Here is a 72089-nt window from a genome sequence, read left to right as displayed (position 1 = left end):
ACTGAAATAATACTGAAATGTCATATTAATTTCCATAGTAACTCACGTATATATTAAAATTATTAATTTGGTTCCTAGGACCCACTCAGCAACCAATAATAGTTTTACTTTTTCCGGATTTCTTCCAAAATAACTTTTCATACAAAACAGAATTAGGTAACTGAAAATGAAATCAATTCAACTTAAAGATGGCTAAAAGTATTAAAAAAAGCATTGGCATCGTGTTCTGATATATTCTAAAAGTTTCAAATGTCTAAGTAGTCGGGAAGTTAGTTAAAAATCGATTGCAAGATTTGTACCGGACAAACAACCACCGGACAAATAAGAATACGAGCTAAGAAAATTTTTGTAAAATACCATTTTAGTGGGTATTTGCATATTGGTGAATATATCACTAAAATAAATGTGATATTAGATTACAGTATCTATATTTTATAAATTGAATAAAAATAAATATCACAACTATTCAATAGAAAAACAAAAGTTTTCATTCGTGACAATGACGTATTTACAGTGTATTTAAAGTTATTTATAATTTCAAATATAATGTCATCGTATTTATTCTTATCTCAAATTTTGTTTGTTCAATAAAGAATGTTACATTCCCAAATCTTGAAAATTATTTATTTTGATGATAAATATTTAGTGTTTTAGTTTTTTAACCATGTCTGATCTTAAGAAGTCATAATGTGGGCTTGGGAGTTTTATTTTTTTACGAGGAATTGATGTTAGTCACTTGCTTAATCTATTAGGTCCATACTCTGGATCCAAACACACATAGAAAAATAACATGCAAATTTTCCAGACGCGGGATTCAAACCCACTACATTATTCGCTTGATGGCTACTCAGCCATCATTTAAACTAAAATTGGGAGAGATCTTGGCATCAGTTAGCAATTAAGGCTATTATTTGTGGTACCTACCTTGATTCAAACCAGAAAAGCCAATTACCAAAACTAATGCTAATTTTAAGCGCTTCAAGATGTTATATTATCACTAGTTAATTTCGACGTTTTCAGTTAGAGCACGCGTGTGTTTTTTTGAAATACGCCATTTCCGTTGTCATTACCCAGTGTTTAAGCTGGTTGAAGTAGGGAGTAAAATGATGTTGACGCGCGTGTTTGAACATGTACCGTTTAAAAAAAAAATAAAAAAAAAATCGGTTAGGTACATGTTCAAACACGCGCGTTAACATAATTTTACTCCCTACTTTAATTATAGTTTGTCAATTTATGGCTACGGCCGTATGTTGTAGCTTAACCACTGAGGAATGACAAAAGAAATGGCGTATTTCAAAAAAACACTACCTTATTCTTAGGTCAATAATTATTATAAAGCAATCATTATTCATAAAATGTTTATCACACTTGAATGGTCAAAGACTTAGCTTATAATAAGTATCTTTAGAATCATCTTCAAATGTGTTAATCTTGCCGATTTTTTGAATAATAAAATGCCTAATTCTTGTCAAATTTGGGATCACAGAGATCATCAATATAATTTTTTATCGTGAATATTTTACAAAAATTATCTCGTAATAAATAATACTAATGGTTTTATAAATGCGTCTAAAAATTATTAAATGTAAAAAATCTTAACACCACTGCACAGTTATGTACCGAAATATGACTATATTCTAAAACATTAGAGCAAGAGGTTTAAAAGAATACTATTTTATGTAACAAAAATACTTTATGCAGTCATCAAATGTTTAAAATAACTATAAAGAATAATAAAGCTTCAAAATTATATAAATAGATTATCTACAACGTTTAAGGAGTGTTCAGGATCGTGGTTTGAAAATACAATAAAAACTCAATTTTGACCTTCGACGAGCATGTCCCCCCTTAAGAGCGTACTTCAGTGAAACGGCAAATAATTTTCAACAGTAGGTGCGATGAAGAGTCTCACTCGTCGCCTGGACTCGCCAATCGGAGACCGATGGTCGAAGTGTGCGCACGTTGATTTGTTTTGTCATGGCGTCGGATGAAAATATTCTTAAATGGTGTAAAGATGACTAAAAAACTTTACGTATGTACTTAAAAAAGAAAACGTGTCAATGAATATACTATTATTATTAGTAATATAACAATATACATAACATTAAATGGATGCATGTTAGATTTTTATGACAAATTATATTTCGTTCGGCACGTGTCATTTGCACAATCCTCGCATCGCCTAGCCACAATCTTTTTAGACCGTACCTAAACTGAAGTATAGCCTTAAATTTTTAAAAAATCGTTATGGGCGGACATACTCAGCGTAGGTCAAAATAGAGCTTTTATTGTATTTTCAAAGCATGATCTTGGACATTCCTTAAACGTTGTAGATAATCTATTTATGTAATTTTGAAGCCCTGAGTATGTCCCCCTTAATTTTAAAATGATTTATCATAATACAGACTCTATTAACTTTCTGATTATTTAATCTACAATGTATTGATGGATTAAAATTATTGATAGTATTGATGATAGTCATCGAGTTCTAATATAAAATAAGTTTTTTGAAAACTTATTTTTATTTAATTTTTATAATAAAAGTACATATAATATAAAGTATATAATAAGGTACATATAATATATATAATAAAAAGTACATCAAAGATGTCGCGCACAAAATTCGAGAATAGAAAAGATAAATAATATGAAAAAATATTTTTATTAGTTTGACCATTTTTCGTTCAGTATAATAATATATTATATCGGTATCATGTAGAGCGCTACTGATTGCAGTCGAAGTGTTTTCAGGATTGCCAGCTTGGTAGGTACGTGTTATTCCTCAGAATTTTCCCGGGAAAACAATCTCAGGGGACGAAATAAATAAGTTGGCCGACTCCATTAAATGCTGGCGGCAGCGGCCAACCGATCGTTCTTCCGTTAGTAATTTTCGGGAAAAATTCCCGCAAAACGTCGGAGTCTTTCCAACTGTCACTTTGATCAAGCAGCCGATAAGTTTCAGGGCGAAAAGGAAACTCCAAGAGAATAACGCGCCCTGGAAATATGTAGCGGAAATGAGAACGAGATTGGAAAATACACACGAGAGTGTTTTCGCATCGCAAGCTAATTCTGGCAACACAACATAACGTAAAACATTATGTTGTTAATTCACCCGTGAGATGAATAACAATGTTTTTAAAATATTACAACAATATAAAATCAAAATATTGCAAGATCATATACCTCGAATACTGGCAAAGCTTTAAGCTGAAATGATCCTTGAACCCAACAAAGTGGAGTGAGTTTTAACGTATCAAACTTAAACGAAATTTACGCATACTTCAGCCGAGGAGAATTATTATTATAACAGGTTTTCTATTATAATTCAATAAGTAGATACCGTCTTGTTATAATAAGTAATCTGAACTCTAGAGTAGGTGATTAGGAAATAAATGTGTCTAACGTTTTAGACATAAAAATATATATATAACTCTACAAATACAAATATTGTAAAGAAATAATATAATATGTAACTAAACTTCGTAAGTATTTCACATAATACAAAGTCTACTATAACTATATTCTGATCATGGCAGTTAGTATAGTGTACTATTTCATGAGTGATTATCTTCGAATGCAATATGTTAATCTGTTTGAAATAATTGAAGATTTTCGATTGCATATGTTGTTAAAACTATAACCATTTATTTCAATATGCAATAATCATCGTGTTCTACAAATAGATTACCATATTATATTTTAAGTATTAATCAGTAGCGAGCATAATCATCGAAGTCTACTGTTTATGTCATGGTCTCACTATAATGGGCCTTACACATAATACTAGTTAATACAGACTTTACAATTTTTTTCTTAGATTCTATAATCCGATGTTGATCTTCTATCTCCTCACAAGGATATTTTTAACAGATTTTTTACGAGAAATAGCTGTTAGACACTTGTTCAAATAGTGTTTCCGGACCCGATCTCACTCATGTGCGAGCCTGCCATTCACGGGTTTTAAATTCAACCACATATTGAAAAACGACACCTACAAAATTCAGCTCTGGGATACAACTTCAATATTGTGACGTTAACAGTCTTGAATCGCCGACATGGATTTAAATTTATGAATTAAATTATATTTTACGATGAATTTATAAAAAAAATATTAAACATCGTATAAAAACAACTATCTATTATTTATCATAAAATGGCTTTAGGAATACTCTACGCCCACAATTCTTCGACTGGAAAAATATTCAACGCATATTTAACTGAAACAATATTTAGAATTATGGGCGCGAAAAATAATTGTTAGCTTGAAAAATTGTGAGCAAAGCATGTGCATATTTGACAAAAAAAAATATTATTTAATTAATGGTTATTACATAAATGGACACGTGGCTGTTTCCAGTTCAAAAAAATGAAATGAAATATTTCCATTTACTCTAGGCAGTGTTACAAAGTTGTATGTTTTAAGCGTATGAGAGTTTTTAAAATGACTGGTAGGTATGGCCATTTACGGTTGAATTTTTCTACGAAAACTTAATTTTCGATTGGCATTTCTACAATATTTCATTATTTTTATGGATGTAAAATTAATGTGATATTTTGGACATTGTTTGTTTCTGTCTACGTCACAAAAAAAACAGAAAAAAAACTCGGTAAGGCATCGGATTATATCTTGTTTTGCGGTCTACTCGTAAACAAGCTGTCTCATATTTTTCACATCAAAAAATACTTATTCAAAACAATCTCACGTAAAGAGGACATCTGGTCAGATAAACAAAAAGGTGTACAGGAAAAAAACACCCTTATCAAATTGACATTTTCTTGACGCTTTTTACGACCTGTTCGAAACTCATCGAAAATTAATTTCCCGCAAACTGACAACTTTTTCAAGCACTTGAGAGAGCTTTTATGTCTATACTATATATGTGTAAGTAAATGTATGTATCTAACAAAATACATGTGGTGAATATACAATTCCGATTGGTTATCGATATTGTAACCAAAAACGAGCAACTACTATTATAGCTATTAATAAATATTATGTTTTTGTACTATCAGTGCAATTTAATCGTGTATTACTAATATAACTACCTAAAAACACTAGCACACAACTTTAGCACAAGCTTTTATCCGCTTCGATAGATTCTGATTCATATTTGAGAATGTTATATTGAAGCGTAAAGGTAAAAGCTCTCACCTGGAATACGGTAAATATCATTTGAACCACATTTATTTCAAGGTTTTTTTTTAATTTCCCAATATGCATATTACTGAGGCCGTTCCAACTTATTTTACCACGTTTTCATTAGCTCGTATTCTTGTTTGTCCGGTACAGACTTTTTCTTGTGTGTCCAGTACATATTTTTTCTTGTTTGTCCAAGATTTATATTGGACAATTGAAGCTTTTTAACTAACTTCCCGACTAGCTAGATATTTGACACTTTTAGAATATATCAAAACACGACGACAATGCACTTTTTTAATACTTTTAGCCATTTTAAAGCAGAATTGAATTCATTTCCAGTTTATTTTGTTTTGTATGAAAAGTTATTATTGTCGGTTGCTAAGGGAGTCTTAGCAACAAAATATTAATATATACGTGCGTCACTATGGAAATCAATATGAAATGTCAAAATGACATTTCAATATTCTATAATATTAAATTTGTTCAGTATTTCTATCAAGTACAATAAAAAGTTTTTATTAATAAATAGGAGTTTACATGATTCAACAAAAAATTGAAAAACGTGGTATTTAAAAAGTTCTTTTTATCTTGTAATTATTTTTTAATAAAGAATGTTAAATTCCTAAATCATGAATAAAAAATATAATTATTATGATAAAAATAATGTACTACTGTTGTTTTGGCAATATATTTTGCCAACACCTTATACACTTACTTGATAGATGGAAAGCCCATCCAAAGATGTACGAAAAATACATAAATTCTTGTTAATAATAATTATTAGGAAATCTATTCTGGCATCTATAACTTGATAACTTTACTATGCTAAACAATTGAAAAATGTTGCCTAAAAATATCCTTTAAAGACGTATTGTAGTATAATATCACTGCTAAAGGAATTTTTTGCGTATGTAAAAGTGGTTTTTTACAGAATTAATAAAGTGATCTTCCGATAAAACTTTGTCAAGCTTTGCAAAACGCTCTCCTCTAGTTTAAGGAACCATCACGATATACAGATTTTAAAAGTTTATTAATTTATTAAATTTGTTTTCAGTCCACAATGCGAATGATAGCAACGCTATTTTCATTATTTTTTTTTTGTTCATCTATCATTAACTTCGAAATAATATTTTAAAATTAGAACTTCACATAAGACCCGTACGTATTTCAGGATTTATTTTTGGAAAATGTAGAATTACATATTATAAGATATAATATTATATAGTTAAAGAGTCATCAAAGTCGTAATGATTTTGATTATTATAAATAAGATGAGTACTTATTACCAACATAATATACAAAACATATGTGAAAAAATAATTTATTAGTATTTCTCTCATTAGCATATTAAAAAAAGCTTTTCACCAATGCCATACTCGGTATAATCATGATTATATTCTTAGATATGGTTTTAAGTGAATAAAAATAGAAAAAAAAACAATAATAGATTCCTATTCTAATAGATTTAAGTTTTGTACTATTCTATTTCAGTCGATTTTTGCGACCCAGGTTTCGCCTTTTGGCATCCTCAGGTACAACGATACAACTTGACAAGTTAATTCTAACTTATAACGTGTGTTTTTTTTAGAGGTATAGAACTTTAAGCTGGCAGCACTTTTTTAATTGGCGGCCATTTTGTCAGCTGTTAAGTGATTTATGTTTAGTTTGGTTTGGCATTTCAACATGAATAGACTGACGCCTGAACAACGCTACCAAATTGTGAAAATTTATTTTAAAACAAGATTGCCGTTGATCCCGATTTTCATAAGCAAATTTTGTTTAGCGATGAAGCTCACTTTTGGTTGAATGGATACGTCAATAAACAAAACTGCCGTATTTGGAGTGATGATAATCCTCAGGTGTATGTTGAGACACCGTTACATCCAGAAAAATTGACTGTTTGGTGTGCTTTATGGGCTGGTGGAATAATTGGTCCGTACTTCTTTAAAAACGATGCTGGCCAGAACGTTACAGCCAATGGTGACCGCTATAGAGCCATGATTACTGACTTTTTCGTTCATCAATTGAACAACCATGATGTGCAGGAGCTGTGGTTTCAACAAGACGGCGCAACATGTCACACAGCTTGTGCCACAATTGATTTATTGAAGGAAACGTTTGGTAACCGCATAGTTTCACGTTTCGGGCCCGTGAATTGGCCTCCAAGATCGTGCGATTTAACGCCGCTTGACCATTTTCTGTGGGGATATGTGAAATCGCTAGTCTACGCTGATAAGTCCGAAACGATTGACCACTTGGAGGACAACATTCGCCGCGTTATTGCCGATATACGGCCACAAATGTTGGAAAAAGTCATCGAAAATTGGACCTCCAGATTAGACTACGTCCGAGCCAGCCGTGGCGGTCATATGCCAGAAATCATATTTAAATTATAATGCCAGAAGAGCATCTTTCGAATAAAGTAAATTTCATGTCCATATCTTCTTTGTTTTATTCCATTTCAAAGTTCTATACCTCTAAAAAAACACCCTTTATAATAAATTAATAAAATTAAGTAGATAAAAGTTTTATCACCTACCTATTAAATCAAGGATCACAATAAAAAATATAACAAACAAATTATGAATAATTGAAGTGTTTGTAAAACACACTATCACTAATAATACAATCAATAGACCAGAGGGGTATCCATCGTCAAAACCCTAATAATAGATCATTAGATAATAATCAATTACACTACATTCAAGAGGTGTAAAATCGTCAATACTGGGAAAAATAATTGGGAATTTAATGGAGTTAACTATTGAGATATATCAATAATATCAGTCTTTAAAAGTTATATTAGTTAAACAAATATTTTTACATCCTACTTTTTTTTAATATTACAAATTCACAAATAAGCCCACATACATACCTAAATACATATAAATATAGATATACAACATAATACACGTATAACATACATCCACATACATACATATAAATGTTTTATATCCATTAGAAATTAATTTAAATTCCATCAAGTACCCTCGGTCGGTAGTATTAATATCAGATACGTGTATTTATGTTAAATATCGATGCTTTGAGAAAAACTACTAAATATCATATATCTTATCATTTAGATTATAATAATAATTGTATTATGAAAAGCAAATACCTACAAATCGTAGTAAGTTTCTTCTACAGTAATAGATACTGTTGGAACATCTGAAAAGGCATGCTGGTTATTTTGTCGTCCAGGTTGCTGGCGGACTCTTGCGGCAAAGGACGGAATTAACTTCTGACCGTAAATAATACAACTTCTGGAATGGCTTGGACTTTTATTCGCCTGTATGTTATTATTGTTTTTATTTGCAAAGTGCACTCAGGTCTGCGGAATATATTGCTTGATATGAAAATGTTGAGCATTATTACATTTTTTAAATAGTTTGTACTTGTCTCAAAACGTTAGTTTTATTTTTTAAATTTGAATAATGCATTGCAATGGAAGCAATGCTCAATAAAATACGTTTTAATTATAAATATTATAAATTATAATATATAAAATATAATTATATAAAATTTATGTTGGTAAGATGAAAGAAAAGATACATGGAAAAGCAATTCTAAATTTAAAAATTAAGCCGACACTAAATTAAAGGAATCGTTTATTTTAATCGGGTCGAGAAAGAAATCAAATGATTGGATACTCTCATAATAGTTTGACACATGCAAAACTTAGCTACATTAATTAATATTGACATATGACACTGGCCACCTAGTAATTATTTCTAGTAAGTATATATTTTTATAATGTATCGATGTAACCGTTCCCGATAAAATAAAATAAAAGTATATTGTATCTCAATTATTGTCATTCAAATATCGGTAAAACAATAAATTCAGCATCATTATCAACTTATAAATTGCACATGTCTGGAGAAGGACAGGTGTACTTTTAAAAAAAATAGTTAGATACAACAATGAATCATTATTACAATTCTATCTTCGAACGTGGGAAATATTTTTACATAAAGCGAAAGCTTCATGAAAATGATTGGGAAATTAAAATGTTCAAAATCATTTACTGCGAACATGATGTCAAAAATATAATGATTTTTACTTGAAGTGATATTATATAGTATCATAAAAGCATTATTAATAATCAGCCACTATTGTAGTAAGTACCTTTACAAAGTATTATGATTTGATGGATGATTTTTTAATGTATGTGTTAATCTTAGAGCAAAATACAGTGCTATGGTAATAATATCATTTAGTGATAAAATAAGAAGTATGCAATTCAAAATAATTGACTGGTGGTAATTTTAATTTGAAATAATCAAAACGTATCAGAAAACATTAAAAAGAACAATATATATACATTTTGTAATTTGAAATATATTATACATTCTTCGAATTTAAAAAAAACTGCAGAGGATGGAATTATGAAACTGGAAATTAATAAAATTAAATTTATATCAAGTAAAAATGTTTTCATAGTAAATACATTTTTAGTTTATATAAATAATGATATTGCTTAGATACAATAAAAGAGATAATCAAAATTCTACTTTTACATTTGAGATTTATATTATACTATTATTCTATAAAGTTGAAATATTATAAGGCTATATTGTTTTTCATAATCTTTCGTATTGATTCAGTAATGAAAAACTTTCATAGGTAAATATTGTGTATTTCTCGTTGACATCTCTAGTAGCACTTTTAGAGGAACTAATCTGAACTAAGTTGAATCCGATATACAAACGTAATTTATTTGATTTTTTGTTGTAAATATAAATGAATGTATTTTAAGTATTTTCTTATTATTCATTTGTTAAACAGGTGTGCTTTTTTGTGTTTTTCTACTGTGGATGGATAAAAGATTTCCGTTACTACTCTGAAAGAAAGAGCTCTCGTGTAATAAAGTGCAAAGTTCGCATTAGCGCCAAGGCGGGAGATTCGTGATTTCAAAATACGCACAACAAAAGAATAAAAAGAAATCTTTGTCTCTTTGACTGTTTCCTGTTCAATTTTTCACACATTTCATCTTTACACTCGAATGGCAGAAAAGGAAAAATGCGAGAGGGAAATATATAAAGCAGGAGATTAATGACGTTCTCACTAAATTCTTGGCAGTACTTATACACCTTTATGTATAGGACTTCTTATTTGCAGACTGATAGGATGAACACACGCATCCTTCGTTCTTATATAATATTTTATTCCAAATTTAAATATTCTCCATATTTTGTTTTTTTTACTACCAATTGTAGTAAATTAATCAATTAAATCCGAAACCTCTTACAAATAAATAATATTTAGAATATCATTATAGATTATGTATTGTTGCTAATCAAAAACTTGGCCAGCTTGTGTGCAATCCGCCCAACTCATAATCCATGCCACAATGGATATTTAATTTCTGATAACCATATAAAATTATATGGTTATTAAGGTAATACCTCTACCCACCAAAGGCACCTGGCGGAAAAAAACGAAACTTGTAGTCTGAGACATTGTTTTGATAATTTACAATTTAAACTTTAATAATTAATTAATAAGTATGTAAGATCTGAAAACATTAAAAAGAAACATATTTTTAATTTTAAGTCAAAGATAAAATTATTGAAAACAATTATTGTAAAAAAAATGTTATAATATGAGAATTTGTTGAATATGAGAAGGATTCCATTTTATTATGACATTATTTTATGGTTATATGTATTATCAAAATTTAGTTTATTAAGTTTTCTATGTTTCATCTAAGAAATATCTAAGAGTGACTAATTTATTCATAGTTTTTATTTTTTAACAAATTTTATTTTCACCTGACCTTGACAGATGTATTATATTGATAGATATACATAACTTTACTTAAATGCAGATAAACAGGAACATTCAAATGTATATCTAGGATTTTACGTTTAATTATCAACGCGATATATATATTAAACTTATCAAAATATAATGCGTATAATAATATAATTTGGGTCTGATTCATTTTGGTTAATTTTGCTATATTTTTCGGCTTAAAATGTGTTGCGAGATGGGAAAATGTGCCTGATAACATTTTTTAATACCGAGTAAAACAACATTGCAAACTTTTTGCGTGTAGCTTACCGCGAGCTCACGTGTACATACGTGACGTGATGTAATATGTTTCCTGCATAAATGATAATCATAAAAATAAATGCTCTTAATATTTTTTTTACGAAAAACTTTTCATTAAGTAAATATTTTTAAGAGAGTATTATTTAATAAATAATATATAATTATATCAACCTTGCTTCACATTGAATTATATTTATAAAAAAATATAAATAATTAATATTTATCACAGGAGTACATAAACCATTGAATGTATGAATATAATGAATACCTTACAGCTATAGATAAGACATATAGTGATCCGGCGATGGAAATGTATGTAAAATACACTCTAAAAAACACGATATTATCGATTTGCTGGAACAAATATTTATTGGAGTAGTTACATTTTCAAGTGCAAGTATAAAGTTTTAAAGTCAAATATGAATAATTAGCTTGCATTTAAAAATACAATCAGCCAAGTGAAAATGTGTTTCGCAGAGTTAATGTTATGTCACTTTGTGTGGTGTCGTCCGACTAATAAATCTGATTGAACAACGATTGGACAGACAATTAAAGACATATTATAATAATTGTATGTTACGGAATTAGTCCCGGTATGTACAATAATTTAGGTAAGTAGGTTGTAGAAATTTAATTTCAAAGTAAACAGAAAAATCAAAAAATTAATAGTTAAATAGTATCACGGTATAGTAGGTAGGTATATGTTCAAAATAAATTATTATTGTCGATTTTATTTCTTCAATATTTCGACTGAAAATTTTAATATTCTGGTTTAAGTGATTTTTTTAAATACTTTCATTAATGAACGCATTGCCATTGTAAATAGGTATGCGAAAAAAATATTAGAAATCCGATGATTTATCGCGATTCAATAATATTATCCTGTATGTATTACAAAATTAAATATAAAGAAAATGTATTTTGTCTCTTAAAATATGCTAATTTTAATGTTGATATCTAACAAAATACGATTTTTTATCGGACCGTTTACCACTTTTATACAAGCGTATAATAATAATATTATTATTATAAATAAAAAATATTGTTTGTCTTATAATTTAGACGTCGTATGTAGACCCTATCGTTTTGCCACTAGACGGGCAACATTTGGAGGAAATCTCTTTTGACTTTTTACTCTGTGACGCATCTCACCCTTCGCCCTCTCAAGTTGATTGTAGGCGCGGCCACCCTCACTAAATGGTAAAGCCTTGCGTTAAATGAAGAGTGCGTGGAAGCTCACGAAAATACTGTTCAATATTATATAATAAGTGTATAATCATGGTATACCGTAGTCTATTATATTAGGGATTTGGAGAATTAATGTTGCCTATACAGAAATATAATTCAATAGAAAATACCAAAGTAAGTCGAATGGAACTATTACATTTTCATAAAATGTGCAGAATATGACGGTGACCGGACAAAACAGAACATGACAAAACAGAACATGACAAAACAGAACAGAGACAAAACAGAACAGTGACAAAACAGAACATGACAAAACAGAACATGACAAAACAGAACATGTCAAAACAGAACATGACAAAACAGAATAGTGACAAAACAGAACAGCCAGGGGGAAAATTTATGTGGAATCTATTTAGGTTAGGTTAGGTTGGGTTAGGTTATGTCATTATTTCGTTGTACCTAGTCACCCAATCATTTTGAACATATTATATTGATTAAGATGAGATATCCTAAGCTTGCCGGCAAAGTCCCGTTTATTTGAGGTTTTATAGCAATTAGGAACGCAGAAATTAGGTATATAATTTGATTTATTATGGCGTATTGAAAATCTGTACTATTAAAAATCTATCAACATAATAGAGATAAGACAATTTCAATATTAAATTTACATTTTTACTGAAAGTTCATATTTATATTTATCGTTGTTCTGTTTTGTCACTGAACTTTTGAATTCACTTTCTAGTGTAATACGAGGTTGACAGCTCATAACTTTTAATACATATGTATATAATATTAATATTCAGTAAAATAGAAATAAGTAAAAATTTCAATACTCAAAATCACTGAATAGCGGACATCATATTGTTTTAAGATTCACTGTCTCTTTAATATCTGCCATGTGCTACTCTATAATCAAAGGTAGAATCGATTTACAATCGATGTAATATCGAAACCATCTAAATGCTACCGCTCTTTTGTCTGAATTGTGATTGTCAAGATTTTCCTTGTTGGTATTTGAGATTTGCCAACTTCCATTGTTCCACTTCGAAATCTTATTTTTGTCAAACTCTTATTACGACTGCAACTTTAACATTTCCTATATGATCCTAAAAAAATCCATCCGTTCTGGTGTTGTTACCTTCAGTTACCGTACGAGATTGACAATATTACTGTAGATAAGAGGGTATTGCAGTAGAAAAATATTTACTGGATAATGAAATCGATTTTGTAAATGATTAACATGGTAACTAAAATATTTTCAGTCCGCATCAACTAAAGTAATATAACAAGCAACAGCTGGGTTAAAAAAATTGTTACCTTATATCTATGTTATACAAGTCATTCACACAAACAGCCACATTTTAAAATAACCTTTACATTTGTATTTAATTTGCTTATTATAAATAATTAAATTATTTGAATTAGTATAGTCAATAAAACCTACGTTCCGAAACAAACAGGAATAATTGTAATGAAAATTAATTTTTTATGCTGTAAAATACTTTAGGATGTCACCTTTAGCGTACCAAAAGTACGTTGACAATAATTAATGTTATTCCATTATAAAGTTATAACTATGTGTTTAGTGAAAAATATTAATTAAAACTAAACTTTTGTTTATATTAAATTATTGTAAAATTCTAAATACTTATCACTTATGCCTTCATGGTACGGCAACTTTGAAATTTATTCATGTATATTATTTTTATCGGTCAACGTTGTGCGAACGAACTCGACTGCACTCAAGAATAAAATACAATAAACTTTACGCGTCAACTGTTTTTTATTATTATTATTAATTTTATTAAATTGTTATCGTATTGTAAAATGTTTTTAAAATAGCATTTAAGATAACAGTTATTTGCTGCTTTTTCATCAGTCAAGTGCATCGTTCGACGCCTTTCATAATGTCATTACTGCGACGTGTATATCGCCCATGTAGCATCGATGCATGGTGAAGAAGGAGCAGACAAGTCAATGAAATCCAGTTAACAATAGTATCTATCATGATATAGTAAATAAGAAAAAAAAACTGGTGAGTATCGTTTAGGTGAGTATCTAAGGCAGCGTATTAATGTTGAACTCCAAAGAGATAATGTAATTCACTATCTTAGTTACACTAGATTCCATAATAAGGAGGTTGGAAGAAATTTTCTACCAAGCGTGTCATAAATTACACTGGAAAAAATGCATATGAAAAAATATCGTATTTTTATTATTTTTTTTATTGTTAAATTATATAATTATGAATATTATATGTATGTACTTATCTTAATACTAAAAGAGTAGGTTAAAAGTAAAAGAGCTTCTCTCTGTCACCTACATGCGGATAAAACTAATTACACAGTTTTGAGGCTTATTTATGTTTATTATGATTATTATTATATTATATTAATAATTAGAGTACACTATGAAACTTAACACATTAATAAAATTTAAATTAAAAACTATATTTGTCATAATTTCAACATTATAGAAAGTGTCTAATATATATTTAAAAAATAATAATAAAACATCTTTTGTTTTCAACATAGGTACCTACTGAAATAGTTGTCTTAAGGGGGTACATGCTCAGCGTAGGTAAAAATGGAGTTTTTGTTCTATTTTCAAAGCATGATCCTGGACATTCCTTAAACGTTGTAGATAATCTATTTATATAATTTTGAAGCCTTATTATCCTTTATATTTATTTTAAACATTAAAATTTGATGACTACTGCATAAAGTATTTTTATTACATAAAATAGTATTCTTTTAAACCTCTCGCTCTAATGTTTTAGAATATAGTCATACTTCAGTACATAAATGTGCAGTGGTGTTGTGATTTTTTACATTTATTAATTTTTAAACGCATTTATAAAACCATCAGTATAATTTATGTCGACATTATTATAGTGAAATATTTACGATAAAAAAATATATTGATAATCTCTGTGATCCCAAATTTGACAAGAATTAGCCATTTTATTATTCAAAAAATCGGCAAGATTAACACATTTGAAGATAATTCTAAAGATACTGATTATAAGCTATGTCTTTGACCATTCAAGTGTGATAAACATCCTACGAATAATGATTGCTTTATAATAGTTATTGACGTAAGAATAAGTTAGTATTTATTTGAAATACGCCATTTCATTTGGCGTTCCCCAGTGGTTAAGCTACAACATGTACATGAGCACGTCCGACCTTAAATATTTAATATTTTTTTAATTCAACCAATCTTTATTAATACTTATTCAGTTAATACATAATGGTTACATTCTCTGTTAAACATCAAATATAGTTTACATATTATTATATAATAATAAAATTATTTTATTATTATTTATACAAAATAATACGCCATACGATTACACTGTGTATTTTGCTTATGTCACGCAGGCTTTCAAATGTTTCTTCCTCACTGGCATATAACATAACATGGTTGGACATGAAGGTTCTAATAGGGTCGTAATAATGTATGGTTATGTATGCTGGCAGCTATTGCATTATTTCAATGAATGTGCATATTAGTATATTATAGTGCATTCCTTAGCTGTTGGCATTTGGCATACCAACACACATTGCTGATTAAATTCATCGCATTCCACAAATTACTTGATTATACTTTCTTAGTAATTTATTTTGCTTGCTATAAATATTATTTCTTTTATTTACCATCACCATCGTCATTTGTATCAATCCACTAATTATTCCATTCCTCACTATCTTGTAAGTTGCGTTGTTACAAAAAAAACTTAGGTAAAGCTATCTGATCAATCTAGTGACATCTCTGTTTAGATTTAGAAAATTTTTACTTTTTGGACGACGATTTCTAAACTCCTACCTACTCTCAAAATTTAATTGAAAATAATCTATTCGTCCGAATTCTGGCAACATTATTCTATAAAAAATCAATAGACTCTTCATTTGCCACTACAAATATTTCTGTGAGCAATTTTTCTCGTCAATGGTAACGATCAATATCCAATCTAAAATGATAATTTTTCACATGTACCTATTGACTAGAAATTTCGACTTACTCTTTCAAGCATTGCTCTAAAATCCAGACACGTGTCAAATCATGGTCTCTTAAATAAGCACCCAGTGGCGAAGGGTGGAGGTAGGTTGTTAAGATCAGGCATAAATAGTGTATACTAAACTTTGTCAATCAAACGTAATTGTTTTCATTTAATTAAGATTATAATGTGTAGATAATGTTTGTCAGTTTTTAAATTTAAATGAAACCCTGCCTGATCAAAGCCATAGTAAATTTTGTTTCAAGGTATATGTATATAATATAATATGTACAGTATGCCACAAATAATACTTATAATTTAACGTTTTTGTTTTAAGATATTATGAAAAAAGATGATTATAGTTTGAATCTAATTTTCAATCGGCAGGTCAAAAGATTTTTTTAAATGTATCGAATCTCACCCAAAGAGAAAATTTTTCATTATTCCTCATTGTATGCCAGTAAAATCTCTATCGCTAAAAGAGTACTAGCAGCATGTTGGAAGTTTTGGAAACACTGATATATAATTAATGTTAGCTTTATCTTCTTCCACGGCGCTACATCCCGGGGTGGGATTTGGCCTCCTCTACAACCGCTCTCCACTCACTCCGGTCTCTCGCCACACTTATCCAGTTACCGGGTCTTCCTATATGAAGCCAGTCCACTTCTACGGCGTCAGCCCATCTCCTTCTTGGATGGCCTCTGGGTCTCTTCCGTTGACGTAGCCACTTCGTCATGATCCTTGGCGCTCTAACTTCAGGCATTCTCTCCACATGTCCCGCCCATCATAGTATTTGGGATTTACTGTACCTTATGATTGTTTGCTGTTCAATCAGCTCTTCTAATTATTCATGGTTTATTTTTATTCTGTAGTTCCCATTTTTCAACGTAGGTCCAAAGATTTTGCGGAGTATTTTGCGCTCGAAAACAGCTAATTTATTTTCCTCGTATTGAGTTAAGCACCAAGTCTCACAGCCGTAAGTGACCACTGACCTTATAATTGTTTTATATATTAGAAGTTTACTTCTTCGGCCTAGAATTTTCGTGTGAGTCGCTAGTGTTAGCTTTATACCAAATTAAAATTTTAATTAATTTAAAAACTACAGCAAAGTTTTATTGTCAAATAAACTAAAACACCCTTCGGTGTTTACTATGAGGCATTAATTTATTTTACTCTTAATACGTTTTATCATTTAAAGGTAATAAAGTATAAATCAAGTAAGTGATACTAAAATTCACGCACAAAACTGTCTACCCGGGAGACCTACATAAACCTTTGCCTCAAATTGTTCTACACTCTGACCACAAGTTCGAATCAGATTAAACACAACCTGAATACCGAAGCTGAAACAACATACGCCGGAAGGGTTTTCGAATAAAATGCTGTGTATTTTGCCATTTATTTCACCACCGTTGAGATATTTAATTAAAACAGTGTTATGGGCGTCTCTTTATACGCTAGGGTGGAGTAAACATCTTAAATTAAAATATTTACCTACGTTGAACTCTGTAGAGGCAATCGACTAATAAAAACACAGGTGGCGTTGTACTAAAAAATCACTATTTTACAGTTGATGAAATAATTGCGTTCTGTTTTGCGAATTCCCCCAAATCTACTTAGATTTGGGGGAATTCGGAACCCCACACCCCATTCCCACTACTTCAAGATACCTATGCTAAAATATCCTAATTGTTCTTAGAATTAAGAACAAACTTTTCTCAAGGTCAAGATTTAAAAAAATATTAAAACTTAACCATTTTATTTCACTTATGATTAAAGAAATATAGTTGTTTTAATTTTGATGAAATACAATAATTAATATCAGGGTTATTTTTTATTCCAGAGCAATTTGGATGCTGTTTCAGAGGTCTAACTGATTTTTGTCAAGTTTATATGAATAGAAAAAATATCTTTTATAGGCGGGTTGTTGCAAAAGGTGGAAGCATTTTTGCCGTTTCACATTTACAAATTTGAATATTTTAAATATATAATATGATATCACCAAGTTGATAGTTAAACTCGTATTAATTTAAAAGACTTCGAAGGTTTGCTATATATTTTTATTTTGTAGATATTTTTATTTGTTATAATATTTACGTCATTTGATATTATATAGTTTACCCCCATTCCTTGACTCCGGATTTATAGAAGCTCATGGCTTCATATTCATCTGTAAATCATCATTATTATATATTATAATTTTACCTTACAGGGTTGGATAAAACTATTTTTATTGTTAACAATCACTTATTGTAAACTGGTTTCTTAGTATTGTATTAATAACATAGGATCTACATACTTATTTTGAAATGGTATTTGATGGTGTTTTGTGGTTACATTTTGATCCATCTTTTTGTCCGAATTATGTTATAAATTACCCATTCGTTATATAAAATTTATACAGAGTTACCATATTTATAGTTATATATTATAAAAAAATAATAACGTATTTTAAATATATAATTACATAATTATTTAGTTTTTTAGGTAGGTACTCTTACTTTCATGATCCGGGTTGAAATGATTAAATTCCAACTGCACAGTCGAATATATAAATATTTAAACAAAATATAGAATGTAAAATACATATAATACATAAAGTGTAGGTAGCTAAATTTCTGGTAAAGTTAGAAAATCGAATTTTAATTAAATATAAAGTTTTAAACCATTTGAGACAATTGACGCCAATTTTACGCTGCTGTTGACTAAGTAATTCTGGACAATTGGCATCAATTTGGCGCTGATTATACTTGCTCAAATTATTTAAATTTTTAGATTTTTTAAATCCTATAAATTGATTAACATCTTTAAAAATAAAAGAATACATTGAAGTGTATATTGAAATTTAATATAGAAATTTAATATGATAAAACATCGTAGGACTTTTAGCAAAGTCTTGTAAAATACACTACAAAATTTAATCTACCTGTTGGTCCACTTTTTTCTCCTTTTAAATCTGTCTAAAATGGGTTAATGAGCGTTGTATAAAACGTTCATTTATATAGTTTTACATACCTCATCTCATAAGTTTATCAAGCGGCTACAATTCATTTCTAATAAAAACAAAAGTCTGTTTGCACAACCTCCACGTCATAATCTTCCTAGCTTCTTATCTTAACATGGTAAAAATAATAATATATAATATATTATTTTTTGACCATGTCCGATTCTAATAAGATCATATTATGGCCCCCCTCAGCGTGGAGGTTTATATTAACAGATTTTGTTTTTTACGAGAAATTGATATCGGCCACTTACTCAACCTATTAGGTCCGTACTCTGACGCATACACAAATTGAAAAACAATATATGTGTACTTGCCATACCCAGTATTCGAACCTGGGACCCACGACGCTATATTCCATCGTAGATGAATATATTATTTTATCATAAACTTTGAAAACATCGTCGTTTTTTTAATAATGCTCCGCCCTTCTATTATGCTATAATGAATGTACTTACCTGAGGCATAACAAGCCGAGATTTCTATGTACATCAAAATTACAATGTAAGCAATGTTGAAAATTTTTAGGGATCTGTCCATAAACTTTTTTAGGGAGATGAATCAAAACTGTGTGCAGAATATTAAAATATCCAATTAAACTTTTCAAATATGTTACGTGTTGCGTTGAGTGACAGTTAGTAATTAAAATTCCACTTCGGTTTAATTTGTGACGGTTTGGTATTTGCACCATTTTGTTTATATCCACAAATTTGTATTATCTACAATGATTTTATTTTCACTCTTCAGATATTGAATAAATTAATTTATGTAGAATTATATGAGAAATGCCATCACAAATTTCACAAAATTCTGCATTCACATTGATGTTGTCAACTCAACAGAATCATTTTCATATAAATGAAAATAATAAAATAAGAGCTTATATTTAACAATACCTATAATTTAATGATATCACAGTGTTTCCCCGTCACCCCGCAGTTTTGGGTATATCTTTGTATTCTTATTAAGTATTAATAAGCATCCATAATGAATGTCTGGAAATGTATTTGATAAAGATTTGCTTTATCGCAGCATTGTTCTTATCAGTCTAAACATCTGGAATGCAATGCATCTTTATCTATCATTGTTGCAAACTACATTTTAACGGATACTATTTTATATGTATCTGTTACGCCGAATGTGCGAAATTGACTAGTACATGAAATGGGCAAAATTTTGCTTAAATCATGAAAAATGCAAGCCCGTTGCCTTATTCATGAATTAGGCCAAATATCTGCCAAGTGGGTGAATTCGGCAGTAATTTTTCTGCCTAGTTCATGCATTGGGCAAATTAGATACTAGCGCTACGGTGGTGTTTTTTGCAACTAAACCAAATATGTCCAATGATCGTGCATTGGTCAAAATAGATGGTCGCGCTCCGGTAGTGTTTTTTGCAACTAATCAAACTAACCAAATGTGTTAAATGTCATTGATTGTAATATGACGTTTATATCCATTTACTATGCCCAAAAAATATCTAGAACTATAATATTGTGATAACGGAAGAATTTTATTAAAAGGTATTTTCGCGATTTGATTCGTGCTTGGGTATCAATCGTGCAATGGTCGATTATTTGTTTGTGATAGTATGATTTGATAGTTTGTTGACATTTGTTACCTAACCTCAAAATGGATATTCAGTTGAATTCTGAATTACAAAACTTAACCTAACCTAACCTAATAATAATAATAGTATATTATGTCCAATTATAACTAATAAAATCATCCGTATTAAATTTACTTTTTCTACTTTTTCTACTTGACTTGACAGTTTAAGAATTCCATATCCTGGCAAATTCACGCACTCGGCAGATAATTTACCTAATTCATAAAAAATAAGGCAACGGGCTCGACTATTATATGAATTAGGCAAAATTTTTCCCATTTCATGTAATAGTCAATTTTGCACATTCGGCGTAACATATCTACCTTTTTAACCAAACCAAATGTCTGAGAATGACATATTACGTAATATTAAAAATGTTTATTTTATATAATATATAATTCAGTTTTAACTCAAACTTAAAGAAAGACGCATCGACTGCATTCAATCACTGCATTAAATCAGACTGTTAACAAGTTATTGTCTAAAACATAAATTATTATATATATTATATGGCCTTCTAATAAAGCCAGTTTAAATATAAAAGTTGTTTATATTATAAAGTTGATCCCGTCGTTCCATGACAACAGCAGTAACAAAATTTAAAACTTGGTACCGTTTTCAATAATAATTGGGATACCATGTAGGTACTCAGTAGAATTTCACATTAAAACATTATTAGTAATAGCCGTCATTTTTGCATTCCTCACTGATAAAAATAAGCACTTCTATCATATTTCTCAGAAGGCACTATATTCTGTCATTTTTATAGTCGACAATATTAAAAAGTCCACAGTGTCCTGTACTTAGTTGGAAAATTGAGTAGGTGACCTCCTACTTCCGTATATTCTCGTCGTTTTCACAGATAAAAAGGCGTTACAAAATCTTCACATCTAACTAATATTGTAAAAATCAATACGGTATATTATTATGGGGATAAACAACGCAAACCGTGTCAGTATATTAATCAGCGATATTAAATAACTGACCGCAATTACGAATCCCTAATATCCATTTTTACAATCGAGGTTTATTTAGGGACTTTGTCACGTAAACTACTCTACTTGATGCTACTCAAATAAAAATTGTGCCTGCTGAGAATGATGCCTTATGGGTTCAATTATTTCAAACTCAGTAAATAGCTGACTGCAACTATAATCTCTGCAATATCCGTTTTTCCACATAGTCATCCATATCCAATGAACGCAAACTCGATATAAAGTAGCTGACTCAATTATAAAAGTTATTTCCTAAATATTCATTTCAATATATTATTTTGATTGTGAGTACGTCAATAAACAGCGTATAATAATTGATTGGACATGCCATTCGATTATAAGTTCTTGGTCTGTTAGTATGCCAGTCTTTGTATCGCTACGCACAGCATCTCATTCTACCGAGTCTCCTATCTCGGAGCAGTATCATAAATATTGTAACATAACTCTTGTAATATACTCTTGTACTGAATGTTTACGCTTTAAATAATACTCGTTCCTCCATCCATCGGAGCAACCATCAAATCATGACTTCTTATCTCTACTCCTGACGACTCTACCGTGTCTTTAAATTATTTACGTGTTGCCTTTTCAATGTATATTGAATTAAAAGAAAGTATTTAATCAATTAATCGAATAGGTTGCAAAATTTTCTTGTAAATAAGTAACATACTTACTATATTTTCATTCTCACTCATTTTCACATTCATTCATTTTCATTCATTTTCACTCTTCTTTGGAGGCCAATATTTCCCGCTTAGGTAAAAAGTGGTCATTTACATTTTTATAAACTTTTTTTACTGAGTATATTCTTCTTCTTTTCATGCCTTAGATTTCACAAGACAACACTTGCATTGCATATATAAGAAAATCTTTTCTGACCTATGCTTCTGCTATACTTTATCTCTCCCGTATTATAAGCTGGATTTACATAATATTAAATTACATTGTTAACCCATATTATGCATACAAAAGGTAGTAATAATAATTTAACTACAGACAAAATATGTATACTTTAAAAACTTTAATCAAACTAATATTAAATAAATTAGCACAAAAAATGTAGAAGACATTTTTAAGTTAAGTTAAGTAAAATGTAGAAGCATTATTAAGTATATATACATACAAAATACATATTATATGTATGTAGATTATGATACTCTGGTGTACAAATTTTCTAGGTATTGATTTGATTTATTTTATGGTTTCCTTAATATCAATATTTAGCATGCCTAATAAAAAATATTTATCGATAAAGGTAATTGAATAACTTTGTATTTACCTACTTACAAATGAATACCTAATCATATATTATACGCAACCTTTATTATTTAGCACAAATCATTATTTTTTAACAAGATATGTACTTAAATCAATTCTATGACTTCTGTGTAAAAGCAATTATATTTTAAATGCCTACTGGTATTAATAAAAATATTGCCTACCTAATTATAAAACAATCTTTGCATTTCAATGTGTAAATTAAATTAAATAGTTATTTTAGTAAAAAAAAAAACACTATCAACTTCGTACATAAATTTTTTTCTATTACAATTTTATTGTTTAAGTATGTATGGACATTTTTTTTGACCTGTTATTGGGGAAAAAACAGTGATAGTTAAACGTATTTTAGTAGGAATAATAATGCAACCAACAAATTATTGACATTGCATTGATTGATATGGAAACATAAATCAGAAGACAAATACAAATAACCAACAAAATGTTACTTTAGAATCACTGAAATCCAAAGTTATATCTTCTAAGATATAAATAAATATAATTATATAAAATCTAGATTTACAAATTACTGCTTAGGTTAGTCTTTATATATGCGTCAAAATGTTGGGTTATCAACAACAAGTGTGAAAATGGTATTATGACTTTTGAACAAAAATGAGTGATATTTGGAGCAAATGATGAAGATAGAGTGTGACGCATACATCACAACCGCGAAGTCTACGAGAAATTTGGGGACCATATAATAAAATTTCTTAAAAAAAGGGCTTATTTATGTTCAATAAATAGACCAGTACGGACAGTTTTTGGTGCGAAGACATCTAAGCGGATGAGTTTTGGGAAACCCAAGTTCTGATGGGTGTATGGCGTGGTCCTGGATTCGCGAGCAATTGGAATCGTGTATTAAAGGAGGATTGCGGAGGATAGACAGAACTAGGGACTATCAATTGTAGGCTGTAGCCATTAAATTTGTTTAATATAATATGCTCATAAATTATTATTATTATTTATTATATAAATTAAATTAATTCTGTAACTATAAAAAGCAAACTGCCATGAACTTCACACGGATTTTTTTAAAGAAAGTGATATTAACGAGTTTCTACAATTCCAAAAAGGTTTAAATTAAAATCTAATATCTGACAAAAACATGTACTTAATGCAATATAAATCAATGATTTATCGATAACTAAATTTTCATTGATAATTGTAAGCTAGCTTCTCTATTATACTATAGTAAAAACGATAGTAGCGAAAGTGGAATCCATTCATCATTATTTTTATAAATATGTTTTCTCCTTCTTTCTGAGCTTTATATCGTGATTAATATTTTCAAATCTCCGGTATGGAGTTTTTGTGAGAAAGTTTGTTTTTTAATATTCTAAAACCTCCAATATTCTACATACTATTAAAATTAAAGTATAAACGTCTTTCTCTACTCAGATAACATATTGTTATTTGGATAAATCAAATCCAGTGACTAAAGTATACTTGCCTTAAATTGTGTGCTCATTGAGCAGCTTTCAGTCTCTTTGGTCACAGCATAATGACGATATTTTGTGTTATTTATAAAAATATTTGATTCAAATTCAAATTTATTTATTTTTACACACAATGAACATTACAAACTATAAATTTAAGACATGCGTGTTATCTGTGTTTTTGCATAGCTATTGAATGTAATATCTCTCCAAAGCTTGAATGCTTCAGACTTTGAATCTTGAAAATCTGGAAAGGTGTACTTATACGTCAAATTTTAGTTTCGAATACACGAGTTTGTAAGCTGACGCCTCGTGGCAGAAATATAATCACAAGAAGATTCTTAACCCATAGCTTACGGGCCGCACAAAATTGCGATTTTGCTAACTACTTGGCTAGAACATATCGACTGCCTCATGTAATAACACACCAATTCGAAATAGTGTGTTTTATGTTTTTTGAGCTATTGTTGCATAGAAAAAAATACCACACCAGCCAATTTTTTTTTGGATTTTTTTCTCGAAAAACACCCAAAATACTGTTTAAAATAATACTCGTAAGTAGAGTTATGATTATATAACATTTTTTGTAAAATCTTAAATTACATGGAATAATAATCCACTTGTAGTTGGTGTGTTATTACTCGGAAAAAATATACATGCTCCCTACACAAATCATTTTAGTGTATCATTTAACTATGATTTCACCGTGGAATATGACACTAATTCAACTTTCACCTTCAAATCTCGCCTTTTTCAAGATATAACAACACTGTATTGAAAAATCATTATCCTTTGTAATGAATCGCACCTACTTTCATTATCACAAATTGCTTTTGTGACAGTAAAATTGTATTATTTTTGTTATTGTGTACAAATGACTAATTTTAATATTATTATTAATACTATTGGCCTATGGTAGGTACTATTGGAATTCGAATTTAAATTCTAATGGATTTAAGTTATGAACTATTCCATTTAATTAATATGTCGCCAACTAGATCTCGGCGAATATTACAATAAGCTCAAGAGACTAATAAAATAAAGGATGGAAACAATAAAAAAATAAATCTCCTATTTCAGTCAACACATTTTTAGGTTATAATTATAAATGATTCAACCTTAAATATTCTGTCTGTACTATTGGCTCCTACAGGATTTTCAATATTTATAATATTCTGTGTTTCGTAATATAAACTATAACGTCTTCCTATCATTAGTAAGCATCGTATAAATGCATATTTGCACCATTAGTTTCCAATTTACAACCTACAATAATTATTCTTCTTGTATTGATTCCATGACGACTTGTGATAAGTAAATAAGGTAATACTTGCCTATTTTTGCACATGTGTTGACCTTTTTACTATACTTTTATGATAAATATGGTAGTAAAAAAAGTCTAAAAGGTTTATTGCATGTTTGGGTGAAAATTGGATAGTCCAGGTTGATTTTATCCCCATCTGAAGACTCCGAATAGTCCTAGTGATCCTGGATTGTCGGGTTTTAGTTGTTCTTCCAGTGTGCCATTATGACGCAAAAATTTGGAGGAGATTTGGGAATGATTGATGATTTGATTGAAGAAATTACAAAATCTCCAGCAGATCTTACACAGAATGAAATATATCGCTCTATTTTAGAGCATAATAAATAACAGTATACTTCTGTCAGTACTTTGCCACCTTGAAACATAAATGCACTTGTAGACATCACGTCATCAGACATGACGTTGTACCTACTTAGTGCATCTGTACAAAGTATTTTCACTATAAATTGACACACTTGAATCGAGAATAAGAAGAGAGCTGTAATTTAAGACTTGTGCAAAAGGAAGAAAGCCAAAAAAGCATTCAATTCAGGTGAAGAATATGTGAATGAATATAAGAATATTTGAATACCATGGAAGCACTATGTAAAAATTCTTGCCAATTCAAATATGTGCCCAAAAAATGAGTGAATCCGAACGTCAAGTTAGTTTTGATTCATTTTGTATTATTGGCAATCATGAGAAACAATGGGATTACATCTTACGATATGACAAGTCAGTGCAAAAGAAAACCCAAAAACTACCAGCTTCTTTAAGACGTTTAAAAGCACTTATTTATGGTTTGTCATACAATAACGAAATAATAAACTTATGTAAAACTATGTTTTTACAAACACTTTCAATTTCAAATATGTGGGTGGTGAGTGCTTTTAAAAAAAGGAAGAGTCAGAATTGCTATTGTATAGTCAAGGCAGGTACAACAACCGTTCTCATGCACTCAAGGAAGCAAAAAAAAATAGTATAATTGAACATGTTAATAATATATTTCATAAGAAAAGAATCCCACTATGTTAGAAAAAATAGCCAAAAAGAATATTAAGACGAGAATTTGAATATGGTGAAAATGTTTCCCCAATATAGCATATGATTTGGATCAAAATAATATCAATTTCCAATTGCTACTGAACGCCAATATAAAGGCATATTTTTCTCGTATTTCTTCGTCTGAACAGGAACGGAAACAATAATTGAGTAAATTAAATATTTAATAAAAAAATAAAGTGATTATCAGCAACATTTATTATTTACAGAACGTTCGAGAGATGAAACAGGGTGATATAAATCGTGCAAAAGAAAATCACATTACAACTGTTACAGCATGTTTTGATTTACAAAAGTTTTAACTGTATCACAAAGTGAAGTATGAGTCTTTCATTATAAGAGAAAATAATATGCCATCTATAATCTCACTGTTCATGATAGGATGGCTATTAATTGTTACCTTTGGCATCTACAAACAGCTAAGTGAGGTGCGATAGAAATAAGTAGCTGCATAGAAGTATAGAAGTCTTATAAGTACTATTTTTACATATTTTAAATCTAATTTGAAGAATAAAGTTGTATATTATATGATAGTTTTTCTATACTTAATTTAAAAAAAGTTTAATTTACATAACGTTTATAATGCTGCAACGTAATTTACGTAAAATATATAGGTAACAAACTATCCTATCATTTCTTAATTTATACTACCAATCATTATTATGTTGAGTGGAATATTCATTAAGTAACTTTGCAATTATTTTACTATAATATTATGTTCTGTAAAACAATTTCCTCAAACCGACTGAATGGTTAAAATACAGTTTATTGCGATAAAATATTGTTTAATTAAAAAATCTCTTCATATTCCATCAGAATATCTAAACATATTTTTGGTTTAATAAAATATCATCGAGAGAGAAAACACTAAGAGCACATAGTATGTCATTCCCCGTAAAAGTCAAAACAAAAATCTCTCTAAGTCGAGATATTTAAGATTATCTTTCAGAATTAGCATGAAAAAAAACACCATCTCAAGTTACGTGGTACTTTTTTTATGAAAAAAAAAATAATTACGTGGAAAAACACACCAAGTATAGATATATAAACCCTCTAAAAATATATAAACGGGAAAAATCACACCAAATCTAGATGTAATATTTTAGTTGTCAAACTTAACGTGGAAAAACACATTTAGGGTATTATTTCCCAAATTATTGTCTTGCAAAAGTTGATTGTATGCTTAAACGATACTCTATTTAAAGATATAAATTATAATTTAAATAATATTTGCACATAATAAACGGCATTTGCTACACATTTTTTTGAATGGTTTTTTTGCTCTCCTGAAAAGTTGATAATTCAGAGTTAGTGTGTTATTCCATGAGGTAGTCGATATATAATGGACACCGTCCGAGAACACGATTCTCCATGATCCTGTGGCATAACCCTATAGATTTTCCATTCATTGTCTTTATTTAAATAAGTAAATAATTCATAATATTCACTGTTCTGGCAGAAGACACTAATTCGAAAAAATGACATATTAAGTTAGTTATATCAAAATGGTCCTTGTTTCAAACTTTACTGTCTGGAAACCTTCTTAATAAATAAACAGTCTTTATTTCAAAGTCATCCTTTTTACGATTACTTAATAAACTCACATGATAGACCATTTCAAACATTTTAACAACTTCAAAGTCGAATTACTCAAAACTAGTATTCTCCAGTTAGTGTGTTCTCCCAGAACAGAGACGATATATTATATTACAATATGGTCTTTATAACAAAATAATAGATCATAAGATGACAAAAGTGTTGTGAAACAGTGGTAAATTAGTATAAGTAAAACGATCACAAAAACACCCAGGTTTTGAGAAAATTACATAAATATATTTTAAACTCACCTGAAGACCAGTGCTTTACGCACACTGGACTACATACAATAGCCGCCTCATTATCGAGCATTCCTTATTATTTACTCAAATATATGATAAATATAGGAATACAGAACTGTATTAAGTGAATATTTTATTGTTTTTTTTTTATTATTAATACATAACCAACATCGTATGGAATATAATAAGTATGCGCAAAATGACAAGTGGAAAATATTGTATTGCCATATATTTATTAAAATTGTTTTTTTCTTGGAATCACTTTTAACCAAATACCATTTTTACTGGCCGTGACGAATGATGTGATGTGAATTTTTACTTCTTTCTCAGAACGTTCCGTTGGCTCGACGAAAAACTTCGATAAAAAAGATACGAGACCGACTTTGCTTTGCATTTTTCCAAATCTCATGCCTGAAAACAAGGAAAATACGTAATTTGAAAAAAATATATAGACATGAATACATTACTCTCCAAATAATATAGTTATTTGAATTCCTTCAAATTATGATGTAGCATAATATATAATTTGGTGTCCACGATGGCTGATTGACAATGTCGTATGTCGTTGTGCCAACTATTATTTTGTATTATTTTGAAATATATTGAAAATACTTTTTTTAATTTTAATAAAAAAAACGTCGGTTTTACAAGTAAAAAAAATGTAATTATATTGTTTTTATTTTCAATGCTTTAAATTATGTTTATCACAATTTATAATTAATATTGTTATGACTACAAGCAATATTTTCATGTTACAACTGAAGAATCAAATAACAACAAAAAATAATGTATTTTTATTGGACCTTTTACTAGACTATTACTAAAAAATATCTATATTTCAAAACAATGTTTTATAGTCCTACTTTTGATGAAATAGGTAACCCAAAATCTGAGCATAGGTTTTTGTACATCACTGTCTGGTTTATTTATAAAATATGTTATTAAAAATATTTTTGGTTATGTTTTTATACTTTCAAAATGCTGACATATAAGAGAAAAACCATTATATTTTTAAAATTCAATTAGTATCAAGACGTACAGGGTTATAAAAATATTTGGTTCATCGCTCTATATAATGTGCGGTACCTAGCCTGTAAAATAGATTTGACTAGGAGAAATAACATAAATAATCTAATTTATAAAAAGTGTATTTTAAATTATAGACAAAAAGAATTATTAAATATCAATAAATACAACTTAAAATCTGTTTAGTAATTGGATAATCACATGCGGAGCCTATTCTATATATCTTTTAAGTTAAATATTCCAATAAAGTTATTGTTGAAATAGTGAAAATTTGACGTGGGAGGATAACTAAGGAAGGAATGCGACAAAATAAAATAACTTATTCTTGTACATTACGTATATAAATTGTTACTAAAATATATAGTAAGATGTGACAATTTTTTTTCATTTCTGTACCAGTTAAGGTTATTTAAGGGTTCCGTGAGATATTACAATATGCGTCAAAGGTTCCGCTACATAAAAGGTTGGAAATCACAACTGTGGATATAATTGGTTTATTACTACGTATATAATTAAATTACACATCTACGCTATGACAGCTACCATAGTATTTAATGTGATTCTTTTGACAAATAATTTCAAATAGAAATATTTTAAATATTTTATGAGATTAGTCTTAAAAAATATGCAAAATAATTTACCGATACAGTTTCTTGGTCCTTCTCCAAAAGGTAAAAATACCATTGGATGTCTTTTACTGATAGCTTCGGGCGAAAATCTTTCTGGTATGAATTTCTTTGGTTCAGGAAAATATTTTGAATCGTAGTGCAAACCTAGTATCGGTATAACAACACTTATTCCTTTGTCAATTGTCACATTGCTATTTGGAAATGTATATGTTTCATTACAAATTCTTGTCAGCGTTGGTAACGCCGGATATTTTCTCTGCGTCTCGCACATAATCATCTCTAAATACTTCATCTCCATAATTCCTTCATATGAGACTTTACCATTATACTTTTCTAAGGTTTCTTTGATTTCGGTAAAGACCTTTTCTTGCATTTCTGGATGAAAAGCAAGTTCATTCAAAACAAACGCCATTAAAGTTGACGATGTTTCATACCCTCCTATGAAAAAAATGAAAGCTTGGGCCGTGATAAATGCATCAGTAAACTCTATATCGGTCAGTGTTGTTTGATTACTTGTATCTAATTTATCACAATATTCTTTATTATTTTTAAGATCAATTAACAAATCGATAAAGTCGTGACGTTTTTCCCCACTCTCTTCTCTATCTTTAATAATTTCCTTAACCGTTGATATAAAAAAGTTTTCGATGTCAATATCAAATAGTCGCATTTTGAAAAAATTGAAGATTCGCGGTGTTAAAATTCGACAAAAAAGCTTAAGTGTACCATTCATGGTTGGTGTCATAACTTTATTGCCCATTTTTCTAAATGGAGCATTTGTATCAGTAATGGAATTCATTTTTATACCAAACGCACAGGAGCCAATAACCTCAGTTGTAAATTTTGCCATCATATCTCTTAATTCCAATTCTTTTCCATCTTCTATTGTTGTTTCAATTAAGCTTTGAAACTCTTCACCTTTTTCAAGAATAAGATGAAACATATTTCTTAGTTTTCCGGAAGTGAAAATAGGAGTAAATTTTTGTCTCATGATTTTCCATTTATTTTTTTCAACGTTAAAAAGATTCATATTTAACGGTTCAGTAGTTTCACTAAGTTCTTTAAATCTTTCTTGAAAGTGTTGAAAATCTTTTACTAGGACGTGTTTTATAAATTCGGGATCCTTCAACATAATAACAGGATTTCTTGTTTTATAAACACCGACTATTTTTTCATTTGGGAACTCTTTGTACAGCTTATTATACATTCCACCCAATGTTATTCGTATCATGAAATAATCCAAATAGTTTCCGAAAAATAAAATAGGTTTCTTAAATGCCACATTTTTGTTTTTCCAATAATTAAAATGTATTGATAAATATCTATATATGCACAGCAGTAAAACACAGAACAAAATTATAAAACTTAAAAAAACATTCAATGAAAACATTGCTCAACTCTAGTACATAAAAAATAAACAGCAAGTTACTTGTCTGACCTGCTAGAGACAACTGAGACTAATAAAAAATCTTGTGAGATGTAAGCAACATAATATTAATAATTTTATAGTATTTATAATATTATGCTACTACAGATAACGTAAAATACATTAAAAATAATTTTCATTAGGATTGTACAATTTGTATTTGTATTGGCAATAAAAAAATCACAAAATTAAAAGTGTCAATAAAAATTCTCACTTTTCTTCATTGAATCGACACGCTGATCTAAGAATAAGTTAAATCAGGATTAGGATAATTTTAAATGCAATATAGTATGATATAATTGATAAAAACATAGTAAATACGTCATTTACGCCCATGATGACAGAGTGGCTTACGTGTTGGCTTACAATGTTGTGGGTGCCAGTTTCGAATCCTGGGTCTGAAAAAAAATATTCTTTTAAATCCTCGAAGTACCTAAATAATCTATTGTTAAAATTTGAAATAGCTTATATTATTATTTCAATGTATCTATAAAATGTAGATATTATGTTTTATCTTTTTAACATTTGAGCCAAAAGTTTAATTCTGACGACCGGTTTATTTTCACATTTTAATAACGTGTAGGATAGCTCGTCTATAAAAAATGACATTTAATAATAATATTTAAATAATATTAAAATAATTGATGTTTCTTATAACTTTTAAGCAAAATAAGATGTATACATTATTATCATTGTTAGCAGTTAGAGTGGGTGTGATTGTTAGCAAAAAATTCTAGTTTCACTATACTAACATCAATTCGTAGAAGAAAATTGATAACGGAATGATTATAATACAATATTATTTATATAATGTAATGAATAATAACACAATTAGTTGTACTATTATTATATTTTATAGTAATTATCTATTTTCTACATTATATTTTTATCGATAATCCAAGTACCAACAGGTTTTTTCCATTATCCTTTTAGCTGGTGACACATGGTTTAGTGCACGTTATTTATCCTAGTTCAGTTTGATATGAATACATTTTCAAATTTTTGATATTACGTTTAACATATTTTTGGAAAACCTTTTAGGATTTGGTCACAAAATTAAAGATAAAAGAAATATTACACTTTTATTCAGAGAATTATTTGTGTATCTTTCAAAAGATTGTGTAATATTGTATTTTATTCATAAAATATGTTGGTATTATGCGAAAATGTGTCTCTACCCTGCGATTTTTCTATTTCACTTGTTACAGCCTACGCATACCTTTTGACCTTGAAATACTCACTGCTATACAATAATTTACTATTAATTGTCATGTTATAAAAAACATACATAAAGTATTCTGAGGTAAGGAATGACACTTCAAAGGGCGTTTTTTTATTTTAATATTCGATATTAATTGAATTTCATATAAACTTACTTTGCTACTTATCTAATAAATTGATAGCAGGTACGGAACATAATATGGTATAAAATGATATATTATAATATTTAAAATTAGATGATTTACCGAGATGGAATAAAATAAACAAAAAATACACGTATATCGATATTAAAATCAGAAAATCAGTAGCGACATTTTTTATTACTAAGATAATTATAAAAATGGTAAATAAAATCACTAATAATATATTATATCCGGTAAAAATATAGTACCTACTCGATTTTTATAATAATAATAATATATTATGATAAAATACAATTTGAAAGTCATAGTTAACCAAATTCATAACTATCATACAGAAAACACTATTTCTATTCATATACTCGTACATTAATATTAACATAGAGCTCAAGAATATCTGGACATTTAATAATTTTGAGGATTTTACTGCATGGGGGAATCTTAGATTGTGTTGAAATGCGTCCAGTTTTAAAAAAATGCAGGAAATAATATTTTTAAGTTTACTACAAAATAAAATTACTTATTAGTTTTCCATATCATCTTGTATTCTATATACAAGTTTCTTTAATGTCTTTGATAATAACCGTTTTACTTCATTATGGAAATTAAATTTGCTTTATTAAATTATAATTTATTAGTTATTATTTTTATCAATTATTGTTAGTGATAAATTTATTAATAGAACGAACTGTGCTCGTGTCAGATTTTAATAAATATATCTAAATAACAAATGTAATGGAAATCATAATATGTGAGCATGTATATTATTTTAAATAAAATTACTATTAATTACAACAGTACAGTAATATTGTAATACTATACATATTTATTCATATAATACATTCAAGTTTATATCAATATCTTGCAACTAAAAAATAACAAAAATATGAAATATTTCCGTTAATTCTTAAACAGGGTGAGACAATAATAATATGTAAAGGTAGTATTAGATATATCTTCAATATTATGCTTACTTACATATTATTAGAGAATTATTTTTACATTTTACGATGTACATAATATATGAGCTCACTGATGTTTTCTCTACTTTGTACATTTTTGGTACCACACCCATATCTGTTAATAGCTTCACAACCACACATAACTATTGTTAATTTATAGGTTTTACTCTGTGCTTTCAATAGTTTTTTTTTTCATATCACTTGGTAGTCATTGTGACACTGGAATTTAGATTTCATCAGCACGTATATACCACACACCAACCGGTTTACATTAATTTTGGAATTTTATATATTTCATAATCGTTTAAGAATATTGATGTTTCATTCACTTACTCTCTTGACAATTATTACATATTATAGTTTTAATTTATATTATGAAAACTTGTATTTTTAATACAACTATCAAAGGCCATTACACATTTTTTTAATTTTTTTTATACCAGTTAGTATTAACTTCAGCGATTGTATCATTTAACCAGTTTTAATTTGATAAAATGGTCATATAAAATATTAGAACACGTAAGTTATCTACCTACTAAATTTATTAAACCTCCTTCGGTAAATTGCATATGTATTTATTTTATATTCATTGTAATATTTTTATAGTTAATCAGGGTCATCAACACATTTCTTCCCCATTTGATGTCACTATTCAAATTAATTTCATCAAATAAATACCTAAGTATTTATAGAAAATAAGAAAAGATACTTTAAACGGTGAACTTTAACGCGCCAATAGTTCATGAATATAATTATGTATCTACAAACACAGTACTACAACACTTAAAAATATCAAGAAAAATGTAACGGGACTAATAATTGTATACATTTTTTGTACTATGATCAGATATCGATCAAAACAGCAATAAAAACTTAGCAACAAACGTTTTCCTTGCTTGTCTAAACAGTTACTAAAAAGAGTCGCCACGGACAAACATAATACACACGTTTTATTTATATGAAAGTTATCAGAATAGATGAAAATTACCATCAATAAAGTTGTCCTATTATTAAAATAATATTTGGAATATATTATAATTAAACAATTTCGATTATATGATTTTCCAGTACTATCAAATTAATAAATAACAGTTTAATAAAAAATCATTTCTATTTTTAATCAAAAACATTCTCGACTTTTCGAAAATAATGTATACTTAACCTATTATCTGAAAATAATATGACAATATTTTTATCATTTTTATTTAAAACAAGATTAATTAATTGTGTAATAGTTAAAACAAATATCGACGCAATGATTAACATGTTCGTTAAAAAAATATTTATTGTACCTAACTAACTTTTCTGATTTATAAAAAAATCAAGACGATGTGTGTCTTAATAAATTAATTTCTGACAAATTTTGAAACAACGAGGATGTGATTAATAAAATAACGCATTTTATGGACAAAAAGAAGCTTACGGCATACCAGGAAAACTAACCCGTATGTTTATACAGCGTATATTTGAAGTCCAACAGAGGTTCCATATTACAACGTTTTTCTTAGCTCGTATTCTTATTTGTCCGGTACAAATCTTGCAATCGATTTTAAGTAACTTCCCGACTAGCTAGACATTTCAAACTTTTAGAATATATCAGAACATGATGCCAATGCATTTTTAATGCTTTTAGCCATCTTTAAGTAGAATTGAATTCATTTTCAGTTAATTCTGTTTTGTATGAAACGTTATTTCGACACCATTATTGGTTGCAAGGGGTCTGGGGTCTTAGCAACTAAATTATTAATATATACGTGCGTTACTATGGAAATCAATATGACATTTCAAAATGATATTTAAGTATTATTTCTATCAAGTACAATTTTTTTTTGATCGTTTAAGCTAGTCAAGTCAAGTTTATATGATTCAACATAAAATTGTATTTACAAAGTTCTTTTTATCTTGTAATTATTTCTATTTGAAACGTTTGGTTTGGAAGTTAGCTATTTCACTGACCATTTTAAATGATTGAAAGTACTTAAAATCTAAATTTAATATATTTCTATTACTATAAATAAAAATACACTAATTACATAATTAATATTACTAAATGAACAATACTTACTACCTGCATTATGACACGTATGTCTATGAAATAAATTATCACTCAACTAAGTCCTTTAAGTAATCACTCTCCTGGTGTGATTTTTTATAGTAGATTATCTATTGCTTATCTGCGTCCAATTGCATTCTTTGCCACTGCTATATTATAGCTTACCGGGTACAGAGTAGGTATATTGGTGCATTTATTTCTCATTTCAAAATAATTAAATACTCTTGAAAGTTACAAACTGTGAGTTCTATTACCTCAAAGTTAACACCTTAACGACTTTTACTATTGCTTTCAGAGTATATCGCTAAGAGTATGTAGAGGCACTCGCTCAGTTACAAGTTTAATTTGATAGCAGTTCACGGTCTTAACAGTTTGCATATAAAGTTTTTCCGTAGATTGTGAAGCTTCCTTGAATAAATTTTATTATACAACATATTTTAGATGAATACATTTGAGTGATAAATTATCAAAGTTTGATAATTTTATTATTAAAATACAATCAACAAAACTCAAATTTCAGAAAATTATTTCATTTATTGTATCATTTAATCATTCTCTTCATCATGTTAAATATAAATTAGGTACATCAGTTGCGAAGGATGGAGGTAGGCTGTTAAGATCCAACATAATTATTGAATACTAAACTTTGATAGTCAAACATATTAGTTTTCATTTACTTAAGACTACAATGTGTATATAGAGTTTATACTGACAGAACGCATTAACTCAGTTTTTGCTGTTTTTCTGTTTTAAATGCCGAAATATTTACAATTTTACGCTCTACGTCCTGGTAAAAGCACAAAGCATTCAAGATATAATTGTGAGAAAAAAGAAACATTATTAAATCATATTGTTTTTTTTTTATTCTGATAGAAAGCATGATAATGACCTAATGCGTTCTGCGTATACAAAATACAGGACTTGTTACATGTCGTATATTGTGTTTGCCATAGAGCTTAGTCTTTATAATGTAGAAAAAATGGTTTTAAATCATAAAAAAATCTACGTGGGAGAACGCTTTGAAAAAAAAAATTAAAGTCCTTTTTGCGATTATCTCAGAACTTGTTTTAATGACTTAATGCTTTCTGTCAGTATACCCTTTTTAAAACTAACAAACAATATATTATAGTGTTTGTCAGTTTTAAAAATTAAATTAAACCCTGCCTTATCTAAGCCAGAGTCGATAATAGTCAAAAAAATCTCGTTTATCTATGACATGTCTACAATTATGCCGTTAAACCATACATCATTTTAAATATTTTATATATAGAAAAATATTTTTTATTAATAATGGTTTGGTTAGGTAGGGCTAAATGAATTTAAAAAAAACTAACCATCCCCATTTTATTTTTTTAATATGTACCTACTTATTCTTAATTCACCGAAAACAAATAAGTATGACAGAAAAAAATGTGCAGTATTTTGTCGGATCGTCCATAGCATACATAAACAATTATGTTATTGATTTAATTTAATAAAACGCAATTTTTTTGGACGAAACCGGTCATTAACAGTAAAATAAGTACTAAAAAGCGTTTTATTAAATTATATCAATTATACAATGCATTTCCACCATGACAGTTAACATAATAAAAGAAATTAAACAAGTATGGTTTGGTTTAGGCATGGTTAATTGAGATTTTTAAAACAAAGGTGCATTTAAATTGATGCAGTCAAGGTTAGTACAAACATAATATAAAAACCATATATATTATGGTCGCTTATATCATTTAAATTTTAATAACACAAGAGTTGTATATTCGTTGAAAAAATTGTCGTGATTAATAATAATTGCTTTGATAGGCTAATTTGGTTAAGCGAAACGGTGCTTGTGGATTCAACTCCTTCTCAGTGCAAATATTTTTCTTTTATAGCTTTTGTATAGTCATGTTACAGCATCTCTTAAAAATGAGTTGAATTTATTCACATTTTCATTTTCAAGAAAATTGTTAGTTTTTTTAATAAAAAAGGAGAATGTGTGAAGTATTTAAATAAACATTTCTCTAAAAAAATAAAATAACCATAAAAATCGTAATATTATATTATGTACTTAGTTATTTATTTATGTTTTATGTGTTCAACGAATACATATTTGGAAACGTAAAATATTTTTCTTTTTAATGTTTTTTTATATACGTACCCATTGAATATTTAAATTACTTTAAAATGAAATTTATTAGTCAATGCAGTCTTTATTGAATTACGTCGTATTTTGTCGCATTTATTCAACCATAATAATATTATTATTAATATTTCATTTACTTACCAAAACTTATGATTCTATCCTAAGATTGATTTTCAGCCATATCCCATTTTTACTGGCGGTGACGAATGATTTCGGATTGGTGATGATTTTTCTTTCGGTTTTTGACGTTGCCTCCACGGAAAATTTACTCAAAAAAGTTACCAATCCAACGGTACTTTGAATTTTCCCAAATCTTAAGCCTAGAAAATATCCATTTGTTATTAATAATTATTTAAATTTATCTATACTTACTCTATTATTAATAATATTTCGCTGGACCAGTGTACATTCTAAATTTTAAAATATATTATATATTAAGTTATTCTATTACAATAGTTTAGAATATTTTCAAACATAATGAATAAATTAAAATGTACCTAATGCTGAATTAATAAAATAATATTATTAAGGTCTAGCAATCATATTTGGTAGATAATACCAATACTCATTGTATTATAATAGTATACTATATTATACTGACCCTAAACTATGAGAATGAATTTGTGTTGTTATAAAGGATTTAAATACTTTAATATAAGTATCTATTAAATTTGTAGTCGGTGATAAATTAACATAATTCAATGTTGGTATCAATAATATTTACTTTATAGTAAAGTAATATTATTAGTATCAATAATTCAAACGTTCAGATCAGTTAAGAATGTTCTGGTTGGCAAACGTAGCCGCTCATGATATATTATATAGTATTGTATAATATGTAAGTATTTTAATACTATTTGGTAAGCACCAATACTGTAATAGTGATAATAATAATATAATTCAAAATATATTATAAACGTAAGTATGAGTAAAGTTTATTCAAACATTAATAGATGGCAGTAATAATAAAATAGTTTTTATATGTATTCATTATTTTAGTTTAGTTTGAGTTATATAAGTAGGTAGTTGCAGACAAAATCGATTTTCATCACAAATGAATATTAATTATATCAAAAATTTGTATATTTGTAAATAATTTACCAACTTGATAGTATAAAAAATACGTATACGTAACGTCATACATACATAACAATAATAGCGATATTACCTTCCTCATTATTTCTTATTAAAAACCATTTATAAATCAATTTACCAATGCAATTTCGAGGGCCTTCTCCAAATGGTAAATATACCATTGAATGACGTGATTGAATAGCTTCAGGTGTAAATCGTTCCGGAATGAATTTCTCTGGATCAGGATAATATTTCGGATCATAATGAAGAGCATTCACAGGAATTGTCACAGATACTCCTTTGTCGATACTCAAATTTGTTCCAGGAAATGTATACAACGAGTTGCACACTCTTGTTAGAACACCAAGCGGGGGATATTTTCTTAGAGTTTCACAAATAACCATTGATAAGTATTTCATTTCTAAGATTCCTTCATAAGTTATTTGACCATTATATTTATCCAAAACCGAATCAATTTCAGCTTGCACTTTTCCCTGGATTACTGGCTGGAGTGCCAATTCATGTAACACAAAAGACATAAGAGATGAAGATGATTCAAACCCAGCAACAAAAAATGCATAAGCCTGTGCTGCCAAGAATTCATCAGTAAATTCAAATGATTCATCTGTGTTTATGTTTTTTTCTTTAAGATCAATCATTAAGTCAATAAAGTCATGTCTTCTCATTTTACTGTGTTTTCTTTCTTGAACGATTTCTTTAACAGTAGATATGAAAAAATGTTCAATCTCGATATCATGAATTCTCAATTTCAATAAGTCAAACATCTGTGGAGACATGAATCTAAAAAAAGTTTTCAACTGTTTTGCGAACGTCGGTGCAAATACTTTGCGTCCCATTTTTCTAAACGGTGCGTTTTCGTCGGTCATTGAGTTCATAGTTACACCGAACGCACATGACCCAATCACATCTGCAGTGAACTTGGAAAACAAATTACGGAATTCCACTTCGTTTTCAAGTATTACAGTTTGTTCTATGAAGTTTTGAAACTCTTTTCCTTTCTCTATAATTAAATGAAACATGTCTTTTAACTTGCTCGATGTAAATATCGGCGTAAATTTTTGTCTCATGATCCGCCATCTTTCACCTTTGACGAATAACAAATGCATATTAAGTTTCTCGGTAGCATCAGTTACTTCGTCATCTCTGTCTTGGAAGTATTGAAAATCTTTTATGAAAATGGTTTTGATTAAATCCGGATCACAAAGCATTAAGTCTGGTCTTGTTGTTTTAAACACACCAACAAATTTTTCATTTGGAAACTCTTCATACACGTCTTTGTAAATATCTCCCAGAGTCGATCGCATTAAAAAAAGATTTTTATAGTTTCCAAAAAATGGCAATGGTTTCTTAAAGGGTACACATTTGTTTTTCCAATATTTAAAATGCCTTGTCAAATACGCATACACGCAAATTAATAATACGAAGAAACATAAACACCCGATGAACATGATGAACAGTTTACAATAATCTCAAACTGAATTAAAATTCAGAAATTTGATATCGTTGCGTAACTAGGGCCATCATATTGAAAGAAAAGATATCGATACGGTATCTACACTTCTTAATATTACAAAAATTCAACATTTTTTTTGATAATCCATAATCGTGATAATATAAAACTCAACTTATATATATAATGAGGACCAAATGTTAGGTTGAAAACATTATTTAGGTAAATTCTAATGGAATTAAGTTTTGTATTATTCCATTTCCAGTACAAAACTTAAATCCATTAGAATTTTAATTAAATTCAACCAAGTACCTTCGGTAGATTTCACGGTACATTCGGTAATTTGTTAAAGATTAAAAATAATTTATTTTACTGATCCTTTGGGCATGGCCTTCATAAGGGAGGGGCTGACAGGGCTCTAACCTGGGAGCCCGGGCTTAGAAATGGCCTGGCGTGGGGGGATCGACCAGTTAAGTGAGATAAATAAACACCACAAATTTTCTCTAATAGCCTGCGGCGCTAATTTACTTTGAAATATTACCATTTTAAAATGTGATACTGCACAATGCAATATAAATAAATAATAATTCACGTGTAGAATTTTATTTTATAATAATGTGTGTTTCCTGACTAACATAAATACCTATTTATGCAATATAGCTAATAGTCAAATATTACTTGGCTACCATAATAGGTGGTTACGATCAGTGCTTTGTAATATGGTGTCGAGTGCTGATAGCTTAATAATTCAAGTCGATGTATTGAAAAATGGAAAAAACTCGCTAAAAGTACACGGAACACCCTAAATTATACCTCAAAGAACCACGGGGTTTCTTTCGCGAAATACCATTTGGGGTACTCTACTGTATTATAAATGAAATTTCCCTTAACCTTGGCAATGAGTAGGAGTCCGACAAACATCCTGGCATAGGGACCCTCTTCAGGATGTGGGGTTTATACCTTCGCGTCTAATGTATTTGACACATCAAGTCAAAATACCTGCCAACTTCGCAACAGTGTATTGATAAATTAAATATTGTTTACGATACATTATAATATATTATAGTTTATTATATTGACAAATAACGGACAAGTAATATTAAAACAAAACACGTTCTATTTCACATGTATATGCTTAATATAGGGTAAAAATTCCCAAAAGAAACTATGTTGGAAATAATGGTTAAAATAATCACCATTTAAATATTCTTACTATGGATAAAGTATCGTCTGATCCGATACTGACGAAAAAAATACCGATACGTTTTTGACGACCCTATTTATATGTAGCAGTTGTGACTCCTTATCATTTTTTTTTGTGGTTGCGAATTCAAAATATAAGGTTAAAACAAAGTTTGTATACGAAAACATCATACACAAAATATATATATCAGAAAGTATTCGTTTTTCTTTTGTCGTTTCACCATGTATTTCGCATAATTTTATATTATATCTAATTTAGATTTATCATATTTACATAATACAATATTTTTTGTTATTATTATACTTAATAAGCAGTTTTACTTTTAGTAATAAGTAGGTAAATTTTTGATGATTTTATAAATTCAACAGACATAATGGCACAAAGCTACTTTCTTGTTTTTTTTATTAAATGAAGAAAATAATAAACAGGTACTTTATATTATTATATTATAAAATTTGTTAGCTAATATCATAACAAAATGTATACAAATAATTATTTATAAACTCCAACCATTGATCTATCATTATAGAATTGAAATTAAGCTACCACATAGGTTTGACGCATACACAGTTTTTGACGTTTAAAAAGACAATAATTATGGCCGTACATGAGTCAACCTATTAGTAGTACTTAGGCGATGAGGTGCAGATTGTCTCCAAGGCTTATATAAATTATATTAAAATACGAGTAAACTAATTAAATAATAATATAAATAGGAAGAATATTTTATGAACATTGTACTGTAATTTATGTTATCATGAACGCAATATAATTTAATACATAATAATATATATACTTATTAGGTCTTATCACTCGCTTTATCTATTTTCTGTAAGTATGCGAAAAAGTGACTGTATTAACACCACAATAATAATTATTATCTTTCACCGATGTAATATAATAATATTATATTTTGTTAGTCGTCTCTTTTGCTAACTTTTAACCATATTCCTTTTTTTACTGGTAGTTACAAAGGCTATGGGATCCATTGTTTATCTTTTCTTCCGTTTTTATGGATGGCTCAACTGAATATTTATGCAAAAACGATGCAAGTCCTACTGCACTTTCCAAACCTCATGCCTGAAAATAAAACATTGTATTTATAAAGAAAGTTCCTATGTAATATTATCTAATTAACAATTTAGTTTTTAAAATATTTCTTCTGTGGCATTTATTTAATTATGATGAAATAAACAGTAGATATAATATTATTCTGAATTCATTTACTGATCTTACTTTTACGTCGTCGAACTCCATTGTAATAATTTGTGGGGTTGCTGCCAAAAGTTGATAAGTCAATAATTTATTTAAGTATTTAGAGTTGACAACGAGTTATGTGTAGGTATATATAAATATGTATGCTAGAAAAATTGAGGTCATCCGATATATTATAGAACATGCGCATAGAGCCCAAAGAAGTTAGCAGTGAGCCTAATTTTAGAGGGCATATCAAACTTGAAATTGCAATTACTCCGTAACATGATTTCGAGACTTACCAACTTTTGCCAGTAACCCCATTATATTGTGAATAGTATACATAATTTGAAAACACATCAGACATTATACAACTAGTATAAAAATCGTTTTGAAAAAAAATATGACACCTGCCGCAGACTCACAGAACAGATTAATAAATAGAATTCCGATAGGCTATACCCTAATACACTACATTTTAACGCAGACTTTTGAATATGTGACTGTCATACGGAAATAAATCATACATTATAGACCTGCAACAGTGTGTGTTGCAATCTTCAAATACACCAATATTGAATGCATAAACCGAGAACAGTTGTCAGAACTAAAGACAAGCGTATTCATAACATTTGTTTAAGTTTATCCCATATTCTTCCACACTCGAGATCGGCTGCCTGTTACTCCACACCCGCTAGATATTTGATATTTCAGTTCCCATTATTTCTGAGTTCCCTGCGCGGACTCAAACCCGCATCCGCTGTATTCGCGCTTTGCAAATTGGCTAGTAGTGTTCTGTTCTTCTAACTGGTATCAGGATCTGTAGGTACACATTTTAGTTATAACTTACTAATCTAGTGTATACGCATCCGTATCCCGGTAGGCGTCGTTTTTTCAAAAAGATGTTTTTTAGAAGTGTCGTAATTGTTATCATATTATGCATGTCCAATAACGAAGATTACATTCACAAGTCTTGTGAATAATAAGCACTAAATACTTATTGTATTTAATTTTGATTATTAAAAAAAAAAACTAGTTTATTAAAATTTATAATATTAGGAGTTGTTATGGAATATGAATTAGATCATTTATAATCTGATACAGCTATCAATTTGAAAATTATTCTAAAACTAATAAAACCTCACTCTGTAAATTTATTGTATGTTAAATAATGTACCTATTTCAAGTTTCATTACTCTTACCTATACAATTCCTTGGTCCTTCACCAAACGGTAAAAACGGCATGTGATGCCTTGATTTAATTTCCTCAGTTGTAAATCGTTCAGGAATAAATTTCTCGGAATCAGGATAATACTTTGCATCGTAATGAATTGCGCCCACCGGAATCGATACAGATATTCCCTTTTCAATTGTTAAATCAGTTCCGGGAAACATATGTAGAATTACATATTCTTTTTATGTACAGCAAAAGGATACTTGCGTTGTGTTTCACACATTACTATTTATAAATACTTCATATCTAACATGCCTTCGTATGTAATTTCCCCGTCATATTTTAAGATAGCGTAATCGATTTCATCTTGAATTTTCTGTTGGATTTCTGGATGGAGTGCCATTTCGTGAAGTGCAAAAGACATCAACGTGGAAGATGATTCAAAACCGGCAGCAAAAAATATAAAAGCCTGCGCCGTTAAAAAAATGTCAGTAAATTCTATTGTTTTTTCTTAACCTTTAGTACCAATTGTCTTTTATCTCAATCATAAAATCAATGAAATCGTGTCTCTTTGCCTAGCTATATTTTCTTTCTTGCACAATCTGTAACAGTTGACAAGAAAAAAAAAATGATCTTCAGCTTCTGTTATTCTCATTTAAAAAAAAAAAAAAAATAATCGAGGTAATAATAGCATTAAAATATATTTAAACTACTTAAAAAGTATAACCTCAAATACTTTCTTCCCCATTTTACGAAACGGAGCATTTTTATCAGACATTGAATTCATTTTTACACCAAAAGCACATGATCCTATAACATTGGTACTTTTACAGCATATGAATGATGTATTCATTACCATTACAAAGTAATTTAAAGAAAGGTATGGTTCTCGTCCAATTAGATAAAAAAAAACATTCTGCATTAAGAGGTCGATTTCGACAAAAACGGATATTCGGGAAACCAATCCTATAGCGACGATCTGTCGTAAACTTTGCAAATAAATGTAAATATTGGGGTAAATTTTTGTCTCATAACCCGCCAGTTTACGCCGTTGACGGTGAATATGTTTTTATTCAACGGCTCATTTAAATCGGATACATCTTCGTCTCTGTCATGAAAGAATTACTTGATTTAAAAACACCCACATATTTTTCATTAGAAAACTCTTCATACAGCTTTCTATAGATATCTCCTAACGATTGACGGGCAAAAACAAAACTGGCATAATTACCAAAGAATATTAATGGTTTATGATATTTAACACTTTTGTTTTTTCAGTAATTAAATTTTTTAGTAAAATATTTTTACATTAATATTGATAAAATCGAATACACGTAGTAAAAAAACATAAGTACGTCATACTTAGACATAATTCGTTTGCTAAACATATTATATTAAACTACAAACAATACCGAGAAACTTATTTGATTTTGTTTTGTCTTTATCTGTAAATTCTACTCAATCGGTAACATGGACACGGCTTATCTATCATTCAATACCAACTCAACAATATTCATAAATAATATCATCATGACGTATTATCAAAATTCGATAATGGGTTTAGTAAGTAAATATGGTTATATTATTAAATTTTATCTTTGACATTACAATACAATGTCAGAGATAAAAGTGAGTAAATAATAATTATGCACTCATTTATTATTGTATAATTATATCAAAATATAATGTAGAAGTATTTTTTAAGTCATATCCGATCCGGTAGTAGTTGATTTTCAATGAAAGATGACACAAGAAGAAGAGAAAGAATGTTTTTTAACGCGATATTAAATTTTACCACAGAATAAATGGATTATCTCATTAAATGTATGTTTCCCATAATACGTTATAATTAAAATGAACTTGCATTATAAAAGTGTATGTAAATTCTTCACTTAGTGTTGTAGAGTTACCAAGCGGCAATGACATATTAAATGGACGACTCACTTCATATCGGCGCGCACGAGAAATTGTGCATGAAAGTCATTCACAGATGTATAGGTAGACGTCACGTGACCATATGACGTATCCATTTCCATTATGCGATACAAGCTTCGAGAATTTATAGTAATATAACCTTTATTGTAATGGCGTATTAGTGTCATTACTCATTGCGTTAGAAACAGATTCTAGGTTACTTACGACTTCTCGGAGATTAGACGTTGTAGATTGTATGGGCAGACCCAGCGGTGTCGCCAGACCGCTTGCAAGCAGAATGTTCATTTGAGCGTAGGATACCGATATTAAAATATGAATTTCGCCATCCGGCAGACCCGACACAAAGTGAGTGTCATTTTATTTTCCAGATGCTTCGTCCATATTAATGTCATTGCCAAGCGGTCTTACTTGCTTTGCCAACTTCTAGCGCCTAATAAGTTGTCTGAAGGCAACCCGTATACCACGAGTCCGAAGCAATTTTCCAAGCGCATTTAGTTGCATTATTATTTATTTATATTATTTTACAAGTCATGCGCCAGATGGCAGCATTTAGGGGGAGATTTTAGGAAATAATCCGAATTCTTGGCTGCCTACCTATTCCTTAGAAAATTTTCTGAGCTAGTATTGGTATTCAAAAATTGTAAATTTATTTATTAATGCAAAGTTGATTAACTTTACAATGAAATTATATTATAATAACAGTGAATGGGGTGGGGTCTCTGTAAGTACTTGTAATAGAATGTCAAGAATAGTAATTATATGTTTAATTACAATAAGTGCATAATAATGTAAATTTATCGTTGTTATTTAAAAATAATAAATATAATATTATTATCGACTGTCTGTAAATGAGACCATATTATTATATTATTATAAATTTTCAATTAGATTTTTATATAATAATTATATTAAGTATTTAAAAGTAAAATATTTAAATCTGCATGTATGACTCAACACATATTTTTTAATATACGAAAGTGGAATTAATACATCTATGTGGAAACAGATAAAGAAGAAAAAGGGGCTATATTTAGCACACGAGTGACAGCATAAGTCATGTGATGAGAAATTAAAAGTACGGGGTACTCCAGATCAGGAAAGAGACATAGGAATAAAATCCATATGATATCTGGGAAGTCTTCATCTTTAATACGTATGAAGAGAAGAAATATTCGTCTTTCGACCATGTCAGATCCTAATAGGATCATAATATGGGCCTCCACATAGTGGAGGTTTGTTAGGAGAGAAGAGATATTGCTACATATAATAGTAGACCCTCAAACCTAAAAGCCGTAGGTTAAATTGAATAAATAAGAAACTAATAATATATTCTATATCTTTTCGTAGGTATCTTCATAAATTCGTCTCATTATAAGTAAAACGATCACAAAAACACCCAGGTTTTGAGAAAATTACATAAATATATTTTGAACTCACCTGAAGACCAGTGCTTTACGCACTGAACTACATACAATAGTTGCCTCATTATCGAGCATTCCTTATTATTTACTCAAATAGATGATACATATAGGAATACAGAACTGTATAAAGTGAATATTTTATTGTTTTTATTTATATTATTAATACATAACCAACATCATATTTAATATAATAAGTATGCGCAATACGACAAGTGGAAAATATTGTATTGCCATATATTTGTTAAAATTATTTCTTTCTTGGACTCACTTTTAACCAAATACCATTTTTACTGGCCGCGACGAATGATGTGATGTGAATTTAAAATTTTTTTTTTGGAACGTTCCGTTGGCTCGACGAAAAACTTCGATAAAAATGATACGAGACCGACTTTGCTTTGCATTTTACCAAATCTCATTCCTGAAAACAAGGAAAATACGTAATTTGTAAAAAATATATAGACATGAATATATTACTATAATATAGTTATTTGAATTGGGAATTGGGAAGCTTGGGCCGTGATAAATGCATCCGTAAACTCTATATCGGTCAGTGCTGTTCCGTTACTTGTATCTAATATATCAAAATATTCTTTATTATTTTTAAGATCAATTAACAAATCGATAAAGTCATGACGTTTTTCCCCACTCTCTTCTCTATCTTTAATAATTTCCTTAACGGTTGATATAAAAAACTTTTCAATGTCAATATCAAATATTCATTTAGGATTTGATCACAAAATTAAAGATCGAAGAAATATTACACTTTTATTCGGAGAATTGAGAGAATTGTTTATGTATCTTTCAAAAGATTGTGTAATATTTTATTTTATTCATAAAATATGTTGGTATTATGCGATAATGTGTGTCTGCCCTACGATTTTTGTATTTCACTGATGATTTCTCTTAATGGTATGAAGAGTGTTACTACTTACGCATACCTTTTGTCCTTATTTTGTGAAATTGAAAAAGTAATGAACAAAATCTTCCGAGGTAAGGAATGACATTCCAATCGTCGTTTTTTTTATTTAATTTTTATTTTTATTAAATGAATTTCGTATAAATTTATGTTGATATTTATGTTATAATATATTATAACAAGTAAGTAAATTTATGAATTATTATTTTTTATTAAGATAATTTACCAAGATTCATATCTGAAACAAAATAAATAAAAAATACACGTACATCGATATTGAAATGAGAAAATCGGTAGCGACATTTCTTATAACTAAGATTATAAAAATGGTAAATAAAAGCACAAACATAATATATTCGGTTAAAATATAGACACATAGTCTATTTTTATACTATTTTTATCTGATAAAATACGATTTGAAACTCATAGTTAACCAGATTCATAATTATCACACAGAAAACACTCTTTCTATCCATATACATTAATAAATAAATAGAGCAAAAGAATTTCTGAATATTTAATAATTTTGAGGATTTAACTGCATTGCTGAATCGTAGATTGTGTTGAAATGCTTGCAGTTTTTAAAAAATGCGGGAAATAATATTTTTAAGTTTGCTACAAATGCAACTGCAAAATAAAATTACTTATTAGTTTTCCATATTATCTAGTATTCTATATACGAGTTTCTTCAACGTCGTTGATAATAACTGTATTACTTCATTATGGAAATTAAATTTGCTTTATTAAATTATTATTTATTAGTTATTATTTTTATCAATTATTGTTAGTGATAAATTTATTAATAGAACGAACTATGTCCATGTTAGATTTTATTAAATATATCTACATAACAAATGTAATGGACATCATAATATGTGAGCATGTATATTATTTTAAAATTACTATTAATTACAATATTACAGTAATATTGTAACACTATAATAATATATATATTCAGTCATATAATACATTCATATTTATATCAATATCTTACAACAAAAAATAACAAAAATATGAAATATTTCCGTTTAAAGTTAATTCCTAAACAGGGTGAGATAATAATAATAATATGTAAAGGTAGTGTTAGACATATCTCTAATATTATGCTTACATATTATTAGAGAATTTTTATACATTTTACGATGTACATAATATATGAGCTCACTGATATTTTCTTTAATTTGTACATTTTTGGTACCACACCCATATCTGTTAATGGCTTCACAACCACACATAACTATTGTGCTTCCAATAGTTTTTTTTCACATCACTTGGTAGTCATTGTGACACTGGAATTTAGATTTCATCAGCACGTATGTACCACACACCAACCGGTTTACATTAATTTTGGAATTGTATATATTTCATAATCGGTTAATAATATTGATGTTTCATTCAGTTATTCTCTTGACAATTATTACATATTATAATTTAAATTTATATTACGAAAACTTGTATTTTTAATACAACTATCAACAGCCATTACACACTTCTTTTAATTTTTTTTATACCAGTTAGTATTAAATTCAGTGATTATAATTTGATAAAAATGGTTAAGTATAAAATATTAGAACACGTGGGTTATCTACCTACTAAATTTATTAAACCCCCCACGGTAAATTGCATATGTATTTATTTTTTATTCATTGTAATATTTTAATAGTTAATCAGGGTAATCAACACATTTCTTCCCCATTTAATAACACTATTCAAATTAATTTCATCAAATAATTACCCAAGTATTTATAGAAAATAAGAAAAGGTATTTTAAACGGCAAACTTTAACGCGCCAATGGTTCATGAATATAATTATGTATCTACAAACACACAGTACCACAACACTCAAAAATATCAAGAAAAATGTAACGGGACTAATAACTATATACATTTTTTTGTACTCTGATCAGATATCGATCAAAACAGCAACAAAAACTTAGCTACAAACGTTTTCCTTGCTTGTCTAAATAGTTACTAAGAAGAGTCGCCACCTACAAACATATACACACGTTTTATTAATATGAAGGTTATCAGAATAGATGAAAATTATCATCAATAAAGTTGTCCCATTATTAAATTAATATTCAGAATATATTATAATTATATAATATTGATTATATGTTTTTTTCTGTACTATCAAATATAATAATTTATAGATAATAGTTTAATAAAAAATATATATTTATTACTTTTCGAAAAGAACGTATACTTAAAATGATAATCTGAAAATAATGTGACTATATTTTTATATATTTTTTTTTTTGAAACAATATTAATAAATTGTATAATAGTTAAAAAAATATCGACACAATGGTAAACGTCATGTTCGTTAAAAAAATATTTATAGTACATAACTAACTTTTCTGATTTATAAAAAATCATGACGATGTGTGTCTTACGACATTAATTTCTGACAAACTTTGAAACAACTAGGATGTCATTAATAAAATAACGCGTTTTATGGACAAAAAGAAACTTACTGCATACCAGGAAAACTAAACCGTATGTTTATACAGCGTATATTTAAAGTCCAACAGAGGTTCTATTTTTCTACTAGAAACGTTTGGTTTGGAGGTTAGCTATTTCACTGACCATTTTAAATTATTGAAAGTAATTAGAATCACAATTTAATATATTTTATATAACTATAAATAAAAATATACTAATTACATAATTATTATTACTAAATGAACAATACTTACTACTTGAATTATTATATGTACGTCTATGAAATAAATTATCGTCAACTAAGTCCTTCAAGTAATCACTCTCCCGTTTTGATTTTTTATGGTAGATTATCTGGGTTTGGGTCGAAATTCATAAGGCCGGAATCCCGAAGGCCGAAATCCCGAAAGCCGAAATCCTGAATACCGAAATTCCGAACGCCGAAATCCCGAATGGCCGCAATCCCGAAGGCCGAAATCCCGAAAAATAAAAAAAATACAAACAATAATAATTGCGCAATCTTAACACTTATCTTGGATTGCGCAAATTTTTACAGGAGTGACAACAACCCGTTTGATGTACAAAAAAATGGTGTTTTGTCTCTCTTGTAAAATTTGCGTAATTCAAGATAAGTGTTAAGATTGGGCAATTATTAATGTTTGTGTTTTTTATTTTTCGGAATTTCGGCCTTCAGGATTCCGGCTATTCGGGATTTCGACCTTAGGGATTTCGGCTTTCAGGATTTAGGCTTTCGGGATTTCGGCCATTCGGGATTTTGGCCATTCGGGATTTCAGCATTCGGGATTTCATCCAGCACCCAGATTATCTATTGCTTATCTGCGTCCAATATGCATTCTTTCCCATTATAGCATACTGGATACAGAGTAGGTATATTGGTGCATTTATTTCTCATTTCAAAATAATTAAAACTCTTGAAAGTTACAAACTGTAAGTTCTATTACCTCAAAGTTAACACCTTAACGACTTTTACTATTGCTTTCAGAATATTTTGCCGAGAGTATGTAGAAGCACTCGCTCAGTTACAAGTATAATTTGATAGCAGTTCATGGTCTTAACAGTTTGCATATAAAGTTTTTCCGTAGATTGTGAGGCTTCCTTGAATAAATTTCATTATACAAAATATTTTAGATGGATACATTTGACCGAGAAATTATCAAAGTTGGATAATTTTATTATTTAAATACAATTAACAAAACTGTAATCCCGAAAAAATATTTCATTTTGTTGTATTTAATCATTATTTTCATAATTTTAAATATAAATTAGGTACCTCAGTGGCGAAGGATGGAAGTAAGCAGTTAAGATCCAACATAAATAATGAATACTAAACTTTGTCACTCAAACGTATTGGTTTTCATTTACTTAAGACTACAATGTGTATATAATAGTGTTAGTCAGTTTCAAAAATTCAAATAAACCCTGCCTAATTCAAGCGATAGTAGTCAAAAAATAATAGTCAAAAAATAAATTATGCAATTAAGCCATACATATTTTTAAATATTTTATATACCTAATAATAAAAATATTTTTATCGATTATGTTTTAGCTTAGGTTGGACTTAAATGTATGAAGGTATTAAGGTATGAAATATGTATTCTTAATTCAAAGAAAACAAATACGTGTTCCCAGAAAAAATATGCAGTATTTTGTCGGATCGCCCAATTTATCAAAAACAATTACGGTTTGGTTAGGCAGGGTAAAATAGTTTAATTAAAAGGTCTTAGCAATTACATGTAGGTGCCTTAAAATTTATGCAGTCAAGGTTAGTACATACCTATTCTATGATTAAAAATAAATATGGTCGCTAATATTATTTAAATTTTTTACTTAACATATAACACATTAGTTAATATATTGGTTGAAAAAATTGTCGTGATTAACAATTATTCCTTCGATAGGTTAATTGGTAAAGCGTAGCGGTGGTTGTCGATTCAACTCCTACTCAGTGCAAATATTTTTCTTTTATAGCTTTGGTATGGTCATCTTATAGAATCTCCTTAAAAGGAGTTGAATTTATTCACATTTTCATTTTCAATAAAAATCGATAGTTTTTTATTTAAAAAAAAAGAAGAAGGTAAGAATTATTTAAACACTTCTCTAAAAAAATCTAGAGGACCATAACCATAAAAATCATACTATTATAAATTTTGTTATAAGTTTTATGTGTTAAACGAATACATAATTTGTAAACTTTTTTTTAAACCAAGCTTAAATTTTACTTATTTTTCTTTTCAATGTTTTTTTTTTATATCCGTACATATTGAATATTTAAATTACTTTAAAATATGAATTATCAGTCAATATAGTCTATAATTAAATTACATCGTATTTTTTCGCATTCATTCACACTATTGATACATAATATTTCATTTACTTACCAAAACTTATAATTCTTTTCTAAGATTGATTTTCAGCCAAATCCCATTTTTACTGGCGGTGACGAATGATTTCGGATTGGTGATGATTTTTCTTTCGGTTTTTGATGTTGCTTCAACGGAAAATTTACTCAAAAAAGTTACCAGTCCAACGGTACTTTGAATTTTCCCAAATCTTAAACCTAGAAAATATCCATTTATCATTTATAATTTTTACTCGATTATTAATAATATTTTACTGGACAAATTTTAAATATATACTTATTCATTATAACATCTCAAGCGTAAAATATTTACCAACATACAACACAATGAATATAATATGTAATGCTGTTATTTATTTGTAAAATAATATTATTGTGGTCTAGCAATCATATTATTATAATGGTATACAATATACTGAATCGAAAGGCAATGATAAAATTACTATAGTTATACAAGATTTAAACACTTGAATATATGAATTCATTAAAATTGTGGTTGGTGATAAATTAACATAAAATTTAGTGTAGGTATCAATAATATTTACTTTATAATGTAAAGTAATATTATTAATCAAGAATTCAGACGTTGAGATCAGTTAAGAATGCTCTGGTAGGCAAACGTAGCCGGTCATAATATATATATTATATTATATTTTAATGTATAATATGTAAATATTTTAATATTATTTGTAATAGTAATATAATTCAAAATAATTAATTATTATTTAACGTAAATATGTGTAAAGTTTATTCAAACATTAATAGATGGCAGTAATAATAAAATAATTATTAATATTTTATTATTTATATTCAATATTTTCCATATTCGGCTTCGTGAAGAGTGATATTGCTGCAAATATAAACGATTTTCATCACAAATCAATATTATCTAAAATTTGTTTATTTATAAATTATTGACCAAATTGATAGTATAAAAATACGTATACGTAATGTAATACATGAAATGATAAAATAGCGATATTATGTGCCTTCCTCATTATGTCCTATAAAAAACCATAAATAAATCAATTTACCAATGCAATTTCGAGGGCCTTCTCCAAATGGTAAAAATACCATTGAATGTCGTGATTGAATAGCTTCAGGTGTAAATCGTTCCGGAATGAATTTCTCCGGATCAGGATAATATTTCGAATCATAATGAAGAGCGTTCACAGGAATTGTCACTGATACTCCTTTGTCGATACTCAAATTTGTTCCAGGAAATGTATATAATGAGTTGCACACTCTTGTCAGAACGCCAAGCGCGGGATATTTTCTTTGAGTTTCACAAATAACCATTGATAAGTATTTCATTTCTAAGATTCCTTCATAAGTTAATTTACCATTATATTTATCCAAAACCGAATCAATTTCAGCTTGCACTTTTCGCTGGATTATTGGCTGGAGTGCCAATTCATGTAACGCAAAAGACATTAGAGATGAAGATGTTTCAAACCCAGCAACAAAAAATGCATAAGCCTGTGCTGCCAAGAATTCATCAGTAAATTCAAATGATTCATTTGTGTTGATGTTGTTTTCTTTAAGATCAATCATTAAGTCAATAAAGTCATGTCTTCTCATTTTGCTGTGTTTTCTTTCTTGGACGATTTCTTTAACAGTAGATATGAAAAAATGTTCAATCTCAATATCATGAATTCTCAATTTCAATAAGTCAAACATCTGTGGAGACATGAATCTAAAAAAAGTTTTCAACTGTTTTGCGAACGTCGGTGCAAATACTTTACGTCCCATTTTTCTAAACGGTGCGTTTTCGTCGGTCATTGAGTTCATAGTTACACCGAACGCACATGACCCAATCACATCTGCAGTGAACTTGGAAAACAAATTACGGAATTCCACTTCGTTTTCAAGTATTACAGTTTGTTCTATGAAGTTTTGAAACTCTTTTCCTTTCTCTATAATTAAATGAAACATGTCTTTTAACTTGCTCGATGTAAATATCGGCGTAAATTTTTGTCTCATGATCCGCCATCTTTCACCTTTGACGAATAACAAATGCATATTAAGTTTCTCGGTAGCATCAGTTACTTCGTCATCTCTATCTTGGAAGTATTGAAAATCTTTTATGAAAACAGTTTTGATTAAATCCGGATCACAAAGCATTAAATCTGGTCTGGTTGTTTTAAACAAACCAACAAATCTTTCGTTTGGAAACTCTTCGTACACATCTTTGTAAATATCTCCCAGGCTTGATCGCATTAAAAAAAGATTTTTATAGTTTCCAAAAAATGGTAATGGTTTCTTAAAGGGTACACATTTGTTTTTCCAATATTTAAAATGCCTCGTTAAATATGCATACACGCAAATTAATAATACGAAGAAACATAAACACTCGATGAACATGTTGTAACAGTTTACAATAGCCTCAAACTGAACTAAAATTCAGAAATTTGATTACACTGCGTAACCAGGGTTATCATAATTAGTGAAGAAATTGTATCGATACTTCTTAATTATTACAAAAATTCAATATTTTTTAAATAAACCATAATCATGATATAAAATTCAATTTATATAGTCATACGGGACAAAATTTGAGGATGAAAATATTATTTAGATACAAAAAGTTTTAATAATTGCATTGGTCTAATCTCACCCCATTTCACGGTATATTCGGTAATCCGTTATGGATTGAAAATAGCTTACTTAACTGATCCTTCGGACATGACCCCACAAAGACGGCAGGCTCGGGCTAAGTGGAGAGCCGGCGTGTGGGGACGACAAGTTAAGTGAGATAAATAAACTCCACAAATTTTCTCGAATAGTAAAAAAATCGCCTGCCTTTATTTAACAATAGATATTAACATTTTAAAATATGTTACTGTGCGATACACTTTAATGAGGTATTTTTGATATTATAATTAAATGATAATTCACGGGTAGAATTTTATTTAAAATAATGTGTGTTTCGTGACTAATAAAATTGCCTATGTATCCAAAATAGCGAATAGTCACATATTACTTGGCTACCATAAAAGGGGGTTTCGATCAGTGCTTTGTAATATAATGTCGAGTGCCAACAGGTCAATAATTCAAGTCGATGTATTGAAAAATAGAAAAACTCGCTAAAAGTATACGGAACACCCTTAATTATACCTCACAGAACCTCGGGGTTTCTTTCGCGGAATACCATTTGGGGTACTCTACTGTATTCTAAATCAAATTGCCCTTAACCTTGGCAATGGGTAGGGGTCCGACAAACATCCTAGCCATGGGGCTCTCTTCAGGATGTAGGGGTCATACCTTGGGTCTAGTGTAAGTCAAATATAGGGTAAAAATGTCCAAAATAAACTATGCTGGAAATAATGGTTAAAATAATCATCATTTAAATATTCTTACTATGGATAAAGTAAAAAAATACCGATACGTTTTTGACGGCCCTTAATGTAGCAGTGTGACTCCTTATCATTTTGTTTGTGATTGCTAATTCAAAATATAAGGTTAAAACAAAGTTTGTATACGAAAACATCACATACAAAATATATCAGAAAATATAAGTATTCGTTTCTCTTTTGTCGTTTCACCATCTTCAATGTATTTCACACAGTTTTATATTATATCTAATTTAGATTTATAATATATTATATATAATACAATATTTTGTATTATTATTATACTCAATAAACAGTTTTACTTTAAGTAATAAGTAGGTAAATTTTTGATGATTTTATGAATTCAACAGACATAATGGCACAAAGCTACTTTCTTGTTTCTTTATTAAATGAAGAAAATAATAAACAGGTACATAATATTATTATATTATAAAATTTGTGAGGCTAATATAACAAAATGTATACAAAGAATTATTTATAAATTCCAACCATTGATCTATCATTATAGAATTGAAATTAAGCTACCACATAGGTTTGACACATACACAGTTTTTAACGTTTGAAAAAGTAATTGTGGCCGTTTATGAGTCAACATATTGGTTATATGGAGCCATCGAGGTTCAGGTATGTCAAACTTGAAAGTGGCTCTGACACAAACTTTGCGCGTAATACCCCGTTTATACGTGCATGGATTCACTGCTGACAGTACGTATTATCACGGCCATAATAAGAAAATGAACATGTAAGCACTTATTATCGTGCAAGTTGCAAGATTGCATGCATGATTAAAAAAAGTTCGGAAGCTTCTGAATTTTCACGCAATAATTGGTACCTATATTTTGGGTGTGCACGCACAGTAAAACGATAGTGGCAAACCTGTTGGAAGAAATACGAACTACATTGCACAGAATATTTTGACGTCTACCGATTATCTACGAACTTGACGAATCTGTCTGAACTTATCTGAATCTGTCAAATAACACAATACAATCATAACATCGCGTCTCGCTTACGCTTGAAGAATGAGATTGGAGTGACAGTCAACACTTTTACGTGAAAATAGTTAATATCGCGATAGTAATATACACTATTGGTGCAAGTAAATCCATGCAGGCGATAATAGTATACTTTTGATGATAGCTTAACAGTCATTAAAAAACACAACGACACAAAGCTACTTTCTTGTTTTTTTATTAAATTATTTTTAGAAAATAATTAATAAGTATGTACTTACATAATATTATTTTATTGTAAAATTTGTGAGGCTAATATATAACTAAGTACATACAATTATAAAAATAATTATTTATAAATTCCAACCATTGATCTCTCATTATGATTATAGAATAGAAATTAAGCTACCTCATAGGTTTAACACATACACTTTTGACGTTTCAAAAGACAATATTGTTCTGGTACCTATACTATATAATATACACTAATTAACAATATATATATAATATATATATTAGTTTTAATATTATAATAATAGGTATATGAATCAACCGTTTGGTGTATGTAGCCAAAGAGGTACAGATTGTCTCCACGGCTTATATAAATTATTAAGTAAAATAATTTAATAATTAAATAAATAGGTAGAGTATTTTATGAACATCGTACTATTATATGTTAATATGTTATCAATGTTATCATTATCATGAACGCTATATAATTTAATACATAATATACATTTAATGAGGTCTTATCAGTCGCTTTATCTATTTCCTGTCTGTATGCGTAAAAGTGACTGTAAGTATTAACTCTACAATAATAATTATTGTCTTTCACCAATGTAATATAATATTATATTTGTGAGTCTTATCTTTTGCTAACTTTTAACCATATTCCATTTTTACTGGTAGTTACAAAGGCTATGGGATTCATTGTTATTTTTTCTTCCGTTTTTATGGATGGCTCAACTGAAAATTTATGCAAAAACGAAGCAAGTCCTACTGCACTTTGCATTTTTCCAAACCTCATGCCTGAAAATAAAACATTGTATTTATTAAGAGAGTTCCTATATAGTAATTATTATTTAATTAACAATTTAGTTTTTAAAATATTTTCTTCTGTGGTATTTATTTTATTATGATGAAATAAACAGTAGATATACTATTATGAATTTATTTACAGATCTTACTTTTACGTCGTCGAACTCCATTGTAATATCATGGGGTTGCTGCCAAAAGTTGGTAACTCTACAATTTAGGTACTTAAGTATTTAGAGTTAACAACGAATTGTGTGTATATATATATATATATATATATATATATAAATATGAATGCTAGAAAAATCGAGGTCAACATGCACATAAAGCCCAAAGAAGTTAGCAGTGTGTCTAATTTTAGAGGGCATGTCAAACTTCAAATTGCAATAATTACTCCATAACATGATTTCGAGACTTACCAACTTTTGCCAGTAACCCCACTATATTATGAATAATATACATAATTTGAAAACACATCAGACATTAAATATATAGACAGACATAGTATAAAAATCGTTTTGAAAAAAATACGACTCCTGAAATGGACTCACAGAACAAATTAATAAATATAATTCCGATAAGCTATACCCCAATACACTACATTTTGACGCAGGGTTTTGAAAGTGTGAGTGTCATGCGAAAATAAACCACACATTATAGATGTGCAATAGTGTGTGTTGCAATCTTCAATTACACCAAAATTGAACACATAAACTGAGAGCAGTTGTCAGAACGAAAGATAAGTGTATTCATAACATGTGTTTAAGTTTATCCTATATTCTTTCACACTCGAGATCGGTTCCCTGTTACTCCACACACGCTAGGTATTTCAGTTCCCATTATTTCTGAGTTCCCTGCGCGGACTCAAACCCGCATCCCTGTATTCGCGCCAATGTGCTTTACCATTGAAGATAATCTCTCCAAACCAAAACCCGCCCCACACCACACTCGCTTTTAATCGAATGTATCAAGAGACCCTACAGTGGCGATGTGAAGCATCTATTGCAATTTTGCGTATAGAGCCATTTGCATCATATGTAATTACGACGAAATTGTTACATTTTGGAGGCGCTTCACAAATTGTGTTAATTTTTGCAGTTGGCTATTTGCGTTCTATTCAATCACCTTAATTACTAATTGGTGTCAGGATATTTACAAATTTTACTTATAACTTACTAATCCAGTAAATACGCGTTCGTATCCCGCTAGGCGTTGTTTTTATCAAAAAGATTTTTTTTTAGAAGTCTCATAAGTGTTTTCAAATTATGCATGTTCAATAACGGATATCACATTCACAAGTCTTGTGAATAATAAGCACTAAATAATATTGTGTTTTATTAATCGTTAAACCTGAAGATTTAAATTTGTCAAACACTTTATTTAATAGGACTAAGTGATCTTCAAAGTTTTCCGATACTACAATTACGTCATCAGCACTTCGAAAATTATTATAAAACTAACAAAACCTTTATTTTAATATCACTGTCTGAATTTATTTTATGTTTAATAATGTAATTGGAGTTTCATTACTCTTACCCTTACCTATACAATTCCTTGGTCCTTCACCAAACGGTAAAAATAGCATGTGATGCCTTGATTTAATTTCCTCAGTCATAAATCGTTCAGGAATAAATTTCTCGGGATCAGGATAATACTTTGGATCGTAATGAATTGCGCCCACCGGAATCGATACAGATATTCCCTTTTCAATTGTTAAATCAGTTCCGGGAAACGTATACGAAGAATTACATACTCTTGTTAGTACAGCAAGGGCAGGATACTTGCGTTGAGTTTCACACATTACCATTTCTAAATACTTCATCTCTAATATGCCTTCGTATGTAATTTCCCCATCATATTTTAAGAGAGTGTAATCGATTTCATCTTGAATTTTCTGTTGGATTTCTGGATGGAGTGCCAATTCGTGGAGTGCAAAAGACATCAACGTGGAAGATGATTCAAAACCGGCAGCAAAAAATATAAAAGCCTGAGCGGTTAAAAACATGTCAGTAAATTCTATTGTTTGTTCTTCTCCTTTAGTATTGTCTTTTAACTCAATCATTAAATCAATGAAATCGTGTCTCTTTGTCTGACTATACTTTCTTTCTTGCACAATATCTCTAACAGTTGACAAGAAAAAATCTTCAACTTCGGCTTCTGTTATTCTCATTTTAAAAAATTCAAATACTCGAGGTAATAATAGCATTAAAATATATTTAAACTGTTTAAAAAGTGTAACCTCAAATACTTTTTTCCCCATTTTACGAAACGGAGCATTTTCATCAGACATTGAATTCATTTTTACACCAAAAGCACATGATCCTATAACATCTGTTGTAAACTTTGCAAATAAATCACGAATTTCTATCTCTTTGTCACTTTTCACCACACCATCAATGAGCTTTTGAAATTCAGTCGATTTTTCAACAATCAAATAAAACATATTTTTCAATTTGCTAGATGTAAATATTGGGCTGAATTTTTGTCTCATAATCCGCCAATTTTCACCGTTCACGGTGAATAGGTTTTTATTCAACGGTTCATTTAAATCTGATACATCTTCGTCTCTGTCATGAAAGAATTGGAAATCTTTTACAAGGACATGTTTTATCAAATCTGGATCACGCAGCATCAAATCCGGCTTACTTGATTTAAAAACACCCACATATTTTTCATTTGAAAACTCTACATACAATTTTCTATAGATATCTCCCAACGATTGACGGGCAAAAAGAAAACTGGCATAATTACCAAAGAATATTAAGGGTTTGTGATATTTAACACTTTTGTTTTTCCAGTAATTAAAATTTTTAGTCAAATATTTATACGCAAATATTATTAAAATCGAAATACACGTGGTAAAAAAAACATACGTTATACTTAAAGACATAATTCGTTTGCTAAACATATTAGATTGAACTACATACACTACCGAAAAACTTTTTTGATGCTTTTTGTCTTTATCTGTAAATACTACTCAATCGGTAACATGGACACGGCTTATCTATCATACAATACCTACTCAACAATACTCGTAAATAATATCAGAATGACGTATTACCAAAATTCGATAATGCGTTTAGGGGTCTAGGACGATTTGGCGCCGCGAACTGGCCGCAAGCGATTGGCCGCAGGCGATTGGCCGCAGGCGATTGGCCGCAGGCGATTGGCCGCAGGCGATTGGCCGCAGGCGATTGGCCGCTGGAGATTGGCCGCAGGCGATTGGCCGCCGCTAATTGGACGCCGGCCCAATTGGCCGCCGGGAGATTGGATGCCGCACGGTTGAAATAAATGCGCAAAGGAACAGACGTACCTACGTAACGATTTGTTGGAGTAAGTAAGCAAGTCAGTTTAATATGCTTCTATCTTGTCAGTAGTTGTACCATATACATTTCGCGCTTGACACATTTTTAATACGGATCGAGAATGATTATTATGATTTATGATGTTTATTAAACGAAAATAATTCTTCCCTCGTTGCGTTATTGATGCAAAGTATAATATACTTATTCTTAATTTAATAAGGTTATATTAAAAAGGAATACTTTTATTTCTATAAACAGTGTCAGGCCTAATAACTAGTCATAATTAAGTTCAAGTATTGCTCAACATATTAGAACTATACTCCTAACACACGTTGAAAAATAACATGTATATTTTACCGGACCCAGGATTCGAACTCGGGATCTACGACATCATAAGCCGACGCGTTATCCGCTCAGCCAAAAGCACAGAATGTATTACAACTACTAAGTAAATAGAAACTTATTAAATTTTCTTGTCTAATTGCTGAACGAAATTGTATCATACAAGGGCTCATGAATACATACACATTAGAATAAAAATATGAAACGAACTTCAAAGTATCTACCTATCCACCTGTATAAAATAATAATAAGTATACAAAATATCATCTCTTCTTTAATAAGTATAGGTACAACAAACGGTTAAATCGTTCGGGTCACGACCCTCAGTCATGAAGTCCTAACGAAGAAAAAGAATATTGTCTTCGCTTCAGTAGAAAACATAAAAATCTGACAAAATATTCTGACAGAAATTATTCAATATTTTGACGTAAGTACTATATACCTATTGAGTTTTATTGAATTTAAAAGAATGTCTTTCCACCATAAATTGATATTTTACATTTTTATCACCAATAAAAAAAATATGCCGATATTATTATAAAATTATACCTAGATACCTGCCTTACATATTAAATGAATTATATTTACATGTTAATAATCAATCAAGCCACTGATGCATTGAAAGTAGGTACAATATATTACTTACAATTCGTAATTTAATAATATATAGTTTTATTTTTCTGTATATAACTATACTTATGTTTATTGTTATTATTATATATTATATTCTCTTCTTCTCTCTTGTGAGGGTAATATTTGTTATAATGTAAATCTCATGTTGTGAACGTCTTGAATTTAGATTTGTTATGTCAACAATGTTCTGTTTTCTTAAATAAATAAATATTATATTGAAGATACTTTTTTATTTATGTTAAAACATACCTTTAAATTGTACTGTTTTAAACACAGAAGACGCTGAAAGAACCAAATAATTGTTGTAAATTTATTATAAAATCACGCAAATATTGATTGATTTGTAAAACATATTTAATTCTAACAACGAAAAACTTTTTTTTAATAAATTTATTTTAATAAACATCGTTAGGCGTTATAATTCTCAATCTAAATCAATATTATAAAAATTGGGTAGGTAGGTACCTGTTATGTAAGTACCTAAGTAGTTTATCAATCAAACTACTGAAACATTTATACTTATCAGATAACTTACTTAATATTTTGTTTGTAATTTCATAATATCTTAAAATATGTATTTATGCATAATAATATACATGTTTAAGCTTTATTATAATATTAAGTCGATAAAACGCTGAAATATAATTTTATTTTAATTCTAACATTAGTTTTAATATTAATTGTTGTAAATATAAATAAGAGCCCATGTATACACAATAAATTAATTGATTATGCACATTTATAAGTTCTAAAGAGGGATGAATTGTTTTCATTTAATAAACATCATAAAGCATAATAATAATTCTCGATCCATATTAAAAATATGTCAAGCGCGAAATGTATATGGTACAACTACTGAGAAGATAGAATCATATTAAAATGACTTGCTCACTTACTAACAAATCGTTACGTACGTCTATTCCTTTGCGCATTTAATTCAACCGCACGTCGTCCAATCTCCTGGCGTCCAATTGTGCCGGCGTCCGATAGTACCGGTGGCCAATTAGCGGTGGCCAATCGCCCGCGGCCAGTTCGCGGCGCCAAATAATCATCCCATTCCCTGCGTTTAGTAAGTAAATATGTTTATATTATTAAATATTATCTCTGACATTACAATATAATGTCAGAGATAAAAATTAGTACATAATAATTATGTACTCATTTAAATTATTGTAATAATTATGTCAAAATATAATGTATAAGTATTTTTTTTAAATCATATCAGATCTAATGAAGATCATTTATGGGCCGCCACAGAGTTGAAGTTGTGTTAATAGATTTTTGTTTTTTACGAGATTCGTAAAATTGGTCTGACGCGTAAGTACTCGGCCATCGTGGGCCTAAAGATGAGCAACATCCACCTCGTTGCGGAATATCTGGGAATTATCTGTCCTGCCTGTACCTCAAATCAATTAAATTCCACCGTTCCGAATACCGTAAATTACCATCCAAAGGAAGGTATTATGGAGATGTTGGTATCACTTAAAAAGATGCAAGAGGACTGTTGAGCTATATAAATTTTCGAAGGTGCTCTGTAGTGTCTATATACTCCAACTGTGAAGCGAATTTTGTCAAAGAAGAAGAAAAGGAAAATATAATTTTAAGTCTTCGAGATGTTGTAAAAATAAAGTGCATTAAGACTCTTTTGGATTTGTATGGTGCCTAAAATGTAAACACTCTAAAATAATAATAATAATAATAAAGAGCTACACCTTTTTCATAGTATGCAAAATAGAAGACTACAGTATCTCGGTCATATTATTATGAGTAGGTACAGCATTCATTAGCCAAATAAACAAATAAAAAACAAGACGTGGCTACAGAACATGCCGTATTTCGTGGTTTAGAAGTATCCGCCATTTTGAATTAGTGTAGCTCTACTAATCTGTTCCAAATTGTCAATAACGTCAACATCGCTCGGTAGTGGTCGACTTCCATGAATGAAAGATGACACAAGAAGAAGAGGAAGAATGATTTTTAACGCGATATAAAATGTTACCACAGAATAAATGGATTATCTCATTATTTGTGTGTTTCTCATAGTACGACGTAATAATTGAAATGAACTTACATAATAAAAGTGTACGTAAATACTTCATTTAGTTGTAGTTACCAAGCGGTCTTACTTGCTTTGCCAACTTCTAGCGCCTAATAAGTTGTCTGAAGGCAACCCGCATACCACGAGTCCGAAGCAATTTTCCAAGCGCATTTCGTTGCATTATTATTTATTTATATTATTTTACAAGTCAAGCGCCAGATGGCAGCCTTTAGGGGGAGATTTTAGGAAATAATCCGAATTCTTGGCTGCCTGCCTTGATATTCGTTAGAAAATTTTCTGAGCTAGTGTTGGTATTCAAAAGTGTCTGTAAATTTAATATTTTGAAAACTTAATTAACTTTAAAATGAAATTATATTATAATAACAATAAATGGAATCTCTGTAAGTAGGTACTTTGTAATAGAATTTCTATAATAATTATTATAGTTTATTTTACAATAGGTGCATAATAATATAATTAATTTATCGTCGTTATTTAAAAATAATTTTATTATTGACTGTCCATGATTAATGAGACCGTATATTATTTATTATAAATTTTCAATTAGGTTTTAATATAATATTCATATATTATTTAAAAGTAAACTATTTAAATCTGAATCCATAATTCATAATAAATAGAAGTGGAAACAGATAAAGAAGAAAAGAGAGCTATATTTAGCACACGAGTGAAAGCATGAGTCATGTTATGAGAAATGAAAAGTACGGGGTACTCATCAGGAAAGAGACAAAGGAATAAAATCAATATAATATCTGGGAAGTTTTCATCTTTAACGTATGAAGAGGTGAAATATTGCTACATAATATAGTAGACCCTCAAATGTAAAAGCCGTAGGTAAAATTTTATAAATAACACACTAATATATTCTGTATCTTTTCGTAAGTATATTCATAAATTTGTCACATTATAAGTATTGGGATAAAAACATTTCCACAAAATTATTAGGTGTAAAATAAAAAATCTGGAAATATATATTAATAATATTAGTATAACTAAAATATTAAATGTTACTTGCTAAGGCAATTAAATCTGCTCGGTACTAGTATCCTGTGATATCCAATATCCAACCTCATACGAAGAAATGTATATTATTAAAAACCAAGTCAGGTTTAGTTTTATATTTTAGAACACAACTATAACATATAGCTATATAAAAACATCGCTTTTATTATTTTAATAAACTAGCTGCCCAGGAATACTACATACGTGATCAAATTTGGTGGGATGTAAAATGTGCTATTTGCTTATCAAAAAATGGTATACATAGTGGAATTTTAAATTGTGTTTTTAATTTATAAAATACTTAATTAATGTGGAATAATATTAAAAAATAAGAAAATAACGTGTTCTTCGCTAACCCACTCCACACGCAATTATGTTAGATGAATAATTGTTCTATTATTCTTAGATATAATATTCTAGGCAAAAAAACTAAATGAGAATTTATCACGAAGTCGACAGAGAAAATACATTTTAAAAGATATCAGAGCAGTCGAATAAAATTGTTCTTCTGAATTAATAATACCATCACATGCCTGCATATTATTGGTCTGATACAACCTCGATGTAGTCACATAATATTATGCTGCTGTAGTGCAACTGAATTAATTTGAAGCAGATCTTCCGATAATGTTGCTAGCAGTTGCGTGTGACTTGATGATCTACTGTCCCTTGACTACGTTGCCTGCTATCGAACTGCGCAAAGCTTATATCGGCGTGTGGCTCTTTATTCTAACCTAACCTAACATCTAAATGTCAATTTCGTTATTATTTCAAAACTTTGCTTAGCTGTATTGATGTATGTTTATGTAGATGTATTGTTCTACTTTCCGCAAAGCGATTCTTCTTTGTTGTAGGAGAGCAGCACCAGCCAATTCTACCCGTGACATAAGACGCGACTTTCTTTTGTTTGTTTTGTTTTTAAATCTTTTATAAAATAGGTACCACAAATAAATCTGAAAATACCCATTTTGAATTTAATGACTTGTATTATAGTTGTATGAGTAGGGGCTCCGTGCACCGACTCTTCTTTGCAACACGTGTAACAAAACAACGTGCACTGATCCAAAAAAATATTTCAATATCTTTAAAATTAGATCGACGATAACAATGCTTATTTAGATTTTTTCTGAAAATAGCCCATGGAAACACCTCATGGATGAGTAAAGGTTTCAGATCAAAAGTGTCATTAATAAAAAGGGTATTTTTTTAGAATATTGTATAGAGATCCATATTGAAGGTACCGGACAGCGCACAAATTTTATTTATCATCAAATTCTCTGTGTTATAAATTTATTAATTACATAATAAAATATGTTAAAATTGAGCTTGGCAGAAAAACTATAAGTAAACATAAAACAGAATAACTCGTGGATTTTAGATAAAAAATAAATATATGAATACAAATAGAATTTTTACTATTTTATTACCTGTCTATGTTAACGTATTAGAAAAAAACTATAAAAAAAACTACTATAGCATTGATCTTAAACTTCTGTAATTTATTTTTTGTTGCTTTTTTATTCAAAGAAAATATTATGTCAATTCAAATGACAAAATATATCGTTTATTGTCTTGATATTGCCACCCGAAAAAATCTTGAAAATTGTATAAAATTAAGAAAAGATATAAAAGGGGGACGAAGAAAGCTTACGGCTAAAGTTTCACGGTACCAAGCGTGTCATAATTGTAACAAGCAGACGTAAAAAATAATAAAACTTTTGTTATAAATTGTGCCAGCCCAGCTAACAGTAACACTTGTGTGTTAATTTTATTGGCAGTAACACAAAGCTACACCAGGAATTTACAACGTTTTGCATCGAAGACCTTTATATTATAATAAAACATTTTAGGTATTTTTATTTTGTTGCATTACAAATAACTGCGACAGCTTATATAAATCCTGACAGACCTAACAGTATGTGCTAACATAAAAATTTTCCGAAAATATAAATCCCGAAAACCAGCTCCCGCCAGACTTATATTATATAGAAAAAGGAAAATAGACAATAAAAGGAAACAAGTCTCAAATGACTACCTTTTACTAGGGCCAAGAGAGCGTTAAGTTTTTGATATCGTTGTATATTTTCTATATTGGTTTTGTGTAAAATTGACTAATTCATAGTCATTGATAGTGAAGTAGCGAGTAATGACACCTTAAGAAAACTCAGAGCAGTCTATAGTGCACTTTGAGAAAAATTGTTTGTGACGATATTGGTAAGAGAGCGGACCAAGTAGCTTTTTATCACGTTGAGAGTAAAGAGAGCGACGTTGGACCTGACTCGGCCACGTACTGTGGATGCCTGAAGAGAATTACAATCTGGCTTATCTGCCCTTCTCTTCGTCCTGGAAGGCCGCTGAATACTACGGGATGCTGGAATGACGTAAGAAGACTGGTGAGCGACGAATGGAATCTATATGCGCCAAGTAAGAGACGGACATGGTTAACGAAGAAAAGGTGGAATTATAATAAAAATATTATATTGCAAATATAATTTATTTTATCGTAGTTTTCTAACTGTTGAACTGTTAAAACTTGAAAGAGACTTGAACTTTGGAAGTGAAGCTTTTTCAACATGTTTTTTTCATGAGACTATTAAATCCCGCTAGTACGTGACAAAACACATCATGATTTAATCGACAAAGAAAAATAAATTAAATAGTAGTGGAAGGAATCAATCTATAAATAGACCTTACAATAATTATTAACAAGCATGCATGCTGCCGATAATTCAGGCAATCGGATGAGTGACAATTGGTAACCATAAAAACTATTTGTTCATATAATAAAAATACAATGATTGTAGAAGCAAACCATACAAGTGATGATTTTAAAGATTATTCGTGTGTTAACATTAGCAGACGACAATATAGCACTTTTATTATAACTATTTTTAAATGAAACAGGTGGTTTTATTTCTAATAAAAATACGAATTGCAATAGTTCCTACTCATAACCTACGTACAGAAGTATAAAAAAAACACTTCTGTCGTGTGTGTTCGCTATACGTACCTACTCATTTATTACTTTTAGTTATTTTTTCTAAGAATTTTACAAAAAAATATTTATTCTTAGCCGGGGTTGTCAAGTCCTGAACTAGACGATCTCAGCATTTGGAACTAATGACGCGGAGAGAGGGTAATTTGAGAGAAAGTATTCCGAGAAAATTTTACGAGTCAATGTGGAGTATAGCTCGGATTTTCCTATTAATAACTTATTTAGGCGAAACTTTTTTGGAACCATTTTCACTTTCAAAAAATTGTACTAACTCAAAGTAATATTTATTTCAATTTTCATATATTAGGGACTGTAATATTATTGTATAATAAAAAGTGACTTTCAGAATCTTTTCAAGTTTTTTTTTCACATATGATTTCTTGGAGCACTTTTGACGTTATTAATTGAAATATATTAATATAATATCATTATAGGAACCTACGCATATGAGAGACATTGATACATTAATAAGGTACGTTACATTTTATCACCTGTCAAGCAATTCTGACGAAAACATTTTCCATTATTCTGGATGATATTTTATTTCAATTGAAAATAAATCAAAAACGTATCAATTAACGAAAAAATAAAACACGTAAAAAACACTGATAATCTTAATTTCTTCTTCATTCTAGATCACTACTGTCTTATACAAATTTAACTTCGCTAAAGGATTTTTATCGATATTGATTAAAGATGAGAGATGACAAACACATGCGAGGGCCAGAATGAAAATACATAAAAATATAATAGTTTAAATTAAAACACAAATGGATAATATAAAATGACTGCTCGGCATACTTTTATTGAGGTATTATTCCTATTGCTTACATATGTATCTATACTATATATTTTACATGCCGCTATATTATATTTTAATAAGGTAAGAAATTTAGAAGTCAGTCTAACTATAAGCTATAAACACATTGGATTTTTTAGGTCTCGAAAGTGAAAAGGATGGGTTATTATGATAATAAGATGAAACACAAGTATGTTATTGGTATACGTAAATACACAGAATGTTTAGTTACTTTGTAACTGGATAAAACTCAAATTGCTCAGAGGCAGAAAACTGTTGTCTAATGAATGGTTCATCCATCTAAAGAGAGTACTCCTCATTTTCTTAAGAGCATACTTCAAAGAAACGGCAAATAATTTTCAACTATAGGTGCGACGAAATTTAGAACTCGCTGCCAATCGGAGAGCGAAAGTTGAGCTGTGAACACGTCAATTTGTTTTGTGATGGCGACGGGGGAATTAATTCTTAAATCGAGTAAAAATGACTAAAAAACGTTACCCATTTATTTGAAAAATAAAACATGTCAATGAATATATTATTATTATTACTAATAGAACAATAAAAGTAACATTAAATGGACGCATGTTGAATTATTATGACAAATTATGTTTTGTTTTGCACGCGTCGTTTGCACAATCTTCGCGTCACGTTGTCACGATCGTTTTAGACCGTGCCTCAGCTGAAGTATAGCCTTCAACCTTCAACTCGATCAAATGCGATTTTTTCTTTGATTATATCCATGTGGGTTATATGGTGAACTGGATATTGTGATTCGTACAAACAAAAGAGCGTGTCTTTGTCTAGCTTGCTCGGTTGTTAAAATGCGTAATAATAGTAATGTTTTTGCTCTTTCATATCGTCTGCGTTTTCACCCTAGCATTTTCTCCATTGTTTTTATATGTTTTCATATTTAAATTCCTCTATTCTAGATGTTGTACTTCACTTAGATTATTCACCAAATGTGTCTTCTACTAGACCTTGCCCTTCTCCGAACCTATCTAGCTTTCAAAAAAATCCATTTTATTTCAATCCCATCTCTTTTGCAGTTGCTATGGTGCACAACTGTTAATAGTCTAGAATTCTATTATTATGTCCACTCCATTGCAAACTTTTCAATATACATAATTAACTTATTATTTTCTATAAAATATTATGTGTTCAAATACTATGTACTGCAATATTTTTCTTTTAAAAAAAATCTCAATGTTTCATCTGGATACTGACTATTTAAATTTTACGAAAAATTAACAATCAAAACTAGATAATATGTCCACTATTTTTCTGTAATTTGATTTGTCCGCAGTAATATATATATATATAAATGTTTAACATACAAATGATCTACACTTTATATACCACATTAAAAATACATATTATATATAGTTGCTATACGCTTACCATTGACTGAAATGGACATGTCTCAATGTGAATGTCACTAACGTTGGACATGTCTCGATTTGATAGTCACCTTAATTCTAATGCCTCTCTCTAATATGAAATAATAGATGTTTTTTGGCTATTATTAAAAGTATCAATATAGTAGTGTAGCATTCATTTTAGTTATATAAGGACATGCCCAGTTAGTTTTGATTATTAACTACAGAAATTGTGACATTTTGAGAAATTATGAATAATTATACTCTCACATTGTGATATATATACTTCACTATACATTTTAAATAATTTGTATGTCACAGTAGACTTCCGTTTATTTACTTTTCTCTACATTTAAGAGCTTAATAGAGCTTTTCAATTATATATATCCAAAACATGTAACACCCAAAGTTTTGATTAAAACCAAAACAATGCTCTCAAGTCTCTAAAAAGTTTCCTAAAGTATCAAAGCAGGTGATGATTTTCATCTTGAGTAGTGACTGACGCCATACATGGCGAATGAAAGATCTAAAGAG

At 29.2% G+C, this 72089-nt stretch overlaps 4 protein-coding genes across 5 annotated transcripts; all 4 read right to left on the bottom strand.

Annotated features, from left to right (window-relative positions):
- Window positions 1-25693: 25693 nt before the first annotated feature.
- LOC147078429 (cytochrome P450 6B5-like) lies at window positions 25694-41052 on the bottom strand. Of its 2 annotated transcripts, XM_085959402.1 has the most exons (3): window positions 39706-41052; window positions 38634-38812; window positions 29183-29321 (listed from the first exon to the last, which is right to left on the bottom strand). In XM_085959402.1, the coding sequence occupies exons 1-2, from the start codon at window positions 41033-41035 to the stop codon at window positions 38640-38642; spliced, it is 1503 nt and encodes a 500-aa protein (XP_085815528.1). In that variant the 5' UTR covers window positions 41036-41052; the 3' UTR covers window positions 29183-29321; window positions 38634-38639. The 2 variants fall into 2 exon arrangements, with proteins under 2 accessions (XP_085815520.1, XP_085815528.1); XM_085959394.1 differs by lacking the exons at window positions 38634-38812; window positions 39706-41052 and adding an exon at window positions 30578-31998 and having other exon boundaries at window positions 25694-29321.
- A 1388-nt stretch (window positions 41053-42440) lies between these two features.
- Window positions 42441-49703, bottom strand: LOC147078428 (putative cytochrome P450 6a20). Its single transcript, XM_085960471.1, has 5 exons — window positions 49695-49703; window positions 48531-48636; window positions 44960-45119; window positions 44638-44657; window positions 42441-43321 (listed from the first exon to the last, which is right to left on the bottom strand). The coding sequence occupies exons 1-5, from the start codon at window positions 49701-49703 to the stop codon at window positions 43275-43277; spliced, it is 342 nt and encodes a 113-aa protein (XP_085816597.1). The 3' UTR covers window positions 42441-43274.
- Window positions 47636-56096, bottom strand: LOC147078427 (putative cytochrome P450 6a14). Its single transcript, XM_085959420.1, has 3 exons — window positions 54738-56096; window positions 53723-53901; window positions 47636-48383 (listed from the first exon to the last, which is right to left on the bottom strand). Exons 1-2 carry the CDS (start codon window positions 56065-56067, stop codon window positions 53729-53731), a joined length of 1503 nt encoding a protein of 500 aa, XP_085815546.1. The 5' UTR covers window positions 56068-56096; the 3' UTR covers window positions 47636-48383; window positions 53723-53728.
- Window positions 56097-57427: 1331 nt separating this feature from the next.
- On the bottom strand, window positions 57428-62055 carry LOC147078426 (cytochrome P450 6B5-like). The gene is made up of 2 exons (XM_085959412.1): window positions 60587-62055; window positions 57428-59038 (listed from the first exon to the last, which is right to left on the bottom strand). The coding sequence occupies exons 1-2, from the start codon at window positions 61950-61952 to the stop codon at window positions 58875-58877; spliced, it is 1530 nt and encodes a 509-aa protein (XP_085815538.1). The 5' UTR covers window positions 61953-62055; the 3' UTR covers window positions 57428-58874.
- Between the last annotated feature and the right edge of the window lie 10034 nt (window positions 62056-72089).

This window comes from Rhyacophila brunnea, unplaced genomic scaffold (genome assembly GCF_057557595.1).
Source record: "Rhyacophila brunnea isolate RB1 unplaced genomic scaffold, BYU_Rbru_1.0 scaffold_11, whole genome shotgun sequence".
NCBI classification, from domain to species: Eukaryota; Metazoa; Arthropoda; class Insecta; order Trichoptera; family Rhyacophilidae; genus Rhyacophila; species Rhyacophila brunnea.
This window is presented reverse-complemented; position numbering and strand designations above follow the sequence as displayed.

Coding starts and splice junctions, on each gene's coding strand:
- LOC147078429 (XM_085959394.1), bottom strand. CDS start 31,955: ATGTTTTCATTGAATGTTTTTTTAAGTTTTATAATTTTGTTCTGTGTT. Junction 29,322..30,577: donor AGGACCAAGAAACTGTATCG/GTAAATTATTTT, acceptor CCTTGTTTTCAG/GCATGAGATTTGGAAAAATG.
- LOC147078426 (XM_085959412.1), bottom strand. CDS start 61,952: ATGTTTAGCAAACGAATTATGTCTTTAAGTATAACGTATGTTTTTTTT. Junction 59,039..60,586: donor AGGACCAAGGAATTGTATAG/GTAAGGGTAAGA, acceptor TTTTATTTTCAG/GCATGAGGTTTGGAAAAATG.
- LOC147078427 (XM_085959420.1), bottom strand. CDS start 56,067: ATGTTCATCGAGTGTTTATGTTTCTTCGTATTATTAATTTGCGTGTAT. Junction 53,902..54,737: donor AGGCCCTCGAAATTGCATTG/GTAAATTGATTT, acceptor GATATTTTCTAG/GTTTAAGATTTGGGAAAATT.
- LOC147078428 (XM_085960471.1), bottom strand. Junction 44,658..44,959: donor CAAGATGAAATCGATTACGC/TATCTTAAAATA, acceptor ACCGTTTGGTGA/AGGACCAAGGAATTGTATAG. Junction 43,322..44,637: donor AGGACCAAGGAATTGTATAG/GTAAGAGTAATG, acceptor TTTTATTTTCAG/GCATGAGGTTTGGAAAGTGC.